This window comes from Ranitomeya variabilis, chromosome 4, assembly GCF_051348905.1.
Source record: "Ranitomeya variabilis isolate aRanVar5 chromosome 4, aRanVar5.hap1, whole genome shotgun sequence".
Lineage (NCBI taxonomy): Eukaryota > Metazoa > Chordata > Amphibia > Anura > Dendrobatidae > Ranitomeya > Ranitomeya variabilis.
In genome coordinates this window covers 470,419,765-470,491,853 of record NC_135235.1, presented here as the reverse complement: position 1 = coordinate 470,491,853, position 72,089 = coordinate 470,419,765, and the positions used below count along the sequence as shown (strand labels likewise).

The following is a 72,089-nucleotide window of genomic DNA, read 5'->3' as shown; positions in this document are numbered from 1 at the left end:
TCTTCAAACTAATTAGTGTCAAGTCTTAGAATGGATTTAGGCAGTTCATGCTGTTCTATCCAGTGCAGAGAAGCTGTTGCACCACTGGAATCTCTGCCTCTACTACAAGGAAAAGGGCTAAGGGGTGAGGGAGCGGCATTGCCATGTTGGGAGTGGCGTTGGTCTAGCTGCTTGAGCCAGGTAGCTAATATGGTGCCCTACTAAGCCATCAAGGCAAGGGTTAAGCAAACTGGCCCCATATTTGGCTGACTTGTCCTGCAGAAGGGCAATGAGGTGGTTCTTCAACCATATCAGAATGTCTCCTACTGTTGGCACTAAGATTTAATAACTGGATGAACAGTCGAAAGAAGAGGAGGAGAAGTTGTATACTTGTTTCCCTCCTTGGGCTTCCCAATCAATCAACTTTCATTCTCTACCCCCAGATACAATAGTGGCCAAACAAAGAGATTGCTGGCTTTGTCTCAGCCATATATAGGGTAGCCACTTTTCATTGTATTTCATGTGATGTTACATGTCTGTATGTCCTTAAAAAACAGCATAAATTACACCCCAGAGCAAAAATAAACACATTAGTAGGCACATATCATTTCTCTTCTGATCAATAGTTTATGATTTGTTATTGTGCTATAAAACAATAATCAGCCACCTTATCAATATTGCTTACAGGACTGGATCTCATTGGGGTAAATGAGCAGAGCAAGAGATATGACTATCTGAAAGCTAACTGCAGTAGAAACAACCCAACCTCTAGCACTAGAGAATTCCAACCAGTGTCTCAGAAAGGTATTAGAACTGCAAAGTCTTCCAAGACACCTCCATTATGATTAATTACAAGTACTTACTGAAGTTGTGCTGTGTCATTTGCAGCTTGAGAAAGGCCTGGTTGAAGAAAGCTGGTATTTTTGCTTAAAACATTATTACAATGTTATTTTATGGGTATAATTTTTAAAAAAGGAAAATCAAGCAATTTTGAAATTTATTAAAACTACTCCCCATTCTCAGAAAGGGAGCAATTTTTAATTTTATTGTTTATAACTCATTGTCACTACAGTGGTTACCATTTTGCCCAGTGCTTACGAGCTCTTTCCAATATAGCTTGTAAGCACAGTTCTTAAGCTAGCCAGGATCCTGTTAGCTCCTGATCACAGACAGTTTTTGTGCCACTATGCTCCTCCAATGCTGCAGAGGCAAAGTTGCCTAATATAGGAGCATCAAAGTGCATACAGGTCAGCAGCACCACGATGCCGCTCGTCTGAAAAGTCATTCAAGCAAGAGCGTACCAGAAGAAAGCAGGAAACGTGGAGGTTAGGGTGTAACAACATAGATGGGACAACATAGATGGGACAAACCCTTTACGTGATTAACAGTAAAGTGGTAATTGATCATATTACCTTGACTCCTTTGTACTTCTGATTTTTTGGTTGGCTTAAAATGTTGCTTACCCCTAAGTCACCACACTTTCCTTGAGCTTTGTATTCAAACGACACATAATGAGAAGCATATAGGGTGTTTATCACAGGGCACTCATAGGAATTGACTTGGTAGAGAGCAAGCAGATCTCTACCCCTGAAATGAATAGCAAGGTTGGAAACTACCTTCACTTGGTGATGCCTGTAATGATCATTTGTTTCAAAATTGAAATACCATGTTTGGGATACTGCTCTATCCCAGCAAGCATAGCTGATTCTTGGAAAGCATAGCACTCCCAGATGATGGGTAGCTTATAAACACTTCATCGGACATTGTAAGGCTTCATGCTATATGGTAGGCTGTATAGCAGCATACAGAATACAATGCAGTTATTATTATTATTTATTCATAAAGCACCATTGATTCCATGGTGCTGTACATGATCAGGGGTTACATCAAAATACAAATATCACTTACAGTAAGCAAACTAACAATTACAGACTGATACAGCGAGGTGAGGACCCTGCCCTTGCGGGCTTACATTCTACAGTTATGTACTACTGAGCTGCAGGGAGTTTTAAATTGCCATACAGACTCCCATCAGGTTCTGTTTCTACAGAGCTTTTTTCCCCTAAAGAAACCCACTGTACATTCATATGTGGTAACAGTTACGGAGCTTGGGGCAAAGCTTATACAGTGGGGCAAAAAAGTATTTAGTCAGTCAGCAATAGTGCAAGTTCCACCACTTAAAAAGATGAGAGGCGTCTGTAATTTACATCATAGGTAGACCTCAACTATGGGAGACAAACTGAGAAAAAAAAATCCAGAAAATCACATTGTCTGTTTTTTTATCATTTTATTTGCATATTATGGTGGAAAATAAGTATTTGGTCAGAAACAAAATTTCATCTCAATACTTTGTAAAATATCCTTTGTTGGCAATGAGAGAGGTCAAACGTTTTCTGTAAGTCTTCACAAGGTTGCCACACACTGTTGTTGGTATGTTGGCCCATTCCTCCATGCAGATCTCCTCTAGAGCAGTGATGTGTTTGGCTTTTCGCTTGGCAACACGGACTTTCAACTCCCTCCAAAGGTTTTCTATAGGGTTGAGATCTGGAGACTGGCTAGGCCACTCCAGGACCTTGAAATGCTTCTTACGAAGCCACTCCTTCGTTGCCCTGGCGGTGTGCTTTGGATCATTGTCATGTTGAAAGACCCAGCCACGTTTCATCTTCAATGCCCTTGCTGATGGAAGGAGGTTTGCACTCAAAATCTCACGATACATGGCCCCATTCATTCTTTCATGTACCAGGATCAGTCGTCCTGGCCCCTTTGCAGAGAAACAGCCCCAAAGCATGATGTTTCCACCACCATGCTTTACAGTAGGTATGATGTTTGATGGATGCAACTCAGTATTCTTTTTCCTCCAAACACGACAAGTTGTGTTTCTACCAAACAGTTCCAGTTTGGTTTCATCAGACCATAGGACATTCTCCCAAAACTCCTCTGGATCATCCAAATGCTCTCTAGCAAACTTCAGACGGGCCCGGACATGTACTGGCTTAAGCAGTGGGACACGTCTGGCACTGCAGGATCTGAGTCCATAGTGGCGTAGTGTGTTACTTATGGTAGGCCTTGTTACATTGGTCCCAGCTCTCTGTAGTTCATTCACTAGGTCCCCCCGCGTGGTTCTGGGATTTTTGCTCACCGTTCTTGTGATCATTCTGACCCCACGGGGTGGGATTTTGCACGGAGCCCCAGATCGAGGGAGATTATCAGTGGTCTTGAATGTCTTCCATTTTCTAATTATTGCTCCCACTGTTGATTTCTTCACTCCAAGCTGGTTGGCTATTGCAGATTCAGTCTTCCCAGCCTGGTGCAGGGCTACAATTTTGTTTCTGGTGTCCTTTGACAGCTCTTTGGTCTTCACCATAGTGGAGTTTGGAGTCAGACTGTTTGAGGGTGTGCACAGGTGTCTTTTTATACTGATAATAAGTTTAAACAGGTGCCATTACTACAGGTAATGAGTGGAGGAAAGAGGAGACTCTTAAAGAAGAAGTTACAGGTCTGTGAGAGCCAGAAATCTTGATTGTTTGTTTCTGACCAAATACTTATTTTCCACCATAATATGCAAATAAAATGATAAAAAAACAGACAATGTGATTTTCTGGATTTTTTTTTCTCAGTTTGTCTCCCATAGTTGAGGTCTACCTATGATGTAAATTACAGACGCCTCTTATCCTTTTAAGTGGTGGAACTTGCACTATTGCTGACTGACTAAATACTTTTTTGCCCCACTGTATGTCTGAAAGTGGTGTTACTATGACATGGCGTGGACCGGTAGCCATGAGCAAGGTGGTGCTCGTCTTTCACGCCGCAGCAGCTACATGAAGATGAAGGTCCTGGGTAGAGGTGTGGACTTTGTCTATGGGGCTGCATGATGCCGGTGACTTCGGCTGGCCAGGACCAGATGCTGAACAATTCAATGAGAGAGACCACCACTCAAAAATTAACAGTCTTTTACTTAACAGTAACTTGGCCCGGAAGTTTGTATAATAGATAACAGTTGCATAATTTCACAAACGTTTCCTTTACAATGCAGAACATTTTCACACACAATCTCTCTACCTCTTCTAAGTTTTCTTGTTTCTTCCTCAAGGTCGCTTGTCTTCACCACAACCCAGCACAGTGCTACATTCCAGTTAGTAAGAGTCTATTCTCAACTGGCAGTTCCATGTCCTTTTTTCCTCTAAGGGGACTAGTTTGCCAATATGGCCAGTACTAAGCTGATGTTCCCTTTTACGTCCTGGCAGTTACCTCTGAGTTATAACCTTGTGCCGTATTGCTAAGCATCCTGTCCCAGGATCCATCTCCAATGCATCACTGTGTCCTTCAGTTACTTTTCCATCCTCTACTCTAGATCTTGCTATCCACTGTCTCTGTCTCCACTTACATCAAGTACACCCACATCATGTGGCTCTGCTCACTGTCCAGACCATAGGCAAGCTTCTGGTACCCACTAGGCCCTATCTAATGTCCTGATAGGAAACTGTCTTTGTCTCCTCACTTTATCACTCTAGACTGGTCCCAAACATTAACCCATTACACATTAATGCATCAATACATGTGTCTTCAAGAGGGAATGTGGGCAGTATGTTCATCTCTTTACATTACCAGTATCTACTTTCAATAAGACTTGTCTTAAAAGTATGATAGGAGGATGTCTGTTCACTGTTCAAGAGCACGAGGATTAGTGGGAGCAATAGCAGTTAGAACTCACCAATTAGACTTTTATGCTATACCTTATTATTATCCAATGTAGACCAATGAGGCAAAAACCACCACCATACAACAAAGAAAAAAATACAGGATGATCCGATTGAAATGTTTCGGCACGAACATGCCTTTTTCAAGCTGAATCTGCTGTAGAAGGGGGTCAAAGGTAATGGGACCTAGTCTCCTTTCATGCCTGAATGGTGTGGGGGCGCCGACCACTAGTGCCAGAGTGACAAATTTAGCAGTCATCTTTTTACAAAATTAGATATCCTAGCAGTAAACTGATAAAACTGCTAATGTTAAAGGATGAACAAAATTATTTAGAGATTAGCAAGTAAATGTGCAGATGTTACAAAGTTAGTTACATAGTTGCACAGGTTGAGTTCGACCTTTCTCCACCATTTGTACATTTTGTCACTAAATTAACTATAACCCGCAATGCTATGTGTATTGAGGAAATCATCCATCCCTTTTATAAAAGCTGTTATTGTGTCTGCCGTTGCTACCTCTTGTGGTAGGGAATTCCACAGTCTGACGTCATCATTCAGTGCCGCTCACCTTCCAATGTAAAATTGAGTGGAGCGGGACAATCTTTTATCTTATAGAAGCATAAGTGTTATCAGTTGCTTACAAACCTGTTTGGCACCTCATGCAACCACCCCCCATTTATTACTTGAAAATTTTTGTTTAACTTTGAATGAACTGGGTGGATGCATCTTTACAACATGGAAAATTATCTTTGATAAAGTTCCCATGCGCTATATATTTTTAAGATCATTGTGTCCTTCACATCTTGATTCAGAATTGCCAATTGTCCAGCAATTTCAGGCAGTCTGCAAAAATAGGGCACTTTTTTCTGCTGTTAGTCAAAAAAAATTGAAGGTGCTCGTGATTTTTTTTGAAGATAAAGAAACTACAGATTATTATGACTGTAATCATCATCTTTTTACAGTTTAAAGTGATGTCTTCATATCAGAATTATGGTCTGTAAACATGTATCACTTGTAACCATAGATATTAAGGTTTTTCAATGTGTCCATAAAAAATATTGTCTGTCCATGATTATTCTGATAAGCTGTCAAGAAAAAATAAAAATTCTTCTGGTTGGCAACCCTGTCTTGAGTTGGGATCTTGGGTCACCGTCCTCTCATTTTTTTAGATGTCTAATTGGACTTTCTGCTTAATACTATTTCCCAAAGCTGGATTCCTTCACAGAAAAACACAAGTGTGCTGAGGAAAGTTAGACTAACATCACTGCTATATTACACATAATGCCGTTGTGGATGAGTCATGTCTGGCACGTAAGCCTACTGCCATTCACCCTTACTGGAAAGTATTGAACTGGACGATACTTAGTCTTTCTTCTTCTAAAGGAAGGTCTGTCAGGCTATCAGTGGAAGACTTAGATTTGCATACTCTATGCCAGAGGTCCCCAACCTTTTTTGCACCAGGGACCGGCTTTAAGCAAGACCAGTTTTCCATGGCCCGGTGGGGGTGGGGCAGGGGCGGGGCTTTGGTCATATGGGGGTGGGGTTATGGAGGGATGGAGCTTAGTGCATACTTATACACTAAAAAGGAGAGAAGACATCATCACCTGCTGTACCAGCCTCCGCTTTTTGACTTTCTATTTAGGCATGCTGGTTGTTATAGTCCCACAAGCGATAGGTCAGAGACCACTATCCTGCACTGATACATTATGACGAACCCTCTGCTGTGTGATGGTTCACTAATAATATTGTAACTCAGATGTAGCAGGGCTGGATTTGTTCTTTTTCTTTCGCTCCTTGACAGTTTCCTGATCATTCCATAACATTTCCTCCGGCACGGAGGAATGTGTCACTTGTAGATTTCATACACATTATCATTAATCATTAATGAATGTACTCTGCTGTGACACCATCAGCTCTGCTACATCTGTGTTCAGTGTTTCATAAACCCGACAAATGAATCACTCTGTGTATGAAATCTACAAGTGACACATTCCTCTCTGCTACATCTGGCCTCATGCTAAAGCTTTGTGGTACTTTTATCAGTGCAGTGTGGACCAATAACTTCTCTTGAGAGCACATGAGTAACAAACAGTAAATAACAAACTCAGCTCTGCTACATCAGTAAAAAAACAATTGATTAATGATTAATCAATTGGTTTTTTACTGATGCAGCAGAGCTGAGTTTGTTATTTATTAAGTTTCATGGCCACTTCATGAAATCCTATCAACAAAATTACCGCCGGTAATACCTTCATTCAGAGGGGCCCAGCCCGCTGTTCCCGCACACACGCACAGGCCGGATATGACTCACCCATGGTGACTCCGGAAATACATGGCGGGCTGTGGAAGCCGCCCGCCCTGCTCGTACAGCGGGAGATGGGAGGAGGGAGTGGCGGATGAAGGGGAGGAGACTTCCGCCCGAACTCCACGGCCGCCCACCAAAGGGGGAATGACGAACGCTGCGGTGCTGGAGTGTGACAAAATGGAGGCCGCACAACCGGCGTGTTTAGCCGCTAAAGTAGCTGTCAGCGGCGCCGCGGACCGGCCCGGTCCTGGTCCGCGGACCGGCGGTTGGGGACCTCTGCTCTATGCCATACATTTTCCCTCAACTATTTCCTGCTAGCTGTATTACTGTGTTTCAAAAGTTATTGAAAATGTTCAATAAAAACATTTTGAAAAGATAAATGTTTCTAAATATGTCCATAAAAGCAGACTACATTCTTTTTTTACTGGCACATTGAAGTTGTTTCTAAGGAAACCGCAGAAATCAACTGACAAAATGTAAAATGTCATACAAAACCTACACTTTTGGTCATCTGGTCATTTAGACATTCAGAAAGTTATACAAGTAATTTATTCATTGGTGAAGAGGAAAATCCATGGCACTCACCAACAGTTAAAATCCATCTTCTCTATTTTGAAAAGGAACTTTAACATATGATAGACCAGGGTGACATACAGGTGTGATACAGCCGCCAGTATATCCCCCTGGCCTGTAATCTTTTTAAGTGTAATTAAAAAATGAGATGCATTTTAACTGTTGGGGAGTGGCATTGATTTTCTTCTCAGCTAGGAAGGGCATTGACTTGGCAGTAAACAATGCACCACCATATAGTATATACAGTGCTATATGGGGTATATTGGGGATCTAGATAGAGGTAGCACCTCTGATGGAGTGCTTGCCGTGTCCTTTCTGGACAGCGCTTCCACCTTTGGTCCTCATCTGATGCTCACCTCTCACCTGTACCTCCAAGTAGCTGCTAGCATGTGGCTGCGGGTACACCCCAGAACACCGCCTCGGCAGGAGGGCCAAACCAGGTGAGGGTAGCTGTTGGGTTTCTTTGAGACCTACGGTGATTTTCAAGGGTTTGCCTACCCTTGCATGTGAAGACTTGATATGGCAGACTGAGCAGAAGAAACCAAGATTCAACTGACAGACAAGCGATTACCAGCACAGCGTTGTGGAGCGCTGAGAGGGAGCAGCGAGGCACATATAGGACACTGCTGGCCATCCACTGCACCCTGACCTATCTCCAGTTGTCTCACATAGTTCTTGCCACTGGGGCTCGATAGGTACAGGCGAGAGAGTGAGGTTGACGACTGCGCAACTCTCGCTCACTTTAATCCAAGTCAAGCGCAAGTCATGACTTCAACCACTGCGTATCTAAAGTCCTGTGGCAATGGGAGAGTGGCAAAGCAGCAGGTGTGGAGTCACTGGAAGCTGTAGTCACGAACCTGCACGCAGGCGGCCCAGGCCATATGGTTGCTCCCCACTGGACCGAAGCAGTAGAGGAGTTCGGCAGCCTCCTGGGTGTCTGAGCAGTCCTGTTCAGGATCACTCTGCTCACCTCAATCGAGGATGGGGCTAGAAAAGGTGCCTCAAACATAGTCTGCTTCATTTCACCTGGCCAGCCTAACGCAGCTGGCGGGTTTCCCATACAGCGGTCGACACACAATAAAGAAAAAGAAAATGATGGTACCCAACCTTGGCACATGGAATGTTAGAACTCTGCTGGATAATACCAAGGCAGACAGACCAGAGACAAGAACGGCATTGGTTGCTCGGGAGCTAGCTCATTACAAGGTTGATATAGCAGCTCTCAGCGAAACACGCCTGGCAGACAAGGGTCAATTGACAGAGCATAGTGGTGGATATACATTCTTCTGGAGTGGTTGAGGCAGCACTGAAAAACGAGAAGCAGGCGTGGGATTTGCTATCAAAACTTATCTTGCTTGTAAACTTACCAGGCTTCTGGAGGGCATCAACGACTGTCTGATGACATTTCAGCTCCCACTTACAAACAAGAAACACGCAACTCTGATCAGTGCCTATGCGCCAACGATGACTAATCCGGATGACATTAAAGATAAGTTCTACGATGAACTTGACACACTTATTTCAGCAATCCCACAGGCAGACAAGCTCATTATACTTGGAGACTTTAATGCCAGAGTGGGAACAGACCATCAAAACTGGGAAGGGGTCATTGGGAGACACGGCACTGGCAAGTGTAACAGTAATGGCCTGCTGCTCCTCAAGATGTGTGCCACACATGACCTTGTCATCACCAACACTTTATTCCGCTTACCCACACGCAAGAAGACATCATGGATGCACCCACGCTCGAGGCATTGGCATCTCATTGATTACATCATTGCCAGGAAAAGGGATGAGATGGACTTTAGAGTGACGAGGGCCATGTGCAGTGCAGACTGCTGGACTGACAATCGCCTCATTGTGTCTAAGTGCAGGCTCCGCATCCTGCCTGCGAGAAGACCCCAAGGGCAGAAAACGACAAAAAGGCTGAATATCTATAAGCTGCAAAATAAAAGAATTTCATAACAACTCATATAGAAACATCTCATGGTTACATATAGTTAAATAGGTATTAATACCATTAGTACCAAGGACTATATGACCTATCATCATATTTTACATATCGACACTGAAAAGGATGACACAAGGTCAGAGCTATAGCTTAGAAAAAAACTTTATTAAAGATTACAAGCAAATGTACGGAGGGAAATATGGCTACACAGAGGGAACGCTATAAAGATGACAGGGAGGCATGTACCTAGGACAGCAAGCCTTAATAATTACACCGCAGTGTTACCCATAAAAAATAATCAAAAAGCTGTATAAAGTAACCTTAAAAAAGAAATAAAAATAAAGAAAAACACATGGATAAAGTCATACTATGCGGTATGCGGTATTTAAATGCGGTATTCCGTATGCAGATTACCATAGGACGCACTAATAATCATAGTAGTATATATAGTCATAGTAAAAAGTCCCAACTGGCAAAGAAAGGCATTATGGCTTAGTTAGTCCGCAATGTTATCCATAAAAAATAAACAAAATGTATAAAGAAACTTAAAAACAAAACAGACATAAAGAAAAAAATGGGTAAGAAAATGCTATGCAGTACTTAGATGTGGTATTACATATGCCAACTATGAGCGGACACAATAGTAGCCATGATATACAGTCACACTAATAGTCCTGACTAGTGGCATAATACTAGTATAGTAAGTGCGGCTCAGTGACCAAGTACCTACCGCAAAGAAAAGGCTGACAATCCCAGGGACGTACCTCCCGCCCCAACGCGCGTTTCGGTGCTCTCACCTTCGTCAGGGGGCATTAATGAAGTGTGCACACAGGGTTTAAAAAGAAGGAACGACCCGGAAATGAACGCGGACAAAACCGGAAGTAGTCGCTCGGTACCATGGAAACCCTTACACCGCAGCGCCCAGCGAGAGGTGGAGTAACGCCGGAGATCACAGGGGCCCCATGCGATCGCCGGCATCAAACCACCCCCACAGAGGCACGCAGGTGCAGAAGGAACCACCTAATAAAAAAGAAGTGAATGAAACAACTCAATGAAGATGCCTATACAACTGGGGAGTCTTACTATATATCATGATAGGAATTAAGCGCTATAAAAGAAACATAGCTATATCACTGCAGACATCATACAAAGATGTGAATTAACAACTCTAATATATATAGAGCATTAGCGTCTAAAACATCTCAGTATATCTTATAAGAGCATTAAACACTACAAAAACAATATAGCAATACAGCTACGAACGTCTTAACAGAGGCAGTCTAGATGAAACATAACAACTATTATATATAGCAATAAATATATAGCAAAAGACATAAATGTCTCAACTAAGTCATAGCCAAACTCAATACCAAAACATCCAGAGATTAAAGATATTATACATAAATTTAGTATTACAACATAATATCATGAACACATACAGAAAAAGCCAAAGATCATCGGAGCAATATAGTTGGTCAAGATACATATAAAAAAATAAATAAAAAACAAATAATAAACTATACAGATGATCTTCAGCCATTTTTTCAAAAGGTCCAAATAACTGCTGACATAGGATGATCATGAACGTAGACTTGACTCGCAGATTTCAACATGCGTAGTGGCATCCTCATAGAGCATATACGATAGAAATAGGGCCGCATACACTGGAAAAAACAAAAACCTGTTAAAATCAATTAAAAACAATATAACAAACCCTCTAGTGGAACCATACCACAGAAAGGACCAAGGATCGCAAGGAGTATTATGATGTAAAACTAACTACAGGAAGATTATAAGAAAATTATAAAAAGGGGGCATAGCTTATGTTATCATTCAGTCCAGCTGGTTGGACCGTGTTCAACGTCCAGATCCATCTGGACTCCACACGGGCCAACCGCTGGAAAGTGCTCCCTCCACGAATACCCACGTCCAACTGATCTATACCTCTAGCCTTAAGAAGACTAGCATCACAGGAGTGAAACCTCCTGAAGTGACGTGGCAATGTTTTAAGTGTGGTAATATCCTCTACTGTGGCCGCTGCGCTGATGCCCAAAACGTGTTCACGTATACGTGTTTTGAGTTGGCGTGTAGTCATGCCAATGTATTTTTTCTCACATGGACATGTGACCATATAGATCACATTCCTAGTGGAACATGTTATTTTCTTATTAATTTTATACTCACGTGATCCATCAGAATTGGAGAATACACCGACTCTCTCAATATTGGGGCAAGCAACGCAGCGGCCACAGGGAGCACACCCAACGCGGACCACCATAGAGTCCAAGAAGGTACCAACCCCCTGACCTGTATAGTGACTATGAACAAGCATGTCTCTAAGATTCCTAGATCTTCTAACCGCCACTCCAGCTCTATCGGGTAAGTGGCGTGCAATTATAGGGTCTGCTTTGAGAACATGCCAAGACTTTTGTAGAATCTTCTTCATCAATGGAAAGTGCGAATGGTATCTGGTGACAAACCGGACTATATCACGTTCCTGCTTATCATTTCTATTGTTATATAGGAGTGAATCTCTCGACGTGTGTCTGGCTCTATTAAAAGCCCTTTTAATATTCCTCTTACTATGACCTCTGGATAGCAGTCTATTTTTTAGGTCCTCAGCTTGGCACAAAAAATCACCTTCAGTTGAACACAGACGTCGTAATCTAAGGAATTGGCCAGTAGGGACAGCCCGAATAACATGATCAGGATGAGAGGAGGAGGCATGCAACAAGAGATTGGTCGAAGTAGGCTTCCTGTAAATGACTGTTTGTAGGCTCCCTGAAACATCACGTTTCAATGTGACGTCCAAAAATTCAATGGCAACGTCATCGAACTTGTACGTCAATGTGATGTTATATGGATTATTATTTAGGGATGTCATAAAGTCATTTAGACTCACAGAGGAGCCCCGCCAGATTATCAAGATGTCGTCAATGTACCGTGTCCATAAAAGGACACGGCACATTGACTCAGGACAATCCGGCAGGGAGAGGTCCCTCTCCCACAGCCCCAGGAACAAGTTGGCATACGCAGGGGCAAAAGGAGCCCCCATAGCTGTGCCCTGGAGCTGCAGGAAGAAGGACCCCTTAAAAACAAAAAAATTAAGGGGAGGAGACTTCCGCCCGAACTCCACGGCCGCCCACCAAAGGGGGCATGACGAACGCTGCGGTGCTGGAGTGTGACAAAATGGAGGCCGCACAACCGGCGTGTTTAGCCGCTAAAGTAGCTGTCAGCGGCGCCGCGGACCGGCCCGGTCCTGGTCCGCGGACCGGCGGTTGGGGACCTCTGCTCTATGCCATACATTTTCCCTCAACTATTTCCTGCTAGCTGTATTACTGTGTTTCAAAAGTTATTGAAAATGTTCAATAAAAACATTTTGAAAAGATAAATGTTTCTAAATATGTCCATAAAAGCAGACTACATTCTTTTTTTACTGGCACATTGAAGTTGTTTCTAAGGAAACCGCAGAAATCAACTGACAAAATGTAAAATGTCATACAAAACCTACACTTTTGGTCATCTGGTCATTTAGACATTCAGAAAGTTATACAAGTAATTTATTCATTGGTGAAGAGGAAAATCCATGGCACTCACCAACAGTTAAAATCCATCTTCTCTATTTTGAAAAGGAACTTTAACATATGATAGACCAGGGTGACATACAGGTGTGATACAGCCGCCAGTATATCCCCCTGGCCTGTAATCTTTTTAAGTGTAATTAAAAAATGAGATGCATTTTAACTGTTGGGGAGTGGCATTGATTTTCTTCTCAGCTAGGAAGGGCATTGACTTGGCAGTAAACAATGCACCACCATATAGTATATACAGTGCTATATGGGGTATATTGGGGATCTAGATAGAGGTAGCACCTCTGGTGGAGTGCTTGCCGTGTCCTTTCTGGACAGCGCTTCCACCTTTGGTCCTCATCTGATGCTCACCTCTCACCTGTACCTCCAAGTAGCTGCTAGCATGTGGCTGCGGGTACACCCCAGAACACCGCCTCGGCAGGAGGGCCAAACCAGGTGAGGGTAGCTGTTGGGTTTCTTTGAGACCTACGGTGATTTTCAAGGGTTTGCCTACCCTTGCATGTGAAGACTTGATATGGCAGACTGAGCAGAAGAAACCAAGATTCAACTGACAGACAAGCGATTACCAGCACAGCGTTGTGGAGCGCTGAGAGGGAGCAGCGAGGCACATATAGGACACTGCTGGCCATCCACTGCACCCTGACCTATCTCCAGTTGTCTCACATAGTTCTTGCCACTGGGGCTCGATAGGTACAGGCGAGAGAGTGAGGTTGACGACTGCGCAACTCTCGCTCACTTTAATCCAAGTCAAGCGCAAGTCATGACTTCAACCACTGCGTATCTAAAGTCCTGTGGCAATGGGAGAGTGGCAAAGCAGCAGGTGTGGAGTCACTGGAAGCTGTAGTCACGAACCTGCACGCAGGCGGCCCAGGCCATATGGTTGCTCCCCACTGGACCGAAGCAGTAGAGGAGTTCGGCAGCCTCCTGGGTGTCTGAGCAGTCCTGTTCAGGATCACTCTGCTCACCTCAATCGAGGATGGGGCTAGAAAAGGTGCCTCAAACATAGTCTGCTTCATTTCACCTGGCCAGCCTAACGCAGCTGGCGGGTTTCCCATACAGCGGTCGACACACAATAAAGAAAAAGAAAATGATGGTACCCAACCTTGGCACATGGAATGTTAGAACTCTGCTGGATAATACCAAGGCAGACAGACCAGAGACAAGAACGGCATTGGTTGCTCGGGAGCTAGCTCATTACAAGGTTGATATAGCAGCTCTCAGCGAAACACGCCTGGCAGACAAGGGTCAATTGACAGAGCATAGTGGTGGATATACATTCTTCTGGAGTGGTTGAGGCAGCACTGAAAAACGAGAAGCAGGCGTGGGATTTGCTATCAAAACTTATCTTGCTTGTAAACTTACCAGGCTTCTGGAGGGCATCAACGACTGTCTGATGACATTTCAGCTCCCACTTACAAACAAGAAACACGCAACTCTGATCAGTGCCTATGCGCCAACGATGACTAATCCGGATGACATTAAAGATAAGTTCTACGATGAACTTGACACACTTATTTCAGCAATCCCACAGGCAGACAAGCTCATTATACTTGGAGACTTTAATGCCAGAGTGGGAACAGACCATCAAAACTGGGAAGGGGTCATTGGGAGACACGGCACTGGCAAGTGTAACAGTAATGGCCTGCTGCTCCTCAAGATGTGTGCCACACATGACCTTGTCATCACCAACACTTTATTCCGCTTACCCACACGCAAGAAGACATCATGGATGCACCCACGCTCGAGGCATTGGCATCTCATTGATTACATCATTGCCAGGAAAAGGGATGAGATGGACTTTAGAGTGACGAGGGCCATGTGCAGTGCAGACTGCTGGACTGACAATCGCCTCATTGTGTCTAAGTGCAGGCTCCGCATCCTGCCTGCGAGAAGACCCCAAGGGCAGAAAACGACAAAAAGGCTGAATATCTATAAGCTGCAAAATAAAAGAATTGCAAGGGAATTTGCCAATGACCTTGATGGCAGACTGTTAAATATACTGCAGGCAGAGGAGATCGGCGTTGAGGAACAATGGACAATTCTGAGAGATGCTGTTTATAATACTGCTCTGGAGCATCTCGGATCAGCAGCCAGAAATAATCAAGACTGGTTTGATGAAAACGACGAGGAAATAAAGACACTCCTAGAAGAGAAACATCAGCGGTACAAGGTGTATCAAAATGAGGCCACGTCGTTAGCTAAGAATGGTACCTTTACCAACATAAAAAGAAAGGTACAAATCAAGCTATGCAAGATGCAGGATATCTGGTTTAGCAAGAAGGCCGACGAAATTCAGGGTTATGCAGATACCCATGACCAGAAACACTTCTACGATGCGCTCAAAGCTGTATATGGACCCCAGTCATGAAGCTCTTCATCTCTGCTTAACGCAGATGGAACTAAGCTGCTGACAGAAAAGAAACAAATTCTGGAATGGTGGGCTGAGCACTTTAATAATATTCTTAATCGCCCTGCCAATATCAATGATGAGGCTATTGCTCCCCTGCCCCAGGTAGAAATCAACAAGGAGCTTGATGTTCTTTCAAGTGGAGAAGAAAGTCAGGAAAGCAGTAAAACAACTTTCTTGTGGAAAAGCACCCAGAAATGATGCTATACCTGCTGAGGTATATAAAGCTGGCGGCCCTGTTCTGATGCAAACGGTGACCAAACTATTCCAATCAGAGGCGTAGCTAGGGTTTCAACTTAGGGGGGGCGAAACATCTGAGTGGGCCCCTAACCAGCTAACCCTGATTACAGTTACGGTTGCGCACTCTAATTGTGAATACAGGGGAACCTCAGAATATGACACTACTGTTATTGAAAATAAATCTATATACAAAAACGAACATTGACTTTACCGCCATATTGTGACCATATGCAACTTTGATGGTCACAGTGCCCCTATAACAATAATGCTTTAGTGCCCACTTAACATTTAATAATGTCCCCTAAGTCCTCCATGTACTGCTCCATTATACACAGTATGGTGAGCTTAAAGCTTCCCTATACACAGTCTAAGGCCCACACAGCTCCCCTATACACAGTATGATGATTCTATAACTCCCCTATACACCATATGATGTTCCCACTGCTCCCCTCTACACAGTATGATTCCACTGCTCCCCTATAGATAATATGAGCCCAATGCTCCCCTCTACACAGCATAATGCTGACAGAACTCCACTATAGAAAGTATAATGCCCCCCAGAGCTCCCCTATACACAGTGTAATGGGCCAACAGCTCCCATATGCACAATATGCCTTCACAGTTCCCTATACCCAGTATGATGGGCCCACAGCTTCCTTATACACAGTATGATGGGCCTGCAGCTCCCGTATACACAGTATGATGTCCCTCACAGTTCCCCTGTACGCAGTATGATGGGCCCGCAGCTCCCTTATACACAGTATGATGGGCTCGCAGCTCCCTTATACACAGTATGATGGGCCCGCAGCTCCCTTGTACACAGTATGATGGGCCTGCAGCTCCCTTATACACAGTATGATGGGCCCGCAGCTCCCTTATACACAGTATGATGTCCCTCACAGTTCCCCTGTACACAGTATGATGGGCCCGCAGCTCCCTTATACACAGTATGATGGGCCCGCAGCTCCCTTATACACAGTATGATGGGCCCGCAGCTCCCTTATACACAGTATGATGGGCCCGCAGCTCCCTTATACACAGTATGATGTCCCTCACAGTTCCCCTGTACACAGTATGATGGGCCCGCAGCTCCCTTATACACAGTATGATGGGCCCGCAGCTCCCTTATACACAGTATGATGGGCCCGCAGCTCCCTTATACACAGTATGATGGGTCCGTAGCTCCCTTATACACAGTGTGATGGGCCCGTAGCTCCCTTATACACAGTGTGATGGGCCCGCAGCTCCCTTATACACAGTATGATGTCCCTCACAGTTCCCCTGTACACAGTATGATGGGCCCGCAGCTCCCTTATACACAGTATGATGGACTCGCAGCTCCCTTATACACAGTGTGATGGGCCCGTAGCTCCCTTATACACAGTGTGATGGGCCCGTAGCTCCCTTATACACAGTGTGATGGGCCCGCAGCTCCCTTATACACAGTATGATGTCCCTCACAGTTCCCCTGTACACAGTATGATGGGCCCGCAGCTCCCTTATACACAGTATGATGGGCCCGCAGCTCCCTTATACACAGTATGATGGGCCCGCAGCTCCCTTATACACAGTATGATGGGCCCGCAGCTTCCTTATACACAGTATGATGGACTCGCAGCTCCCTTATACACAGTGTGATGGGCCCGTAGCTCCCTTATACACAGTATGATGGGCCCGCAGCTCCCTTATACACAGTATGATGGGCCCGTAGCTCCCTTATACACAGTATGATGGGTCCGTAGCTCCCTTATACACAGTATGATGGGCCCGCAGCTTCCTTATACACAGTATGATGGACTCGCAGCTCCCTTATACACAGTGTGATGGGCCCGTAGCTCCCTTATAAACAGTGTGATGGGCCCGCAGCTCCCTTATACACAGTGTGATGGACTCACAGCTCCCTTATACACTGTCTGATGGGCCCACAGCTTACTTATACACAGTATGATGGGTCCGTAGCTCCCTTATACACAGTATGATGGACCCGCAGCTCCCTTATTCACAGTATGATGGACTCGCAGATCCCTTATACACAGTGTGATGGGCCCACAGCTCCCTTATACACAGTGTGATGGGCCCGCAGCTCCCTTATACACAGTGTGATGGACTCACAGCTCCCTTATACACTGTCTGATGGGCCTGCAGCTCCCGTACAAACAGCATGATGGACTCACAGCTTTCTTATACATATTATGATTGTCCAGCAGCTCCTGTATACACAGTATGATGGGCCCACAGCTCCCATATACACAGTATGATGGGCCCACAGTTCCCTTTCATGATCTGGATACCCTGGTCATTTACTCATCCTCCGGCGTATTCACTATTTTGTGGCACTGCTGCAGTGCCGCGGCTCAAACTTGTGAGCGCAGCTTCTGACAGGCCAGAAGTTAGAAGCTATGTCACAAGCGCTCAATGTAAGACTATGAGGCTATGTGCACTTGTTGCGGATTCGTATGCGGATTTACCGCGGATTTCCTGTGTTTTTTGTGCAGCTTTCGCCTGCGTTTTACCACCTGCGGAATCCTATACAGGAGCAGGTGTAAAACGCTGCGGAATCCGCAAAAAGAATTTACATAATGCAGAAAATACAATGCAGCGTTTCCGTGCGGTATTTTCCGCACCATGGGCTCTGCGGATTTGGTTTTCGATAGGTTTACATGGTACTGTAAAACAGATGGAAAACTGCTGCGAATCCACAGTGGCTAATCCGCACCGTGTGCACATAGCCTGAGAGTGAGAAAGAGGCCAGAACGAGGCTCCCACAGACTCACATTGATTAGTGACCTCTGCGCTGCTCCAGGAAACACTGGAGTCTCGGACAGGTCACAAACTGCAGGAGACGGAGCCGAGCGGAGACTAAAACATGAAAACGCCAAGGTGAGTATCAGACAGGGGGCAGGGGATGGGGATTTTCAGCACCGCTCCAGCAATGAAATAAAAAATAATGCTGGAGTTACTGGTTATTGGTTACTGTATGCGGGCTCCTCATACTAATACTCCTAAAAGACCCAGGTGGTATGTATCAAAAGCCCCCTACCCCCCATCTCCAGCCTCCCCAGACAGCAAATATTACATGATGGAGCACATATAATATCATAACAAAACATTATAATATTCAGCCCCCAGTGACCTGTTCCCCCTCCCCCACTTCAGCCCCAATACCCCCATCATCTCACATCCACCCCCTCAGTGCCCTGTCCCACCTCACCCACCTTCTGCCCTCACAACACCCAAATAGTCTCACATTCACCCCTCAGTGTCCTGTCTCCCCTCACTCACTTTCAGCCCCCACAATACCCCAATGGTCTCACAGTGACATACCTGAATTTAATAAACCTAATAAGTTCCATCCCCACTTACTGATAAAGTTTGCAGGCAGGACCAGGAAGTGTAAGTGAAATGAAAGGTGGGCACTAGGACCCAGTGTGCCTGAGCCAATCCCAGCGTGCACAGAGTGAAGAAAACTGCAGCCGGGGGAAAAGCTTCATCATCAGGTCAGACGGGCGAAACCATTCACTGCAGGAGGGAGACTGCAGCCGGCCACTGTGCTAATAGCCTGCAGAGTCTCCGACAGACAGAAGCAGACATTATACACTGCTCTGCTCCTATGCGGTGTTCTGCCTCGTCACAGAAGTGGCCCTGGCTCCCAGTGGGCCCCTTCATTTGACAGGGCCCGGGGCAATGGCCCCCTCTGCCCCCCCAGTAGCTACGCTACTGATTCCAATGTATGTGGACAAAGGAATGGGTTCCACAACAGATGAAAGATGCCAGCATAATTGACATATACAAGAGGAAAGGTAATCGCCAATCTTGTGACAACCATCCAGGCATCTCCCTTCTGTCCACTGCAGGCAAAATATTGGCTCATCTCTTGCTCAACCGCCTTTTACATCACCTTGAGCAAGGACTATTACCCGAAAGCCAGTGTGGTTTCCGTGCTAAACGTGGAACAGTAGATATGGTCTTTTCAGCACGTCAACTTCAGGAAAAGTTCTAGGAGCAACACCGTGACCTTTATGTAACTTTTGTTGATTTGACCAAGGCTTTGGACACAGTCAGTAGAGATGGCCTCTGGAAGATCATGGCAAAATTCGGCTTCCCGAGCAAGTTCATCTCAGTCGTCCGGCAGTTCCATGATGGCATGATGGTGAAGGTTCTGAATGATGGAGACGAATCTGAGGCTTTCCCAGTAACAAACGGCGTAAATCAAGGCTGTGTGCTTGCTCCAACTCTGTTCAGTATGCTGTTCTCTGCAATGTTAAGTGATGCCTTTAACAACTGTGAAGATGAAATCCAGGTTAGGTACAGGACTGATGGCAAGCTATTCAACCCAAAATGCCTGAAGGCGGTTACGAAATTGCATGAGACTGTTATCCATGAATTATTATTTGCTGATGACTGTACACTTAACACTAGCATGGAACAGCAGATGCAGCATGAAATGGACTGTTTTTCGAAAGCTTGTGACAGTTTTGGTCTCGAGATCAACATTAGAAAAACCGAAGTCATGTATCAACCGGTTCCAGGAAACTGTACAAGGAGCCACGTATCACGGTGAAGGAGCAAAACCTCAAAGCAGTCGATAACTTCACCTACTTAGGCAGCACACTTTCCCATGAAGTAACCATAGACGCCGAGGTTAATAACAGAATCGCCAAAGCCAGTGCCGCCTTCGGGAGACTGCGTAAGAACGTCTGGGAACGAAGGGGACTCAGCCTTACCACCAAGCTGAAGGTCTACTGCGCGGTGGTCCTCACCACACTTCTCTATGCTAGCGAGACCTGGACAGTCTACAGCTAGCATGCTAAACAGCTTAATCATTTCCACATGAGTTGCCTCCGCAGACTCTTCCACATCAAGTGGCAAGACAATGTCCCGGACACGGCAATTCTGGAACAAACTGGGCTCTGCAGCGTTTATACTCTCCTTCTGTAAGTCCAAGCCAGGTGGGTTGGACACGTTGTTAGAATGCCTGACAGCCGACTACCGAAACAACTGCTGTACGGAGAACTGTGCCAAGGAAAGCGAGCAGTTGGGGGGAAGAAGAAGCGCTATAAAGACTGCCTTAAGGTGTCTCTCAAAAAACCTGGAAGTCAACACCAATGAATGGGAAAAGCTTGTCCTGGATCATCCTGGTTGGCGGGGCAGGATCACTCAGGAGCACGTGCAGATGAAGATAGGAAAATCTTTGACGCAAAAAGAAAGAGCGCAAGGCACAAGTAGAATCTGGTGTACTGACCACATCTGCTTCCTTATGTCAAGTATGTGGGTGAACCTTCAGGGCCCAGATTGGACTCATCAGCCACCTCCGGACCCATAACTACTAATTCTCTTCTAACCCTGAAGTCATGGTCATCTTCGAAAACGAAGGACAAATATCACAGTACTATTGCAGCGATTTTTTTTTATCTTAGGCTACTTTCACACTTGCGTCGGTACGGGCTCGTCACAATGCGTCGGGCCCATTCTGCTGTCCGGGGAGGAGGGGGCGGAGTTTCGGCCGCGCATGCGCAGTTGAAAATGGCGGATATGATACACAAAAAAGGTTACATGGAACTTTTTGTGCCGACGGTCCGCCAAAACACGATGCATCCATCGCACGACGGATGCGACGTGTGGCAATCAGTCGCAATGCGTCGCTAATGCAAGTGTATGGAGAAAAACGCATCCTGCAGGCAACTTTGCAGGATGCGGTTTTTCTCCAAAACGACGCATGGCGACGTGTGTCACACGACGCAAGTGTGAAAGTAGCCTTACACTGATGGGCAAAAGGGTAACAATGTTTTGAACTGTTAACTTTCAGGCTCCATATCTAACCATCCACTACTGTTTTGAATGTGACACTTCTTGGCTATCTAATACACAAATTTGACTTGCAACTATTTAGCATATGATTAGTTATGCAGATTCTTGTCATGTCATTGTATTATTATTGTTTTTAATATTTTGTTAGTATTTTGAAAATCCTCCTTTGGCTTTCAGCACTGCCTGAATTCTTCTGTGCATGCTGTCAATCAGATTTAAACATATGTATTGACTGAAATCTGATCCCAAGTCTCTTAAGACTACACATTCTCAAAGTTGGTACATACTGGTCGACTCACTTGGGTATGTATACATTGTCACGACTCTGTTGTTAGGTGTCCCAGGACCAGTGGCTCCTTCCCTGGCCCTAACGCTAGGGGCACCCTAGTACACCCCATTACCCGAATTACTTCTGATGGTGAAGATGCCGAGGCTACATACCTTGCCTTAGCTCCGGAATCCACCATTAGTCTGTATCCTTCCCCCACCCATTGAAGAGGGGAGTAGTAGTGTACCATAATAAACCAACCAGACTAACAAGGTAATATGAATAGGGGTAAAGGAAAAACACAGACATACAAACATGCTCACACATATAACAGAGAAATGCACAGGTGAGTGGTGGATGGGGTTTAACCAGAGTAGGAGAAGAAAGGGAATTATCTCACACTCAAAGCCTAGCAACAGTCACAGATAAACCCACCAACCGCCTTCTCCAATAATAGCCACCAACAATCTCCAGCCATGCAGCATAAGCTGACAATAAGTGTTAGGCCGGGTTCACATTAGCATTTGAGTCGGCAGCGTGGTGCTGCAAACTTTTTTCCTTAGCTCCGCCTACTTCTGCATGCGTCCTGCGTACCTATCTTTAACATTGGGTACGCAGGGACATGTCTTGTATGCGGATGTGTCCGCGTGCGTCGTTTTGACATGCCCGCTGAATGCAACATGTTGCATTCGGTGGGCATGTCAAAACGCCGCACGCGGACGCATCCGCATACAACGCATGTCCCTGCTTACCCAATGTTAGAGATAGGTACGCAGTACACATGTGGAATTAGGCAGAGCTTAAGGAAAAAGTCTGCAGCACCACGATGGGGACTCAAACGCTAATGTGAAAAAGACCAGATAAGCCGCATCCTGCAATCACAAGGCCTCTGTGGGCATGAGGGTGCACGTCAACACCAGGGGGTCCATCCCAGATATAAAATCCATACCCAAAAAGCAAAAAGGACAGTGGACAGTGAAAAGCAGCTTACATTTTACATTTTATTCTGCCTCCTGCGGCAGGAGGCAGAATAAAATGTGAGCTGCTTTTTCACTGTCCATTGTGGCGCTGTCCTTTTTGCTTTTTTCAAACGCTAATGTGAACTTAACCTAAGTCAGGGTCTTGTTTATATAGGAAATCGGAGTGGCTAACAGTGCACAGCTGAGAGCCTTAAGGTACCGTCACACTCAGCAATGCTGCAGCGATATAGACAACGAGCCGATCGCTGCAGCGTCACTGTTTAGGTCGCTGTAGAGATGTCAAACACAGCAGCTCCAGAACGATGCAGGAGCGATCCAGTGACGTAACGGTGACTCACTTATCTTTCTCACAGGTCCTTAGCTCCATGTAAAACATTGCTGGCATCGTTGCTTTTGCTGTCAAGCACGACGATACACGCCGACCTGACGACCAAATAAAGTTCTGGACCTCTAGCTCCGACCAGTGATATCACAGCGGGATCCAGATCGCTGCTGCGTGTCAAGCACAACGAGATCGCTAACCAGGACGCTGCAACGTCACGGATCGTTGTCGTTCTCGTTGTAAAGTTGCTGAGTGTGAAGGTACCTTAAGCTTCAGGAGCAGATTAACCCCTGCATTGCCATAATAAATTTACATTGTTTAATAAGAAGGTGAAGTACTTCTAATCAGTGCAGGAGTAGGAGAAATCAGCCGCTGAGGTCTTCTGGATACTCTCTGTCACGATAAACCCATGATATACAGCTTTTTCTTCAACTCTTCCCATAAGTGTTCAATTGGGTTTAGGTCTGGGCTTCCCATAAGTGTTCAATTGGGTTTAGGTCTGGGGACTGTGGAGGCCAATCCAGCACCTCTACTTTATTGTCATTGACTCACTTCTCCGCCAATACTGGAACAGTATGTTGTCCTTTTCATACCCATAGTACTCAAGTGTACCAAGCAACTTGTCTTGTAGTATACTCGAATAGCTCAGCATTGAGACCACCATCAATCCTGGTCAAGTATCCAACGCCTTTGGCTGTGAGATAACCCCATATCACCAGGATTTCTCCTCCGAACTTGACAATTCCTTCAATTTCTCGATCCATGGTCCCTTTTACCCATTTTTTCAGACACGTTTGTAGCCATTATAGCCTAGTCTATTGACTTTCATCTCATGTCTCCAAATTACCATTCCAATTAATTTTCTACTGTTCACTTTTCGTACTTTTTTGCAAACTCGAGCTGACGCTTCTCATAACGATATTGGAGTCAAGGCTTCTTCACCTTTTTTGTTCCACTATTAAAGACTTGTGTTACATGCATTGTGATTGCATATATATCTGTGAGCTCAGTATTACGATGCATATGAGCCACCTGCACTGCTTTGTTTGTCGCTCCTCTGGTTCCAGGACACTCGACATCAGAATCGTGACACTGTATACATACCCAAGTGAGTAGACCAGTATACACCAACTTTGAGAATGTGTAGGAGAGACCTAAAGCTCCCAGCACATATGTCACAAATATCCAGAGTCTCCGATTAACCAATGTAAGTGAAAATAGAGGGCCCGAAATATCAAGACCGGCGATTTTCAAATCAGCCTTGTTAAGGCAATGAGCTGAAGTCAGACACTCCTGATTCATGAAGCGACGTTTACCTCTTAATGTATCAGGAGAGCCAGACAAGTTTTGTACACCACTGTGTTCTCCTCGTCACAAATTCTACTCCACTCTAAGCTGGAGTGAAATTTGTGGGGTAGCAAATAGTGATGAGCGAACATACTCAGATAACGTGTTATCCAAGCATGCTTGGGTGTTATCCGAGTATCTTGGGCATGCTCGGATAATATGTTCAAGTCACTGCGACTGCATGTGTTGCAGCTGTTAGACAGCCGCCATACATGCGGGGACTGCCTAGCAAACAGGTAATCCCCGCATTAGTTGTGGGTGTCTAACAGTCACAAAACATGCAGACGAGCATGTTTGCTCATCGCTAGTAGCAAACAGCTTGTCATGAATTTGACGAGCAGAAGTCGCCACATAGGCGTCCCATCCAATTTCTTCCCACTTATCAGTAGCTGGGAAAAAATGGTGTGAGAATGCCGAAAGTCAAATAATTTTAGTGCAGCTACTAGTCAAGCCAAAATTATTCGACATTTTAAACCTTTTTACACCAGAATACTGGTAAAAGGTTTGATGATTCAGGTCCAATGTCTTTTTGGCCTTTAATATGTCAAATGGAAAGGGATACCTTTCTTTTGATGCCTGGAACTATACAACAAATAGTAATCTAGTAGAAAAATGAATACTGCATTTTTTGATAATAGGATCCTATGAGCAACACGTATTGTGTCCCTATACAGTGTCATAAGTTGGAGGTATACATTGGAATGTTTCTGACAAAAACCTCAATGGTCACAATTACCCATACAGACATGGAATAACTCTCACTATAACTAGTGTATAGTCCTAGATTTGCTAGGATTTCGGCCATTGTGCAGTTTGCGAAATAATATTTCTTACACACGTGCTCAAAATTGTTGGTACCCCTCATTTAATGACAGAAAAACCCACAATGGTCACAGAAATAACTTGAATCTGACAAAAGTAATAGTAAATAAAAGATCTATGAAAATGATCAAATGTAAGTCAGACATTGCTTTTCAACCATGCTTCCACAGAATTAAAAAAAAAAAACAACTCATGAAATAGGCCTGGACAGAAATAATGGTACCCCTGAAAATAATGTGACAAAAGGGACATGTTAAATCAAGGTGTGTCCACTAACTAGCATCACAGGTGTCTACAATCTTGGAATCAGTTAGTGGACCTGTATACAGGGCTACAGATACTTACTGTGCTGTTTGGCGACATGGTGTGTATCACATTCAACATGGACCAGAGGGAGCAAATGGAGAGTTGTCTCAGGAGATTACAAAGAAAATTATAGAAAATCATGTTAAGGGTAAAAGTTATTAGACCATCTCCAAGTAGCTTGATGTTCCTGTGACTACAGTTGCACATATTATTCAGAAATTTCAGATACATGGGACTGAAGCCAACCTCCCTGGACGTGGCCGCAGGAGGAAAATTGATGACAAAGACACGGATAACACGAATGGTAACAAAAGAGCCCAGAAAAACTTCTATACAGATTACTGTAAAGGTGAACTTCATGTAAGGAAAATCAGTGTCAGATCGCACCATCCGTTATTGTATGAGCCAAAGCGGACTTCATGGGAGACGACCAAGGAGGACATCATTGTTGAAAAAAAAATCCTAAAAAAAACAGACTGAAATTTGCCAAACTACATGTTGTCAAGCCACAAAGCTTCTGGGAGAATGTCCTATGGACAGACAGATGAGACAAAAATTGAGCTTTTAAGCAAAGCACATCAGCTCTATGTTCACAGACGGAAAAATGAAGCATATCAAGAACACTGTCCCTACTGTGAAACAGGGAGGGGGCTCTGTTATGTTCTGGGGCTGCTTTGTTGCATCTGGCAGTACATTTTTTGATAATAGGATCCTATGAGCTACATGTATTGTGCCCCTATACAGTGTCATAAGTTGGAGGTTTACTGTTGTGAATTCCGTTCTTGGGCTCCATCCTGTGGTTGCGAATGCTATTTTTGGGAGTTCTGCTCTTGGGCTCCCTCTGGTGGTTTCAAGTGGAACTTAGCAGCTGCTTTCACTAATCGGTTTCCTGGCCTTGTTATTTAACTGGGCTTTTGGCTGTAGTGGATGCCAGCTGTCAATGTTTCTTCCTGTGGATTCAGTCCTTTCCTGGAAGTTCTCTGTTGGCCAGTCCATTTCAGCTTAAGATAAGTTCTGCTAGTTTTTGGGTGTTTCCCTGCTTATGACCTTCTGTTCAGTTTATGTTATGTCTCTTTTGTCCAGCTTGTCATTATGAAATATTCCGGCTAGTTGGAAGCTCTGGGGTTGCAGATTTGCCCCTCCACACTGTGAGTCGGTGTGGAGGTTATTTTTGTAAACTCTGCGTGGACATTTAGTTTTTATACTGACCGCACAGTAGCCTTTTCTATCTCTGTCTATTTAGATAGTATTGGCCTCCTTTGCTAAAATCTAGTTTCATTTCTGAGTTTGTCATTTCCCTCTCCACTCACTGTCAATATTTGTGGGGGGCTATCCTTCCTTTGGGGGTTTCTCTGAGGCGAGATAGTTTTCCGTTTCCATCTTCAGGGGTAGCTAGTTCTTAGGCTGTGAAGAGGCATCTAGGCAGAGATAGGAACGCTCCACGGCTATTTCTAGTGTTGGTGTTAGGAGTAGGGATTGCGGTCAGTAAAGCTACCACCTCCTCAGAGCTAGTACATTATTTGTTTTACCCACTAGGTCATTTCAGTGCTGCTCCGTAATCACTAGGTCATATTAGTGATTACTGTCTGTGGAGCTGCCACCTCCTCTGAGCTTGTCCAAGATTGGTTTTACCCACCAGGTCATCTCAGTACCACTCCGTAACCACCAGGTCATAACAGTACAGCTGGCCCACAATGTGTTAAATGCATCTCAAAAGAGGGAAGAGAAAGTTCTGAGTCATTGTTTTTTTTTTTCTTGTTGCTTGTTTCGTCTTTTTTTTCCCCTTGATTTTTGGATGGTGCAGGAGCTTGGTGCTGATATGGAGGTTCAGGGTCTGTCTGCGTGTGTTGATCATCTCGCTGCAAGGGTACAGAGTATCCAAGACTATGATGTTCAAACTCCTGTTTCAGAGCCTAGAATTCCTATCCCTGATTTGTTTTCTGGGGATAGATCTAGGTTTTTGAACTTTAAAAATAATTGCAGATTGTTTTTTGCTCTGAGACCCCGTTCCTCTGGTGACCCTATTCAGCAGGTGAAGATTGTTATTTCTCTGCTGCGTGGCGACCCGCAGGATTGGGCATTCTCCCTTGAGCCAGGGAATCCTGCATTGCTCAATGTAGATTCATTTTTTCAAGCACTTGGATTGCTTTATGACGAACCCAATTCTGTGGATCAGGCAGAAAAAATTTTGCTGGCTCTGTGTCAGGGTCAGGAAGCGGCAGAGATATATTGTCAGAAATTTAGAAAGTGGTCTGTGCTTACAAAATGGAATGAGGATGCCCTGGCGGCTATTTTCAGAAAGGGTCTTTCTGAAGCTCTTAAAGATGTTATGGTGGGGTTTCCCACGCCTGCTGGTTTGAACGAATCAATGTCTCTGGCCATTCAGATTGATCGGCGCCTACGTGAACGTAAGGTTGTGCACCATATGGCGGTGTCCTCTGGGCAGAGTTCTGAGCCTATGCAATGTGATAGAGTTTTGATGAGAGCAGAACGGCAGGAGTTCAGACGTCACAATGGGCTGTGTTTTTACTGTGGTGATGCTACTCTTGCTATCTCTGACTGCCCGAAGCGAACTAAGAGGGTTGCTAGGTCGGTTACCATCAGTACTGTACAGCCTAAATTTCTCTTGTCTATTACCCTGATTTGCTCATTGTCGTCCTTTTCTGTAATGGCATTTGTGGATTCTGGCGCTGCCCTGAACTTAATGGACCTAGAATTTGCCAAGCGCTGTGGTTTTTCCTTGGAGCCTTTGCAGAATCCTATTCCCTTGAGGGGGATTGATGCTACGCCATTGGCCAAGAATAAACCTCAGTACTGGACACAGTTAGCCATGAACATGGCTCCAGCACATCAGGAAAATATTCGCTTTTTGGTGTTGCATAATTTGCATGATGTGGTTGTGCTGGGGTTTCCATGGTTACAGGTACATAATCCAGTGCTGGATTGGAAATCTATGTCTGTGACTAGTTGGGGTTGTCAGGGGATACATAGTGACATTCCTCTGATGTCAATTTCCTCGTCCCCTTCTTCTGAAGTTCCTGAGTTTTTGTTGGATTTCCAGGATATATTTGAGGAGCCTAAATCCAGTCCTCTGCCTCCTCATAGGGACTGTGATTGCGCTATTAATTTGATTCCTGGCTGTAAGTTCCCAAAGGGTCGACTTTTCAATCTGTCTGTGCCAGAGCATGCCGCTATGATGACTTATGTAAAGGAGTCCTTGGAGAAGGGGCATATTCGCCCATCTTCGTCACCGTTGGGAGCGGGGTTCTTTTTTGTTGCCAAGAAGGATGGCTCCTTGAGGCCCTGTATAGATTATCGCCTTCTCAATAAGATCACAGTCAAATTCCAGTACCCTTTGCCTTTGCTCTCTGATTTGTTTGCTCGGATTAAAGGGGCTAGCTGGTTTACCAAGATTGACCTTCGAGGGGCGTATAATCTGGTCCGCATCAAACAGGGTGATGAATGGAAAACAGCATTTAATACGCCCGAAGGCCATTTTGAATATCTTGTGATGCCTTTCGGGCTCTCTAATGCTCCATCTGTGTTTCAGTCCATTATGCATGATATTTTCCGGGAGTATCTGGATACATTTATGATTGTATATTTGGATGATATTTTGGTTTTTTCCAATGATTGGGAGTCTCATGTGAAGCAGATCAGGATGGTATTTCAGATTCTTCGTGCTAATACACTGTTTGTGAAGGGGTCTAAGTGCCTTTTTGGAGTTCAGAAGGTTTCTTTTCTGGGGTTCATTTTTTCTCCCTCAGCTATTGAAATGGACCCTGTTAAGGTCCAGGCTATTTATGATTGGACTCAACCCACATCTGTGAAGAGCCTTCAGAAATTTTTGGGTTTTGCTAATTTTTATCGCCGCTTCATTGCTAATTTTTCTACTGTGGTTAAACCTCTGACCGATTTGACCAAGAAAGGTGCAGATGTGGTGAATTGGTCCTCTGCGGCTGTGGAGGCCTTTCAGGAGCTTAAGCGTCGTTTTACTTCTGCCCCTGTGTTGCGTCAGCCAGATGTTTCTCTCCCTTTTCAGGTTGAGGTTGACGCTTCTGAGATTGGGGCAGGAGCTGTTCTGTCTCAGAGAAGTTCTGATGGCTCTGTGTTGAAGCCATGTGCTTTCTTCTCCAGAAAGTTTTCGCCTGCTGAGCGTAATTATGATGTCGGTAATCGGGAGTTGTTGGCTATGAAGTGGGCATTCGAGGAGTGGCGACATTGGCTTGAGGGAGCCAAGCATCGTGTTGTGGTCTTGACCGATCATAAGAATCTGATTTACCTTGAGTCGGCCAAGCGGTTGAATCCTAGACAGGCTCGGTGGTCTTTGTTTTTCTCCCGTTTTGATTTTGTGGTCTCGTATCTTCCGGGATCTAAGAATGTGAAGGCTGATGCCTTGTCTAGGAGTTTTTTGCCTGATTCTCCTGGAGTCCATGAGCCGGCTGGTATTCTCAGGGAGGGGGTGATTCTTTCTGCTATCTCCCCTGATTTGCGGCGGGTGCTTCAGGAGTTTCAGGCTGATAGACCCGACCGCTGTCCTGTGGGGAAATTGTTTGTTCCTGATAGATGGACTAGTAAGGTGATTTCTGAGATTCATTGTTCGGTGTTGGCTGGTCATCCTGGGATCTTTGGTACCAGAGATTTGGTTGCCAGGTCCTTTTGGTGGCCTTCTTTGTCACGGGATGTGCTTTCCTTCGTGCAGTCCTGTGGGATCTGTGCCCGGGCTAAGCCCTGCTGTTCTCGTGCTAGTGGGTTGCTTTTGCCTTTGCCTATCCCTGAGAGGCCCTGGACGCATATTTCCATGGATTTTATTTCTGATCTTTCTGTTTCTCAGAAGATGTCTGTCATCTGGGTGGTTTGTGACCGGTTTTCTAAAATGGTCCATTTGGTACCTTTGCCTAAGTTGCCTTCCTCCTCTGATTTGGTTCCTTTGTTTTTCCAGCATGTGGTTTGTTTGCATGGTATTCCGGAGAATATTGTGTCTGACAGAGGTACCCAGTTTGTTTCTAGGTTTTGGCGGTCCTTTTGTGGTAGAATGGGCATTAGTTTGTCTTTTTCTTCGGCGTTTCACCCTCAGACAAATGGACAGACGGAGCGAACCAATCAGACCTTGGAAACCTATTTGAGATGCTTTGTGTCGGCTGATCAGGATGATTGGGTTACCTTCTTGCCGTTGGCCGAGTTTGCCCTTAATAATCGGGCTAGTTCGGCTACTTTGGTTTCGCCTTTTTTTTGTAATTTCGGTTTTCATCCTCGCTTTTCTTCAGGGCAGGTTGAGCCTTCGGACTGTCCTGGGGTAGATTCTGTGGTGGACAGGTTGCAGCGGATTTGGACTCATGTGGTGGACAATTTAACATTGTCTCAGGAAAAGGCTCAACGTTTTGCTAACCGCCGTCAGTGCGTTGGTCCCCGGCTTCGGGTTGGGGATTTGGTCTGGTTGTCTTCTCGTCATGTTCCTATGAAGGTCTCTTCCCCTAAGTTCGAACCTCGTTTTATTGGTCCTTATAGGATTTCGGAAATTATCAATCCGGTGTCTTTTCGTTTGGCCCTTCCAGCTTCGTTTTCCATTCATAATGTGTTCCATAGATCTTTGTTGCGGAGATATGTGGTGCCCATGGTTCCCTCCGTTGACACTCCTGCTCCGGTGTTGGTTGAGGGGAAGCTGGAATATGTGGTGGAGAAGATTTTGGATTCTCGTCTTTCAAGGCGGAAACTTCACTATCTGGTCAAGTGGAAGGGTTATGGCCAGGAGGATAACTCTTGGGTTTTTGCCTCCGATGTCCATGCTGCCGATTTGGTACGTGCTTTTCATTTGGCTCGTCCCGATCGGCCTGGGGGCTCTGGTGAGGGTTCGGTGACCCCTCCTCAAGGGGGGGTACTGTTGTGAATTCCGTTCTTGGGCTCCATCCTGTGGTTGCGAATGGTATTTTTGGGAGTTCTGCTCTTGGGCTCCCTCTGGTGGTTTCAAGTGGAACTTAGCAGCTGCTTTCACTAATTGGTTTCCTTGATTTGTTATTTAACTGGGCTTTTGGCTGTAGTGGATGCCAGCTGTCAATGTTTCTTCCTGTGGATTCAGTCCTTTCCTGGAAGTTCTCTGTTGGCCAGTCCATTTCAGCTTAAGATAAGTTCTGCTAGTTTTTGGGTGTTTCCCTGCTTATGACCTTCTGTTCAGTTTAAGTTATGTCTCTTTTGTCCAGCTTGTCATTATGAAATATTCCGGCTACTTGGAAGCTCTGGGGTTGCAGATTTGCCCCTCCACACTGTGAGTCGGTGTGGAGGTTATTTTTGTAAACTCTGCGTAGACATTTAGTTTTTATACTGACCGCACAGTAGCCTTTTCTATCTCTGTCTATTTAGATAGTATTGGCCTCCTTTGCTAAAATCTAGTTTCATTTCTGAGTTTGTCATTTCCCTCTCCACTCACCGTCAATATTTGTGGGGGGCTATCCTTCCTTTGGGGGTTTCTCTGAGGCGAGATAGTTTTCCGTTTCCATCTTCAGGGGTAGCTAGTTCTTAGGCTGTGAAGAGGCGTCTAGGCAGAGATAGGAACGCTCCACGGCTATTTCTAGTGTTGGTGTCAGGAGTAGGGATTGCGGTCAGTAAAGCTACCACCTCCTCAGAGCTAGTACATTATTTGTTTTACCCACTAGGTCATTTCAGTGCTGCTCCGTAATCACTAGGTCATATTGGTGATTACTGTCTGTGGAGCTGCCACCTCCTCTGAGCTTGTCCATGATTGGTTTTACCCACCAGGTCATCTCAGTACCACTCCGTAACCACCAGGTCATAACAGTTTACATTGGAATGTTTCTGACAAAAACCTCAAAGGTCACAATTACCCATACAGACATGGAATAACTCTCACTATAAGGCTACTTTCACACTAGCGTCGTTTGGAATACGTCGCAATGCGTCGTTTAGGAGAAAAAACGCATCCTGCAAAGTTGTCTGCAGGATGCGTTTTTTACCCACAGACTTACATTAGCGACGCATTGCGACGTATGGCCACACGTCACATCTGTCGTGCGACGGATGCATCGTGTTTTGGCGGACCGTCGGCACAAAAAAAGTTACATGTAATTTTTTTGTGTGTGTTGTGTCCGCCATTTCCGACCGCGCGCATGGCCAGAACTCCGCCCCCTCCTCCCCGGACATTACAATGGGGCAGCGGATGCGTTCAAAAACTGCATCCGCTGCCCCCGTTGTGTTAATTAACACACTGTCCGTCGGTATGTCGGGCCAACAATTTGCGACGGCCCGTACCGACGGACTAGTGTGAAGTAGCCTAACTAGTGTATAGTCCTAGATTTGCTAGGATTTCGGCCATTGTGCAGTTTGCGAAATAATATTTCTTACACACGTGCTCAAAATTGTTGGTACCCCTCGTTTAATGACAGAAAAACCCACAATGGTCACAGAAATAACTTGAATCTGACAAAAGTAATAGTAAATAAAAGATCTATGAATATGAACAAATGTAAGTCAGACATTGCTTTTCAACCATGCTTCCACAGAATTAAAAAAAAAAACTCATGAAATAGGCCTGGACAGAAATGATGGTACCCCTGAAAATAATGTGACAAAAGGGACATGTTAAATCAAGGTGTGTCCACTAACTAGCATCACAGGTGTCTACAATCTTGGAATCAGTGAGTGGACCTGTGGACCAGGGCTACAGATACTTACTGTGCTGTTTGGCGACATGGTGTGTATCACACTCAACGTGGACCAGAGGGAGCAAATGGAGAGTTGTCTCAGGAGACTACAAAGAAAATTATAGAAAATCATGTTAAGGGTAAAAGTTATTAGACCATCTCCAAGCAGCTTGATGTTCCTGTGACTACAGTTGCACATATTATTCAGAAATTTCAGATACATGGGACTGAAGCCAACCTCCCTGGACGTGGCCGCAGGAGGAAAATTGATGACAAAGACACGGATAACACGAATGGTAACAAAAGAAAAACTTCTATACAGATTACTGTAAAGGTGAACTTCATGTAAGGAAAATCAGTGTCAGATCGCACCATCCGTTATTGTATGAGCCAAAGCGGACTTCATGGGAGACGACCAAGGAGGACATCATTGTTGAAAGAAAAATCCTAAAAAAAACAGACTGAAATTTGCCAAACTACATGTTGTCAAGCCACAAAGCTTCTGGGAGAATGTCCTATGGACAGACAGATGAGACAAAAATTGAGCTTTTAGGCAAAGCACATCAGCTCTATGTTCACAGACGGAAAAATGAAGCATATCAAGAAAAGAACACTGTCCCTACTGTGAAACATGGAGGAGGCTCTGTTATGTTCTGGGGCTGCTTTTTTTGTTGCATCTGGCACAGAGTGTATAGAATCTGTGCAGGGTACAATGAAATTTCAAGACTATCAAGTGATTCTATAGAGAAATGTGATGCCCAGTGTCAGAAAGCTTGGTCTGAGGGGCAGGTCATGGGTCTTGCAACAGGATAATGACCCAAAACACACAGCTAAAAACACCCAAGAATGGTTACGAGGAAAACATTGGACTATTCTGAAGTGGCCTTCTATGAGCCCTGACCTAAATCCTATTGAGCATCTTTGCAAAGAGCTGAAAGATGCCGTGTGGAAAAGGTAACCTTCAAACACAAGACATCTGGAGCAGTTTGCTCTTGAGGAGTGGGCCAAAATACCTGTCGAGAGGTGCAGAAGTCTAATTGACAGTTACTGGAATCGTTTGCAGTGATTACCTCAAAAGGTTGTGCAACAAAATATTAAGTTAAGGGTACCATCATTTCTGTCCAGGCCTATTTCATGAGTTTTATTTTTCTTTATTCTGTGGAAGCATGGTTGAAAAGTAATGTCTGACTTTCTTTTGTTCAGTTTCATAGATCTTTTATTTATTATTACTTTTGTCAGATTCAAGTTATTTCTGTGACCATTGTGTTTTTTTGTGTCATTAAACGAGGGGTACCAACAATTTTGATCACGTGTGTATCACATATATTGCTATATATAAATGGCTACAAAAATTCAATTACAAACATAACTATTCTGCTACTTTTAATAAACCCATTGGCGTTTCAGGATATAAAGGAATGCTCATTCTAAATTACAAAGAAAATGTACTTTACAAAGCAATTAATAAAATATCTACTAATATCATTAATACATACTGTATGTATAAAAATATTTGTAGACATTCTCAATGCTAAAAGTATCAAGGGGGAATTACAATTCAAATGACTTCCTGTCCCATTGCAGACAAAAGTTGTTAGACTCTCTGGCTGGTGGCAGAAAGCAATACACTATATTCAACTTTTCCTGGAATAGATTTTAGCATTAAAATAGTATCCAAGTGTCTTCAGACCATATATTGTTGTCACAGAACACAGTTTATTGTTTTATGTCCTGTCGGCAGCATTTTATATGTTCTGTAAATATTTTAAGTCTTCTCGCACAGTATATGTGTCAAGGAATGAAATATAGCAGCCCAATAGATTTTACAGAGAGATTGAAATTTGGAAATCAGTTGTTGGCCCTCTGTGAGAAAAGAAAATTCTACAGTAAATGCTATAAGATATGTTGTGTTCTATCCTGTCCTTTGTATATTAGGGGCCTTAAATCAAAAGTCAATGGGTTCAGAATGAAGAGTTTATAATGTCTTATTACCACAGTGTGTAAATCTGTCCTAGAAACAGAATAATCTGGGAAAAAGAGGAAGCTCATCCCAGATCAAAGGACCAAAACATGAATAGTTTATTGCATATAAATAGAGAATGTAGCCCAAAGTCATTAAATTCAGTAGTAGGTTACTTATACACTAAGGTAGATATTCAAACCTTGGGCTGAAAGGTATTTTTTACAGATTGCTCAAAAACACAAATCATACAAAATAATCAAAAACCTTAAACAAATAAGACAACAGATACATTGTCCTAAAGAATTGCAGAACTACAATCTGAAATAATCTTGGTATGAACCAAGACCCGGAAGACGATCATCAACTCTTCTGAAACTGACTCCAGTATTACAGAACCGATTCCTCCTTTGGAAACGAGAGTCCAAGAGTTTTAATAAAACCATCCTGTTTTCTGAGAAGGACAACAGGTAAGAAAAGTTTCAATGTAGACACATAGCCAAAATATTCAATGAAACGTTCTTATTCATTTCCCCATGCAATATTTTGTTTAGTTCGTTACATATCTTGTTTAGTTCATTACAGTTTACATTAGTTACACTTTAGCTGCAGACTGAAATGTTACTGTATAAGAATTTGTAACAAGGAAAATTCAGTAGAAATATGCAGAGATGACAGTGCCAAGTGACCCCCTGGGGCCTGATTCTGTGAGAAAAATCCTCCAGCAGTGTGAAACCTGTCCTATGACACATAGGCTTTAAATTGAACATCAAACCTAATAATCCATATCTTATCCCAACAATGACACAAAGAACACTCACTTTCCCCAGAAAGTTCCATCCTCTCCCACTGAAACTTATTTACATATTTCTACTCGTAGCAATTCACATGCTATTCTCTCAAAGACTATGCATCACCATACTACTTGCTTTCAGCAACTTTCTATTCAGTTTCTGTAATGTATCTAGTTTTCTGTACAAAAACAATATCTTATATTTAGGTTTTTACATATGGGATGGTAGTCATAGATAAGCAACGGGAATGTTATCTGCTCACCAATTCTCAATCAAATGAGATGCATATTATATATGTGATTCATGGCTATGTATATTACTTTAATTATTCTCACATAGTTTGCTCATAGAGATTTGCTGATTCAGATTTCCAAGTGTGGTACGAAAAGAAAAGCCTAAGAAGCAAAAGGCATGCACAATTGGAAGAAAGTAAGCTGGTAAACTTATTTTCCAGGACTTGACTATGGGGGACATAAGTGTTGACACCATTTCTCCGGTCACTGAGTCTTCCCTACAAAATGACACCAAGTTTGAGAAGATCAGTATTGACCAGCATTCCTTGGCCGCTGTTGAGCCACCTGTGTTGTGGAAGAAAGGAGGTCGTATGCTCTCTGGGCATCTGGGGTTAAATGTGCTGCTGTTGGCGATCGTCCTTGTTAGCAGTGGGGCTTTCTATGATGTCGCAGTGGTTGAACGGGAGGTGCTGTCTTTTCTGTGCGTCCTTATGGGCCTCACCGGCTGCTGGATGATGGTTTACCTGCTCTGGACATCTAGAAAGGACCGTCACATAAACCTAAAGGACTTCCATGCTGGACCCATCTGGCTGAGAGGTAAGGCTAAGCATAGAGTAAAGGACAATCATGTGGTAGATATGGAGATCAATGTAGTAGAAACATTTAGATTTATTTTATTTCATGGATAATTCCTAATTAATGCTAATTGCCAAATTCACTAAGACAAATTAATTATATATGTAACTGTATAAAAAATTAACATATAAATCAAGCAATCATTTTTTATTTTAAATTGTATTGAAAGATTTATGGTAAGAGAAGTTCTGGAAATGTCATATGGGGCAGAAGGCTTGGAGTACTTGGGGAAGCTACACCAAATACAATATACGGTACATTACTAATTTTCAAATTTACCTTATGTACCTTTCAATCATCTCTTATAAGCCACCATTCCTAAACACAGTTTTGAGTGTAGGGGCACATATATTTTTATATATTGCATATATAATTGATAAAAATAAACTAACAGTTCTATTTTACAATGCATTCTTTGCAACATTTTTTCCACACTTGCCCAAAACGTTTGCACAGTACAGTGTATAGTGAAAGAGAGAGTCAGAATTTACATCCACTTTCGTTTGAGGATGCTCCACAAAATGATCAATAGGGTTTAGGTCTGGAGACATGCTTGGCCAGTCTAGCACTTTTACTCTCAGTTTCTTTGGCAAGGCAGTGGTCCTCTTGGAGGTGTGTTTGGGGTCTTTGTCATGTTGGAATACTGCCCCGCAGCCCAGTTTCCAAAGAGCCATAAAGCTCTGCTTTATTATGTCACTAGTAGAATACCAGCGGAAAATACAGTATGTTAAATTGTTGGTTATGGGAGCTAAAGTAAAATTTTCAGTGTCACCCTAAAATTGACATTTTCAGAGTGCTACCGAAAAAAAAAAAATTTCCACTTTACATTTTTATTATTTTGCCATTTTACTAATTTGTCATAACATTGACGTGATCAACAACTTTTCTTTTAATTTCAACATTTTTATTGATTTTACATATTTAATACATATTATGTAGTATAAACTATTACAACTATTTTTTTAATTATTTTTTATCAAAAATGAAAATTTATGCACCTTTCACAAACATATAAAACATTTACACCCAATTAACAACATAGTGCAACCCTTCCCCATCCTCCCTCCAGTGTAATCTTTAAGTAGTTGACAGACAAAAGAGTAAAATTGGTTTACAATGAAACAACTATCTATTGTAGTGCTATTTGGTAAGCAATGTTTCTGGTTTTACCTTCAGGTGTATATATGAAAAGATTTTTGGGGTTACGTACAACTGTCCATGTGAAAAACACGGGCTCTTGCCAGCTACTTTAAGTGATTGACCTTGTGCTTTGTTTATAGTCATAGCAAATGCAAGTCAGATTGGGAACTGCAAATGCTTAAAATTGAAGGGCATGTCGCTTGGTAGCAAAGGAATACGCGGAATGAAAACATTTGCTCCTTTAGAGTTTCCCATAAGAATAGTGGCTTCAATAACATTGGGCATGAGACTCTAAATGCACAATCTTGTGCCATTACAAATTTTTGGTGGGTCAAGGTTCCAAAGCAAAATTATTGTGGCTCCTATTTTTAAAGTGACCTTATGTGGTGGCATTCCAGGAGGCTCCAAAGAATTCAGAAACTCCAATAGATACATTACGGCTTGTTCACTCTCCATGACTGAATCAATGGACATGTATGTAGTCACCAGACCAGGCAGCCTTCCCTGAAATAGTAGATTTATAGAGCTGACACGCAATAAGTTCCATTACCGACGATGTCATTTCACAAAAATCTTCCAGAAAGGAAATGAGACCAGTAGTGGAATCAGTAGGGAACCTGTCATTTCCAAGGCATAGTAGCTCGTGTGTAAATTTGTCCGCAGTTGTATTTCCCATCAAATGATCCCGCATATTAGTAGTAAGAGTTTTCTTCTGAACATGTATCCACAGATAAGAAGATTTTAGACAGGTATTCAGCTCATCCGCTGGTGTTGTTCCCTTAAGAACAGGTAATGTCTGGCAGAAGTCACCTGCAAAAATTACAACAATTTCCTCCATTAAACGATCAGTGCCATGCAGATCTTTCAAGGTGCGATCAAGGGCCTTGACCGCTTTCTTGTGCACCATGGTACATTCATCCCAAACAATTACTTTGCAAGTTTGTAATACCTTAGCTTTCCCAGAGCCCATAGTGATATTACAGACAGGAGTTTCTGACAGCGCTAGATTAAAGGGCAATCCTAGTGCTGAATGAGCCGTGCACCCTCCATCTAAAAGAGTGGACGCAATCCCAGATGATGCAACAGCCAGGGCAATGTCACTGTTTGAGCGAATTTCTGCAAGCAGCAAATTAATTAAAAATGTTTTACCAGTACCTCCTGATGCATCTAGGAAAAATAGTCCCCCATTTCCACTGGAAATCTGAGCCATGATTGCCATACAAGCCGATCTTTGGTCATCAACCAAAAGAGGCTTATTTAATATGACAAATTCTTTACATTTTTCCAAATCATAGCTATTTTCTTGCAGAATATCTCTGTTCATAATATCAAAGTCTGGTCGATTTGGTGCTGGTAAACCTAATTCTATTAGAGTTTTACTATTGATAGATATGCACCTTTCTTCTAACATCAAGACGGGCTTTGTTGAATATGTCAGCAGTGAAATTTAAGTCTAAGTCTGGATTAACTATCCTTTGCACTCTAAGAATATATTCACTAAGATATTCTTTGTATTTGTCCCAAAGCGCACAGGGAGTGGAAAGTGTGCAGGTTGTAATTATTATAGCGAACAGGTCTTTAGTAGGGTTGAGCGAAACGGATCGGACAAATTCAAAAATCGCCGACTTTCGGCAAAGTCGGGTTTTTTGAAACCCGACCCGATCCTAGTGTGGGATTGGCCATGAGGTCGCCGATCTGCGCGCAAAAGTCGTGTTTCATATGACGCTTTCAGCGCCATTTTTCAGCAAATGAAGGAGGACGCAGAGTGTGGGCAGCGTGATGACATAGGTCTCGGTCCCCATCATCTTAGAGAAGGGCATGACAGTGATTGGCTTGCTTTCTGCGGCATCACAGGGGCTATAAAGGGGCATGCACGCCGACCGCCATCTTACTTCTGCCGATCGTAGCATAGGGAGAGATTGCTGCAGCTTCATCAGAAGAAGGGAAATACGTAGTTAGGGAGGGAAGATTAACCCCCAAACTGCTTGTGCTGTAGCGATTTCCACTGTCCAACACCACCTTTTTTTTGCAGGGACAGTGGAGGCTATATTTTTGAGCATCAGCTATGTAGCTTATTAGGCTGCCTTATAAGGCTCCCTGATAGCTGCATTGCTGTTTGCACGCTGCTGTGCGAACCAACTGCTTTTTTAAAAGCAAAAATCCTATTGCTCCTTTCTGCACAGTTATCTTGTTTATTTGTCCACACATTTGTGTGCAGCAGTCCTTTTTATTGCTGCCATGCTTGTCCTGAGATCATTGTAGGGGGATTGAAATTGTACTACAGTCCTTGTATTTTTTCATATATCTTCCAGCCACTTTCTGCCACTTACATTGTGTTGTTTTATACACTGGGCCTGAGTTTTGGTTCAGTCTCCAAAAAAAAAAAAGTGAGATTCAAATTCTCACAAAGTGGATATACTTCAGTCCTGTTAGTTTGTCGTATATCAGCCAGCCACTTTCTGCCACTTACATTTTGCTGTTTTATGCACAGGGCCTGAGTTTTGGTTCAGTCTCACACAAAAAAAGGGAGATTTCAATTCTCAACAAGTTTATATACACCTTCTACCTTGTTTGACAGTACCATATAACGGTTGTTATTTTGGTTACATTTTCAAAAAAATGAGGAAGTCTGTTGGATGAGCCCGTGGGCGGTGGTTGCCAGCTGGTACTGATGGTGGTGGTGGTGGTGGTGCATCTGGTGGTAGTGGCAAAAGAACAATAGCACCTAAGGCTGGAGGTGTTGAGCCAGCGTCATTGTCTGGCTACACAAGGCCTCGAAGGCTACCTTATCTGGGAGTAGGAAAACAGCTTTTAAAGCCAGAGCAGCAGGAAAAAGTTTTGGCTTTCCTTGCTGACTCAGCCTCTAGCTCTTTCGCCTCCTCTTCAGAAAGTTCCAAATATAAAAGCAGCGAGTCATCAGTGGATGCTCCCAGTCAGGAACAAGACGTTTCCTTGTGTCCTTCACCGAAACCAAAAGTGAAGGATGCGTCAGGCGACACTATAGGTTACTCCATGGAGCTCTTTACAGATACCGTGCCTGGGTTACAAAGGAAAATTGTTAACTGCCCATTACAAGATGAATCGGACATGGAGTGCACTGATGCACAGCCACAGCTAGATTATTATGCTGTTCCACTGACTCAGATCACTACATTGCCCTCGCAGTGTACTGAGCCAGAATCTGACCCTGATGAGACTATGGTGCCCCATCCCGAACGCTATAGCACCTTACACGGTGACACAGAGGAAGGTGCACATGACATTGAAGAGGAGGTAATAGATAACCCAGTTGTTGACCCAGATTGGCAGCCATTGAGGGAAGAGGGTGCCGCTGCCAGAAGCTCAGAAGCAGAGGAGGATGATCCGCAGCAGCCATCTACATCGCAACAGCTGTCATCTGGCAGGCCCGTATCAGGCCAAAAACGTTTGTCAAAAGCAAAAACAGTTTTAGGATAGCGTGGCCAACCGGTGAAAGTAGCACAGCGTGCAATGCCTGAAAAGGTATTCCATAGTAGGAAGAGTGGAGTGTGGCAATTTTTTAACCAAGATCCGAATGATCAGTGCAAAGTTATCTGTAAGAAATGCTCAAAGACCTTTAGCAGAGGGAAGAATCTTCAAAATTTAAATACAACGTGCATGCTTAGACATTTAACCAGCATGCACTTGCAAGCCTGGACTAACTACCAAACGTCCCGTACCGTAGGTGCACCTGCTCAGAATGAAGGTAGTCAGCAACGCTACATTGCTTTGGCGTTGCGACGATACCTTCTCATTTGCTGCTGGTGGTGTCCTAACCGGTGGGCTTACAGTGAGGGAAGCAGTCAGGGAATCACAAGGTTATTGGTAGGAAGCACTGTATGTAGGCCAACATCAAGAATACCATCACCAACTCTCTCTCAATCCGCCATGTCCACCACCACCACTGCTAGTTCCACCATATGCAGTTCTCCAGTCCAGCTCACCCTACAAGAGACTCTCGTTAGGAAAAGAAAGTACTCATCCTCTCATCCGCGTACACAGGGTTTGAACGCCCACATTGCTAGACTAATCTCGTTAGAGATGATGCCCTACCGGTTGGTTGAAAGCGAAGCTTTCAAAGACCTGATGGCCTATGCAGTACCACGCTATGACCTACCCAGTTGGCACTTCTTTGCGAGAAAAGCCATCCCAGCCCTCCACCAGCATGTCAAAGACCACATTGTCCATGCACTGAGGCAATCAGTCAGTGGAAAGGTGAAACTCAAAACAGATGCATGGACCAGTAGGCATGGCCAGGGACATTACATGTCCATCACGGCACACTGGGTTAATGTGGTGGATGCAGGGTCCACAGGGGACAGCCATAGTGGGACAGTTCTGCCTAGCCCACAGTCTAGGAAACAGTTGGCTGTAGGCGTTCGCCACCCCTCCTCTTCCTCCTCCTCCAGAAGTGAAAGCTCGTCCACAGAGCGCAGTCGCACACGACCACTCCATCCGCAGCTGCCAGTGTTGCTCACAAGGTGTCCCATTATCGAACAGCTAGTGTTAAACGTCAGCAGGCTGTGTTGGAAATGAAGTGTTTGGGTGACAACAGACACACCACGGAAGTACTGGCCGAGTACTTGCAGCAACAAACTCAGTCATGGCTGGGCAGTGTACATCTTGAGGCCAGCAAGGTAGTCAGTGATAACGGAAGGAATTTTATGGCTGCCATAGCCCTTTCAGAACTGAAACACATACCTTGCCTGGCTCACACCTTGAACCTGGTGGTGCAGTGCTTCCTCAAACACTATCCGGAGTTACCAGCGCTGCTTCTGAAGGTGCGAAGACTTTGCTCGCACATCCGCCGGTCGCCCGTACACTCCAGCCGTATGCTGAACCATCAGCGATCGGTGAATCTACCCCAGCACCGCCTAATAATCGACGTTGCAACAAGGTGGAACTCCATACTGCACATGGTTCAGAGGCTGTGCGAACAGAGGCGTGCTGTAATTAATTTGTGGGAGGATACACATACACGGGCAGGCACTTGGATGGCAGACATGGAGTTGTCTGGTGTGCAGTGATCGAAGCTACAAGACCTCTGTCAAGTCCTTCAGTGTTTTGAGGAATGCACACGGCTGGTAACTGCAGACAGAGCCCTCATAAGCATGAGCATCCCACTAATGCATCTGCGGATGCAAAGTTTGACGCACATTAAGGAGCAGGCGTCTGCTGCCCAGGAGGAGGGAAGCCTTGATGACTGTCAGCCATTGTCTGATCAGGGAAGTCTCCTGGACGAGGTGATGGACGAAGAGGAGGAGGAGGAGGAGGAGGATGATGGGGATGAATATTTATGGGAGGAGGATGCTTCTCAGGGGGCAATAGAAACTGGTGGCATTGCAAGGTCAGGTACAGGGTTTTTGCGGGACACAAGTGATGTTGATTTGCAAGAAAGTGCTCCTCAACCCAGCACAAGCAGTGAATTGACACCTGGAACATTGGCCCACATGGCTGGGTATGACGTGCGCATCCTAAAAAGGGACCCCTGCATTATCAAAATGATGACCGATGACGATTACTGGTTGGCCTGCCTGTCATGATTCCCAATGGCAGGGACATGGGCAAAAACGGACTAGCTCTAGGAAGATGGTATCTCAGGTAATCGCGATGCTGAACCTAGCACGCAAATAAAAGTAGCCAGGGGGTGTGCCTACGTTGTATCCCTAGACACCTCGCGCCAGCCGGAGAGCTAACTACCCCTAAAAGAGGAATACACAGACCTGGCTTGCCTCCAGGGAAACCCCAAAAGTTATAGTAGCCCCCCACATGTAATAACGGTTAGGTAAGAGGAAAACACAAACGCAGTATGAATATAGATTCAGCAAAGTGAGGCCCTCTGACTAGATAGATGAAAATACAAAAGAGGACTTCGCGGTTACCTCAAAACCCTAAGCAGCCATCCTGAAACCACCTTAACTCCGTTATCAACTCATGACACCAGAGTAGTAATTTCAGATCACTAGAGCTTCCAGCAGCACGAGAAATATAAATGCATGCTGGACAAAACAAACACAAAAAGCCAAAGATTTCAACTTAGCTGAATTGCAGACTTGGAGCAGGTAGCAAGCAACAGAGATGCTCTGGTAACATTGATTGCCGGCACTAGAGTGACTGAGAAGCCAGACTAAATAGGAAACTCCCAATTTCCTGATGAAAACAGGTGCACTGGAAACACAAGACCAAAGTCAACCAGTACCACCAGTAGCCACCAGAGGGAGCCAAAAACAGAATTCACAACAGTACCCCCCCCTTAAGGAGGGGGCACCGAACCCTCATGAGAACCACCAGGGCGATCTGGATGCGCCCTATGAAAGGCGCGAACCAAATCAGAGGCATGAACATCAGAGGCAGTCACCCAAGAATTATCCTCCTGACCGTATCCCTTCCATTTAACCAGATATTGAAGTCTCCGTCTGGAAATACGAGAGTCCAAAATCTTCTCCACAACATTCTCCAATTCACCCTCCACCAGCACAGGAGCAGGAGGCTCAACAGAAGGAACAACCGGTACCTCGTACCTCCGCAACAACGACCTATGGAAAACATTATGAATGGTGAAAGATGCTGGAAGGTCCAAACGAAAAGATACAGGATTAAGAATCTCCAAAATCCTATAAGGACCTATGAACCGAGGTTTGAACTTAGGAGAAGAAACCTTCATAGGGACAAAACGAGAAGACAACCACACCAAGTCTCCAACACGGAGATGATGACCCACACGACGATGACGATTAGCAAACTGCTGAGTCTTCTCCTGAGACAACTTCAAATTGTCCACCACATGACTCCAAATCAGGTGCAGTCTATCCACCACAGAATCCACTCCAGGACAATCCGAAGACTCCACCTGACCAGACGAAAAACGAGGGTGAAACCCTGAATTGCAAAAGAAAGGAGAAACCAGAGTAGCAGAACTGGCCCAATTATTGAGGGCAAACTCTGCCAACGGCAAAAAGGCGACCCAATCATCCTGATCAGCAGACACAAAACACCTCAAATACGTCTCCAAGGTCTGATTAGTTCGCTCCGTCTGGCCATTAGTCTGAGGATGGAACGCAGATGAAAAAGACAAATCAATGCCCATCCTGGCACAGAACGCTCGCCAGAACCTAGACACAAATTGAGATCCTCTGTCAGACACGATGTTTTCCGGGATACCATGTAAGCGAACCACATTCTGAAAAAATAAAGGAACCAACTCCGATGAAGAAGGCAATTTGGGCAAGGGTACCAAATGAACCATCTTAGAAAAACGGTCACACACCACCCAAATGACGGACATTTTCTGAGAAACCGGGAGATCCGAGTTAAAGTCCATAGAGATGTGCGTCCACGGCCTCTTCGGAATAGGCAAGGACAACAACAATCCACTAGCCCGAGAACAGCAAGGCTTGGCCCGAGCACAAACATCACAAGACTGTACAAAGGTACGCACATCCCGAGACAGGGAAGGCCACCAGAAGGACCTGGCCACCAAATCTCTGGTACCAAAAATTCCAGGGTGGCCTGCCAACACAGAAGAATGAACCTCTGAGATGACTCTACTGGTCCACTCATCTGGAACAAACAATCTCCCAGACGGACAACGATCAGGCCTATCAGTCTGAAACTCCTGCAAAGCACGTCGCAAGTCTGGGGAGACAGCAGACAAAATCACTCCATCCTTAAGGATACCCGTAGGCTCAGAATCACCAGAGGAGTCAGGCTCAAAACTCCTAGAAAGAGCATCTGCCTTCACATTTTTGGAGCCCGGCAAGTATGAAACCACAAAATTAAACCGAGAGAAAAACAATGACCAGCGCGCCTGTCTAGGATTCAGACGCCTGGCGGACTCAAGGTAAATCAGATTCTTGTGATCAGTCAAGACCACCACCTGATGTCTAGCACCCTCAAGCCAATGATGCCACTCCTCAAATGCCCACTTCATAGCCAAGAGCTCCCGATTACCGACATCATAATTTCGCTCGGTGGGCGAAAACTTTCGAGAGAAAAATGCACATGGTCTCATCACTGAGCAATCGGGACTTTTCTGCGACAAAACCGCCCCCGCTCCAATCTCGGAAGCATCAACCTCAACCTGAAAAGGGAGCGAAACATCAGGCTGGCTGTTGTGAAATTGGATTTTGGGCTCCCCCGGTGGCCACTGGTGGAATTGAACTTGTGTGCATCATCCCCTCTGTTCACCTGTTCCCATCAGGATGTGGGAGTCGCTATTTAACCTTGCTCCTCTGTCACTTCCATGCCGGTCAACATTGTAATCAGAAGCCTTTCTGTGCATGTTCCTGCTACCAGACAACTTCCAGCTAAGTCGGACTTTTGTCCTTGTTTGTTTTTTGCATTTTGTTCCAGTTCACAGCTGCAGTTTCGTTTCTGTGTCTGGAAAGCTCTTGTGATCTGAAATTGCCACTCTGATGTTATGAGTTAATACTAGAGTCTTAAAGTAATTTCAGGATGGTGTATTGATAGGGTTTTCAGCTGACCATGAAAGTACCCTTTCTGTCTTCCTGCTATCTAGTAAGCGGACCTCGATTTTGCTAAACCTATTTTCATACTACGTTTGTCATTTTCATCTTAAATCACCGCCAATATATGTGGGGGCCTCTGTCTGCCTTTCGGGGAAATTTCTCTAGAGGTGAGCCAGGACTATATTTTCCTCTGCCAGGATTAGTTAGTCCTCCGGCCGGCGCTGGGCGTCTAGGGATAAAACGCAGGCTACGCTACCCGGCTACTGTTAGTTGTGCGGCAGGTTTAGTTCATGGTCAGTTTAAGTTTCCATCCTTCCAAGAGCTAGTTCCTATGTATGCTGGGCTATGTTCTCTTGCCATTGAGAACCATAACAGTTTGACCGGCCGACAAAGGGTTAAATTAATTGGCAGAGAAAGGAGAGAAAAAAGAAGTCTGCTGAAAAATTTTTTTTTTTTTTTTTTCCTTCAGTTCTGAGTGTGCTTTCAATTGAATCACTTGCAAGTCTGCCTATATTGCAGCCTTCCTCTCTCTCTCTCCTTCTAATCCTGGAATGGCTCTGTGTTCACCTGTTTAAAATGGATATTCAGAGTTTAGCTGCAGGTTTGAATAATCTCACCACGAAAGTTCAAAATTTACAAGATTTTGTTGTTCATGTTCCTATATCTGAACCTAGAATTCCTTTGCCTGAATTTTTCTCGGGGAATAGATCTTGCTTTCAAAATTTCAAAAATAATTGCAAGTTGTTTTTGTCCCTGAAATCTCGCTCTGCTGGAGATCCTGCTCAGCAGGTCAGGATTGTGATTTCCTTGCTCCTGGGCGACCCTCAAGATTGGGCTTTTGCATTGGCTCCAGGGGATCCTGCGTTGCTCAATGTGGATGCGTTTTTTCTGGCCTTGGGGTTGCTTTATGAGGAACCTCATTTAGAGCTTCAGGCGGAAAAGGCCTTGATGTCCCTATCTCAGGGGCAAGATGAAGTTGAAATATACTGCCAAAAATTCCGTAAATGGTCTGTGCTTACTCAGTGGAATGAGTGGTACCAGGGATTTGGTGGCAAGGTCCTTCTGGTGGCCTTCCCTGTCACGAGATGTACGAGGCTTTGTGCAGTCTTGTGACGTTTGTGCTCGGGCCAAGCCTTGTTGTTCTCGGGCTAGTGGATTGTTGTTGCCCTTGCCTATCCCGAAGAGGCCTTGGACGCACATCTCGATGGATTTTATTTCGGATCTTCCTGTTTCTCAGAAGATGTCTGTCATCTGGGTGGTGTGTGACCGTTTCTCTAAGATGGTCCATTTGGTTCCCCTGCCTAAGTTGCCTTCTTCTTCCGAGTTGGTTCCTCTGTTTTTTCAAAATGTGGTTCGTTTGCATGGTATTCCGGAGAATATCGTTTCTGACAGAGGAACCCAATTCGTGTCTAGATTTTGGCGGGCATTCTGTGCTAGGATGGGCATAGATTTGTCTTTCTCGTCTGCTTTCCATCCTCAGACTAATGGCCAGACCGAGCGGACGAATCAGACTTTGGAGACATATTTGAGGTGTTTTGTGTCTGCAGATCAGGATGATTGGGTTGCTTTTTTGCCTTTAGCGGAGTTTGCCCTCAATAATCGGGCCAGCTCTGCCACCTTGGTGTCTCCTTTTTTCTGTAATTCGGGGTTTCATCCTCGATTTTCCTCCGGTCAGGTGGAATCTTCGGATTGTCCTGGAGTGGATGCTGTGGTGGAGAGGTTGCATCAGATTTGGGGGCAGGTGGTGGACAATTTGAAGTTGTCCCAGGAGAAGACTCAGCTTTTTGCCAACCGCCGGCGTCGGGTTGGTCCTCGGCTTTGTGTCGGGGACTTGGTGTGGTTGTCTTCTCGTTTTGTCCCTATGAGGGTCTCTTCTCCTAAGTTTAAGCCTCAGTTCATCGGCCCGTACAAGATATTGGAGATTCTTAACCCTGTGTCCTTCCGTTTGGACCTCCCTGCATCTTTTTCTATTCATAATGTTTTTCATCGGTCATTGTTGCGCAGGTATGAGGTACCGGTTGTGCCTTCCGTTGAGCCTCCTGCTCCGGTGTTGGTTGAGGGCGAGTTGGAGTACGTTGTGGAAAAAATCTTGGACTCCCGTGTTTCCAGACGGAAACTCCAGTATCTGGTCAAATGGAAGGGATACGGTCAGGAGGATAATTCTTGGGTGACTGCCTCTGATGTTCATGCCTCCGATCTGGTCCGTGCCATTCATAGGGCTCATCCTGATCGCCCTGGTGGTTCTGGTGAGGGTTCGGTGCCCCCTCCTTGAGGGGGGGGTACTGTTGTGAAATTGGATTTTGGGCTCCCCCGGTGGCCACTGGTGGAATTGAACTTGTGTGCATCATCCCCTCTGTTCACCTGTTCCCATCAGGATGTGGGAGTCGCTATTTAACCTTGCTCCTCTGTCACTTCCATGCCGGTCAACATTGTAATCAGAAGCCTTTCTGTGCATGTTCCTGCTACCAGACAACTTCCAGCTAAGTCGGACTTTTGTCCTTGTTTGTTTTTTGCATTTTGTTCCAGTTCACAGCTGCAGTTTCGTTTCTGTGTCTGGAAAGCTCTTGTGATCTGAAATTGCCACTCTGATGTTATGAGTTAATACTAGAGTCTTAAAGTAATTTCAGGATGGTGTATTGATAGGGTTTTCAGCTGACCATGAAAGTACCCTTTCTGTCTTCCTGCTATCTAGTAAGCGGACCTCGATTTTGCTAAACCTATTTTCATACTACGTTTGTCATTTTCATCTTAAATCACCGCCAATATATGTGGGGGCCTCTGTCTGCCTTTCGGGGAAATTTCTCTAGAGGTGAGCCAGGACTATATTTTCCTCTGCCAGGATTAGTTAGTCCTCCGGCCGGCGCTGGGCGTCTAGGGATAAAACGCAGGCTACGCTACCCGGCTACTGTTAGTTGTGCGGCAGGTTTAGTTCATGGTCAGTTTAAGTTTCCATCCTTCCAAGAGCTAGTTCCTATGTATGCTGGGCTATGTTCTCTTGCCATTGAGAACCATAACAGCTGGCGCAACACAGGGGCAGAAGAAAAGCGGCGCTTAAGCTCCCGAAAGGCCTCCACAGCCGCAGAGGACCAATTGGCAACATCAGCACCCTTCTTAGTCAAATCAGTCAGAGGTTTAGCAACACTTGAAAACCCAGTTATAAATCGACGATAGAAATTAGCAAAGCCCAAGAACTTCTGAAGACTCTTCAGGGAAGTAGGCTGCGTCCAATCACAAATAGCCCGAACCTTGACAGGATCCATCTCAACAGAAGAAGGGGAAAAAATATACCGCAAAAAGGAGATCTTCTGAACCCCAAAGATACACTTTGAACCCTTTACAAACAGAGAATTGGACCGCAAAACCTGAAAAACCTTCCTAACCTGTTGAACATGCGACTCCCAGTCATCCAAAAAAATCAAAATATCATCCAAATACACAATCATAAATTTATCCAGGTATTTACGGAAAATATCGTGCATAAAGGACTGAAAGACTGAAGGAGCATTAGAAAGACCAAAAGGCATTACCAAATACTCAAAATGGCCCTCGGGCGTATTAAATGCAGTTTTCCACTCATCTCCCTGCTTGATCCGCACCAAATTATACGCACCCCGAAGATCAACCTTAGAGAACCACTTTGCCCCTTTAATACGAGCAAATAAATCAGTCAGTAGTGGCAAAGGATACTGGTATTTGACGTAATCTTATTCAACAGGCGATAATCAATAGAGGGCCTCAGGGAGCCATCTTTTTTACCCACGAAAAAAAAACCTGCTCCTAAAGGGGATGAGGATGGACGGATATGTCCCTTTTCCAAGGACTCCTTAATATACTCTCGCATAGCAGCATGCTCAGGCACAGATAGCTTGAACAAACGACCCTTGGGAAACTTGCTGCCAGGAATCAAGTCTATAGCACAATCGCAATCCCGGTGAGGGGGGAGAGAACTAAGTTTAGGCTCCTCAAAAACATCACCATAATCAGACAAAAATGCCGGAATTTCAGAGGGAGTAGATGAAGCAATGGAAACCAAAGGTACTTCCCCATGAGCCCCCTGACATCCCCAGCTTAACACAGACATTGTTTTCCAGTCAAGGACTGGATTATGAGTTTGCAACCATGGCAATCCAAGCACTAAGACATCATGCAAGTTATGCAACACAAGGAAGCGAATCACCTCCCGATGGTCAGGAGTCATACACATAGTCACTTGTGTCCAGAACTGTGGTTTATTCCTAGCCAAAGGTGTGGAGTCGATACCCTTCAGAGGGATAGGAACTTCCAAAGGCTCTAGGCTAAACCCACAACATCTGGCAAAGGACCAATCCATAAGACTCAAGGAAGCGCCAGAATCCACATAGGCATCCACAGTAATAGTTGATAATGAACAGATCAAAGTTACAGACAAAATAAACTTAGACTGTAAGGTGCCAATTGCAAAAGACTTATCAACCTTTTTTGTGCGTTTAGAGCATGCTGATATAACATGAGCAGAATCACCACAGTAGAAGCACAACCCATTTTTACGCCTATAATTCTGCCGTTCACTTCTGGACAGAATTCTATCACATTGCATAATCGCCGGTGCCTGCTCAGAAGACACCGCCAAATGGTGCACAGGTTTGCGCTCCCGCAAACGCCGATCAATCTGAATAGCCATAGTCATGGATTCATTCAGACCTGTGGGCGTAGGAAACCCCACCATGACATCTTTAACGGCGTCAGAGAGACCTTCTCTGAAATTCGCCGCCAGGGCGCACTCATTCCACTGAGTAAGCACAGACCATTTTCGAAATTTTTGACAATATACTTCAGCTTCATCATGCCCTTGAGAGAGGGCTAGCAAGGCCTTTTCAGCCTGAATCTCCAAATTAGGTTCCTCATAGAGCAACCCCAGTGCCAGAAAAAATGCATCCACATTGAGCAGCGCAGGATCCCCTGGTGCCAATGCAAATGCCCAATTCTGGGGGTCACCCCGCAACAAGGCAATAACAATTTTAACCTGCTGAGCGGGGTCTCCAGCGGAACGAGATCTCAGAGAAAGATACAATTTACAATTGTGCTTAAAATTCAAAAAGCAAGATCTATCTCCAGAAAAGAACTCAGGTATAGGGATCTTGGGCTCAGACATAGGAGCATGTATCACATAGTCTTGGATATTTTGAACCTTAGAGGCAAGAGTATTAAGATTAGAAGCTAAACTCTGGATATCCATTTCTCAACAGCAGAGATCTGAGCCATTCAGGGGTTGAGAGAAGAAAAAAAAAAAAAAAAAAAACAGCAGATTGCAATTATGGCTAGACAGAACCTCTGAGTAAAAAAAAAAAAAAAGGGTCAGAAACTTCTTTTTTCTCTCCTTCTTTAGCCAATACCTTTAATACATTATGGCCGGCAATACTGTCATGATTCCCAATGGCAGGGACATGGGCAAAAACGGACTAGCTCTAGGAAGATGGTATCTCAGGTAATCGCGATGCTGAACCTAACACGCAAATAAAAGTAGCCAGGGGGTGTGCCTACGTTGTATCCCTAGACACCTCGCGCCAGCCGGAGAGCTAACTACCCCTATAAGAGGAATACACAGACCTGGCTTGCCTCCAGGGAAACCCCAAAAGTTATAGTAGCCCCCCACATGTAATAACGGTTAGGTAAGAGGAAAACACAAACGCAGTATGAATATAGATTCAGCAAAGTGAGGCCCTCTGACTAGATAGATGAAAATACAAAAGAGGACTTCGCGGTTACCTCAAAACCCTAAGCAGCCATCCTGAAACCACCTTAACTCCGTTATCAACTCATGACACCGGAGTAGTAATTTCAGATCACTAGAGCTTCCAGCAGCACGAGAAATATAAATGCATGCTGGACAAAACAAACACAAAAAGCCAAAGATTTCAACTTAGCTGAATTGCAGACTTGGAGCAGGTAGCAAGCAACAGAGATGCTCTGGTAACATTGATTGCCGGCACTAGAGTGACTGAGAAGCCAGACTAAATAGGAAACTCCCAATTTCCTGATGAAAACAGGTGCACTGGAAACACAAGACCAAAGTCAACCAGTACCACCAGTAGCCACCAGAGGGAGCCAAAAACAGAATTCACAACACCTGCCTTCTGGATCCACAATATAAAGGAAAAATTACAAAATATCATGCCACATGAGAACCTTGAGCAAATATTGGCTACCAAACAAGCAACTCTTGTAGACCGTTTGGTTCAGGCATTCCCAGCACACAGCGGCGGTGATGGTTCTCACACGAGCCGTAGGGGGCAACATGGCAGAGGTGTTAGAGGTGCACAAATCCGAAGTGGCGTTGGACAGAGGGGTTTTATGACCAGGTTGTGGAGTGATTTCGCAATGACCACTGACACGAAAGGTACTGCTGCATCGATTCAAAGTGACAGGAGACAGCATTTGTCCAGTATGGTTACGAACTACTTTTCTTCCCTTATCGATGTTCTCCCTCACGGGCCATTCCCCTTTGATTACTGGGCATCTAAAAAAGACACCTGGCCTGACTTGGCAGAATATGCATTACAGGAGCTCGCTTGCCCTGCTGCTAGTGTGCTATCAGAAAGAGTCTTCAGTGCTGCTGGTTCAATACTGACCGAAAAAGGACACGTCTGGCTACCCAAAATGTTGATGATCTAACCTTCATTAAAATAAACCAATCATGGATTTCAAATTATTTTGCCCCACCTTCCCCTGCTGACACGTAGCTTGCCTGAAAAATGTCCTGCTTTTTGCCTCCTCTTACTGACTTCTCCAATTCCTCCATTTGCAGCTGCTAAATGTCCACCATAGGTCATTTTTATATCTCCCTAAATGGGCTGACTCCCCCCACAGGGCCGTGGTCACCACCTGGCGCAAGCACCCGTGCGAGTGCCGTTTGCCTGGACAGGTGGGTGGGCCCACTCTTTGGCGACGGCACTGGCACAGGGTCCCTCATAGTACAATGAAGTGTCTCTGACGGTGGTGGTGCACAACCAACGTCAGACACACCGTCGTAATATGAGGGGCCCTGTGCCAGTACCGCCACCCACGAGAGAGTGTTCCCCCCAATTCGAACAGTGCTCTACCACTTGCAATACTTACCTCTCCCTGCTCCACCACTGTGTAGTCTGTGCTGTTAAATCCTTCAATGGCACTGCCAATACAAATTTGTTGAAATGATAGATGATAGTTAAAATATACAGTTAATACTTTGCGCCTACTACCACTGTCTGCTACTCAGCAGAGGAGCCCACCCCTGAACCTAGCTATGCCACCTGTTTATTTATGAACAATTTTTTGGCAGACATTTAGCCCACTTTATTATTCGGGCCTACTAACTTAGTCTGCTACTCATTACAATTTTCCGACACTGAGCAAAGCAATGTCGCCTGTTTATTTATGAACAATTTTTTGGCAGACATTTAGCCCACTTTATTATTTGGGCCTACTAACTGTGTCTGCCACTCATTACAGTTTTCCTCCACTGAACAAAGCAATGCCGCCTGTTTAGTCCTGTTACCACATTTGAACTGCATTTAGCCCACTTTATTATTTGGGCCTACTTACTTTGTCTGCCACTCATTAAAGTTTTCCTCCACTGAACAAAGCAATGCCGCCTGTTTAGTCCTGTTACCACATTTGAACTGCATTTAGCCTACTTTATTATTTGGGCCTATATCTGTGTTTCCTCCTCATCCTGCCCATTGCCCAGCCACTGCCAGATGAGTCTGCTGGTACATTGACCCAGACCACTACATTCCCCTTGCACTCTACACAGCCAGAATCTGACACTGCTGAAAGTCAGGTTCCCCTTCCCGCTTACTATATCACCTTACACGGGGACAAAGAGGAAGGTGCAGATGAAAGTGCAGGTTCATCAGGTGGGGGGGCATACTCTTTGGCGACGTCACTGGCACAGGGCCCCTCATAGTACGCAAAAGTGTCTCTGCCAGTGGGAGGCGCCACCCGCCGTCAAACACACCGCCGAAACTATGAGGAGCCCTGTACCAGTGCCAACGAGTGGGCCCCCCCTGCTCGCTCAGGATAACAGCACTTGCAAAGTTGAAATACTTACCTCTCCCTGCTCCACCGCCGTGACGTATTCCGCGTTTCGTGGGCCCACGAAAATCTTGAGCCAGCCCTACCCCCCACAACTTTAGCCAAATGACCCCGTTTTCAATGCCTAACTATTGTTATAAAGTAAATTAAGATTGACAAGAATTGATAAGAATTGATAAGAATTGATGTTTTTGGCATTAAAATGGACACTGTATGTGTTTTCCTGTCCTCCACTCACTGCCGACTTTGATTCCCCATTGACTTGCATTGGGTTTTGTGTTTCAGTCGGCCCCCGACTTTGCGCAATAATCAGTCGATTTCACCCGACCCGACTTTTGACAAAGTCGGGTTTCGCAAAACCTGACTCGATCCGAAAAAAGTAAAAGTCGCTCAACTCTAGTCTTTAGTTAAGATGGAAAGCGAGTGAGAGATGCTTCCTGCAATGTCATGTCCCAGTGTTGATCATCTTCGAGCAGACCACGCTTTTGGTATGCTTCCCTGTGAGTTTGACACAGCTCTCCATATACTATTTTCAAACTGTGAAAGAAGTTGGCCCATCGACAATGTGAAGCAGTAATCGGAGGTAGTAACTCTCTATGTTGTTTGGATGCAATGTATACACATGGCCAAGAGCATCACTGGAATGTCCGTCCCATCCTGGGACCCTTGCACCTTGTTTCCTCTTGCAAAATACTTTCTCGATTTATTCCATGTATTATATTTTGGAACATCTGAATATAATGAAGTCCTTGCAAATGGATCTGCTTGACATAGGAGAAAGAAAGAAATAGTAAATACAGAGCAGCCCTCACACAGTATTACTATAACCTGATGAAGCTCACATCTCAGTAATGAAAACAGCCTCACAAGCTTTCACTTTACCTCAGCAGCTTCAGTGATGAAAGCTCCCTGTATAGTAAGCAATAATGACAAACTTACTATAAGGCATTTTTTGCCTGACCAATATTGCTGCTCAGTAATGTTTGTCCTCGTGCGTAGGGTGCATCCATCTGAGGGTTTGCATCCGTGTGTGGTCCTTGCATGTGTGTGTGTTTGTGTGGCGTGCATGTGGTATTTATGGGGTGGTGTTGTGGTATTTGTGGTGTGGTGTTTGTGTTGTGTGTGTCTACAGTGGTCTGGTGTTTGTGTGGTGTGGCATTTGTGTGGTTGTGCTTGTGGGTTGTGTATGTGTGCTGTCTGTGTGATGTTTGTATGGTGTTTGTGAAATGTTTGTGTGTTGTGTGTGGTGTTGCGGCCCCTTTAGCAGCGACTCTTTGACGCCGTCGCTATAATCCGTCCCCGTCAGTCACAACTGTTGTTTTCCCCTCAGCACTTTTACTTTCACCTTCACATTTCTCAATTATATGTATAGAGCCTAACTTCGGTGGCCCCAATCTCATGACGTGGGGACGCTAGCTAGATTTAACGTGCGCGGTATTGTGCGTCTGTGGGTGGAGAGGGGGCGTGCCGAATTTCACCCAAATCAGGAGAGAGCTGTGGATTTGTATAGAGCGGGCTACTACAGATTTTGAGTTTTATGTATATAGATAGTATATGTTGGCATTTATGGTTCCCTTGATGAACTGTAACTCCTCACAGCCAGCAGCACTCATTCCTCCTTAAACCATGACACATACCACCATGCTTGACAGTAGGCAAGGCACACTTGTCTTTGTACTCCGCACCTAGTTGCCGCCACACACCATCTGAACCAAATAAGTTTATCCTTGTCTCGTCATCCCACAAGACATGGTTCCAGTAATCCATGTTTTTAGTCTGCTTGTCTTCAACAAAGTGTTTGCTGGCTTTCTTGTGCATCAGCCTTAGAAGAGTTCCCTTTAAGGATGACAGCCATGCAGACCAATTTGATGCAGCATATGGTCTGAGTACTTAAAGGCTGACCCCCCACCCCTGCAGCAATGCTGGCAGTACTCATATGTCTATTCTGAAAAGACAACCTCTGGATACGATGCTGAGCATGTGCACTCAATTTCTTTGGTCAAACATGTTGAGGCCAGTTTTGAGTGGAACCTGTCTTGTTAAACCTCTGCATGGTCTTGGTCACTGTGCTGCTGCAAAAAAAATCTTTTTTTCAAATCCTCAGAGAATTCTTTGCCATGAGGTAGCATATTGAACTTCCAGTCACCAGTATGTGAGATCTACACTCACTGGCCACTTTATTAGGTACACCTGTCCAACTTCTTGTTAACACTTAATTTCTAATCAGCCAATCACATGGCGGCAACTCAGTGCATTTAGGCATGTAGACATGGTCAAGACAATCTCCTGCAGTTCAAACCGAGCATCAGTATGGGGAAGAAAGGTGATTTGAGTGCCTTTGAACGTGGCATGGTTGTTGGTGCCAGAAGGGCTGGTCTGAGTATTTCAGAAACTGCTGATCTACTGGGATTTTCACGCACAACCATCTCTAGGGTTTACAGAGAATGGTCCGAAAAAGAAAAAAAATCCAGTGAGCGGCATTTCTGTGAGCGGAAATGCCTTGTTGATGCCAGAGGTCAGAGGAGAATGGGCAGACTGGTTCGAGCTGATAGAAAGGCAACAGTGACTCAAATCGCCACCCGTTACAACCAAGGTAGGCCTAAGAGCATCTCTGAACGCACAGTGCGTCGAACTTTGAGGCAGATGGGCTACAGCAGCAGAAGACCACACCGGGTACCACTCCTTTCAGCTAAGAACAGGAAACTGAGGCTACAATTTGTACAAGCTCATCGAAATTGGACAGTAGAAGATTGGAAAAACGTTGCTTGGTCTGATGAGTCTCGATTTCTGCTGCGACATTCGGATGGTAGGGTCAGAATTTGGCGTAAACAACATGAAAGCATGGATCCATCCTGCCTTGTATGGAGCATCTTTGGGATGTGCAGCCGACAAATCTGCGGCAATTGTGTGATGCCATCATGTCAATATGGACCAAAATCTCTGAGGAATGCTTCCAGCACCTTGTTGAATCTATGCCACGAAGATTTGAGGCAGTTCTGAAGGCAAAAGGGGTCCAACCCGTTACTAGCATGGTGTACCTAATAAAGTGGCCGGTGAGTGTATAACACCAAATTTAATACAACTGCTCCGAATTTACACCTGAGACCTTGCAACACTAATGAGTCACATGACACCAGGGAGGGAAAATGGCTAATTGGGCACAATTTTATTGCCAGTTTTGACATTAATGGCTTTGTGTTGAGATATTTAACCACTTAACCCCTCGAGCTTTTTCAGTTTTGCGTTTTCGTTTTTCACTCCCCTCCTTCCCAGAGCCATAACTTTTTTATTTTTCCGTCAATATGGCCATGTGAGGGCTTTTTATTGTGGGACAAGTTGTACTTTTGGACGACACCATTGGTTTTACCATGTCGTGTACTAGAAAGCGGGGAAAAAATTCCAAGTGCGGTGAAATTGCAAAAAAAAGTTCAATCCACACTTGTTTTTTGTTTGGCTTTTTTTTCTAGGTTCACTAAATGCTAATACTGACCTGCCAGGTCATTATGGGTTTATAGACACCAAACATGTTTAGGTTTTATTTTATCTAAAAGGTGAAAAAAATTCCAAACTTTGCTAAAAAAAAAAAAAAGCGCAATTTGCTGTTATCCGTAGCATTTCCATTTTTCATGATCTGGGGTTGAGTGAGGGCTTATCTTTTGCGTGCCGAGCTGACATTTTTAATAATACTATTTTGGTGCAGATACGTTCTTTTGATCGCAAGTTTTTGCATTTTAATGCAATGTCGTGGCGACCAATAAAACGAAATTCTGGCGTTTTGACTTTTTTCTTCCTACGCTGTTTAGCGATCAGGTTAGTCCTTTTTTTATTGATAGATTGGGCGATTCTGAATGTGGCGATACCAAATATGTGCAGGTTTGGTTTTGTTATTAATTTATTTTGAATGGAGCGAAAAGGGGGTGATTTAAACTTTTATATTTTTTTATTTTTTTCACATTTTTAAAAACATTTTTTTTTTTATTTTGGCATGCTTCAATAGCCTTCATGGGAGGCTAGAAGCTGCCATAACTCGATTACCTCTGCTACATAGAGGCGATGCTCAGGGTACTATTCCGTCCGATGGTAGAAAGGGGTTAAAGGGCAAACCAATTTAACACTATTATACAATCTGTACACTGACTATTTTACCTTGCATCTAAGGGTACCGTCACACCGTGCAATTTTCGTCGCTACGACGGCACGATCCGTGACGTCGCAGCGTCGTATGAGTATCGCTCCAGCGTCGTAGACTGCGGTCACACTTTGCAATCACGGCGCTGGAGCGATGCCGAGGTTCGCTGGTAACCAGGGTAAACATCGGACTGAGTGCAGCCGTACAGTGAGAGCAGAGTGCAGCGGTGACGTCACCGCTGTGATCTGCTCTCACTTTCCGGCCGGCGCTCACAGTCAGAGCGGGAAGCAGACTGCAAGGGACCTGACGGACATCAGATGGTGAGTATGTACGGTTTTTTTTTTTTTACTTTTACGCTGGTAACCAGGGTAAACATCGGGTTACTAAGCGCGGCCCTGTGCTTAGTAACCCGATGTTTACCCTGGTTACCAGCGAACGCATCGCTGGATCGCTGTCACACACAACGATCCAGCGATGACAGCGGGAGATCCAGCGACGAAAGAAAGTTTCAAACGATGTGCTACGACGTACGATTCTCAGCAGGGTGTCTGATCGCAGTAGCGTGTCAGACACTGCGAGATCGTAACGATATCGCTAGAACGTCACGAATCGTGCCGTCGTAGCGATAAAAATGCCACTGTGTGACGGTACCCTAAGTGTCATATCTTCAGTGTGGCCTGATGAAAAGATATGATAAAATATATACATAAATGTGAAGGGTGTACTCACTTTTGTGATATACTGTATGTTTTTGGCTGACTACATTAGTACACACTAATTAAATGACACAAGTTGGAAACTCACATTGTCTTATCTTTTTGCCATATTTTACGCAGTCGGACTGGCAGTTTTTGGAGTTTGTTCGTTGGTTCTTGATGTGCTGAAGATTGGGAAATCAGTCAGTCTGGCTCACTGTGAATCTCCCATTCAAATTGTCTATCCAGTCTTTCAAGGCCTGTTTGTAGTGTTGCAGGTAAGATTTGTGAACTGCATCTGAAAACACTTTCGTAACCCTTTTTCTTTAAAGGAAACCCGTCACTAGGTTTCCCCATCTAAAGTAGGGCAAGTACCTGCAAGCACTCATAAATAGCATTCTAATATGTTGTGTATATGTCCCCATTCCGCTCTCCAAGGCAAAAAACTACTTTTATTATACTCACCTACAGCGCTATCCAGTCTTGATCTGGTGCCACCTCTCTTCTTGTGATCGCTGTCCTCCTTCCTTGGTTCATGTGGATGAAGCGTCCTATGTCATACACACAGTGTACTCCTTCACTCTCCTGCACAGACGTACCTCTCTTTGCCCTGCCGAAGGCAAAGTACTGCAATGCGTGTGTGCAGTGAAAGGCCATGGAACGCTGGTGCATGCACGCTACAATGTTTTGCTCTACCCTTGGCAGGACAGAGAGAAGTGCTCCTGAGCAGTACCGCAAGGAAGGACGTTGTGTGGATGATGTATGACTAGAAATAAGAGAACCCGAATCGGAAAATTCGGGGTTTGTACCTCGTCAAGTGCTGAACTCTGAACACAAACTTCTCCTAGAAATCCGTTTTACAGTCCAGGAAGGAGATAGGGGTAGAGTGAGAGAGAGAGAGAGAGAAGATTTTCCAGCTCCAAAGTTTGAGTCCCCTTTGATTTTTATGGGGTTCAGGTTCAAGTTCAGGTGCAGTTCTGGTGCCAGAAGCAAATTTTGGACTAACGTTTAGACGAACCTGAACTTCCATGGGTCTGCCCATCCCTATATAGGACATATAATTCACAAGAAGTATGGAAGGAGGATGGAGAATGCAAGAAGAGAGGAGGCATCAGATCAGACCAAAGATTGCCATGAGACCAGACCATGCTGTCTGTGAGTATAATAAAAGCTATTTGCTTTGCCTTGCAGAACAGATTGGGGACATATCTACAACATTCAAGAATTCTGTATACATGGACGTACAGGTGATGGCCCTACGTTTTATGGGGAAAACCTGATGACAGGTTCCCTTTAACTGTAGCTATTTGTGTAAACATGAACTATCAATAAAAAATTTTGATAAAAACATTTTTAATTAGTTTTGTAGTTATTGATTCAAGATGTGAAAATGATATTGTGATTGCATGATCTTCCTATACAGACGTACTTCCTCTGGATCTCTTGCCAAAACTGTGTTCAGACTCACATGAACCTAACCAGGTAAGAACTAATGAAGAATTCTGGTAGGTAATCCCAGGTTATGTGAATTCTTATGAAAAATGTACAGTATATAAATGTTAGATAATTTACAATGTAATCTAATGGGTGAAATCAAAGTAACTTTAATGTAGATTTATTAATCATGTATTATAGGTGCGGCCTCATGCTGACTCTCAGCACTAACCTAGCAATCTGGATGGCCGCAGTCACAGATGAATCTCTCCACCAGACCCCTAGTGGTATTAGTGGTAACTCATCTGGCGGGCACAGGATTGCTAGAGGTAAGACATCTCGGTATTATAAGCCTTTTTTTAATCTAAGTGTCAATCTTTAAAATAATGGGCCTTTTTCCTGCACTGCATCTATCATATGGTGACTTAGAAATTGTTGCTTTACCTTTTTTTTGAACCCACACAAATATATATTGGAATTGTATAAATAGCAGTCTTCTACAGTCTTAATGCTAGAATCACATGTTGTTTAGTAACAGACGTTTTGTAGTTGCAAAGACGCATACAACTTTAGATACCTTACAATTGCTGTCCAATAGCATCAGTAGACTGCAGGCTGCCATTAAGGAATCAGACATTCAAAAAACTAGTCTGTAGTCTGCTGATGGCCTGACACTGAAGTTACATGGGATTTGACCTCCTCTCCAGACATTTTTTCAGAGCCTTTCCACTACAAAAGATAGATATTCCCTTGAGAACACCCCCAAATATCCACTTTTAGTGTGATTTTGCTAAAACCGATCCTTTTTGTGGCATTGTTCTCAAAACTCACCTAGCAAATTTATGAGTGTAGGCAAGCATTGCCATAATGTGTCTACAAATAAAACTCATATATCTAGTAACAAGAAAGAGAGTAGCCTGCATAAGGACAAATAAGGGAAAGTAATTAAAGAATATCTAAACTTTTGTATTGATTTTTGCTATTTAGCAGAATTGCCTGTAGATCAATGGAAGTTCGAATCCTGAGACCCCACTGATTGTGCCATTGCCCCTGAGAAGTGTTCATTTCAGCAGACAAGACACATCTCCTGTCTGAGTGCACACAGAACCAGGAGTACGAATTTAATAGAAAACATAAGCTATGAGACTTAGTGAAGTACGCACTTCTTGGGGGACTAGTGCAAGTCTCAGAACCCGAGTCCCCACCAATCTGAACGCATTTCAAGTGCCTGCAAAATAAGAAAAATCAATTTAAAAAAGTGTAGTTATTCTTGAAATATAAAGTTCCAATATGGAAGCTTATTGTGGCCATTTCAATCTAGCCAAAGTGTATCTGTGGTAGCCAAAAAGTCCATAGGATAATCTAATAAACGGCGACAGGAGTTTAGACAGCACATTTTTAGGCCACACTGCTTAGGCTGGCGTCACACTCAGCGTAGGGAAATACGTTCCGTGTTTTACATGAGTAATACGCAGAAATTGTCCCAAAACAGTGATCCGTATGTCATCATCCGTAGGCAGGGTGTGGCAGCGTATTTTACACGTCATCCTCCGTACGTAATCCGTATAGTACTTATTTTTTAGCCCCCAGTTTTGTATTTTCCCAAGGGTAACAAGAGAAATTGGACCCCAAAAGTTGTTGTCCAATTTGTCCTGAATATGCTGATACCCCATATGTTGGGGTAAACCCCTGTTTGGGCACACGGGAGAGCTTGGAAGGGAAGGAGCACTGTTTTACTTTTTCAACGCAGAATTGGCTGGAATTGAGATCGGATGCCATGTCCCGTTTGGAGAGCCCCTGATGTGCCTAAACAGTGGAAACCCCCCAATTATAACTGATACCCTAATCCAAATACACCCCTTACCCTAATCCCAACAGTAACCCTAACCACACCCCTAATTCTAATCCCAACCCTAATCCCAACCATAACGTAATCCAAACCCTAACCCTAACTTTAGCCCCAACCCAACTGTAGCCTTAACCCTAGCCCCAACCCTAGCCATAACCCTAGCCCTAACCCTAGCAATAACCCTAGCCCTGACCCTAGCCCTAACCCTAGCCCTAACCCTAGCCCTAACCCTAGCCCTAGCCCTAGCCCTAACCCTAACCCTAGCCCTAACCCTAGCCCCAAACCTAGCCCCAACCCTAGCCCTAACCCTAGCAATAACCCTAGCCCTAACCCTAGCCCTAACCCTAACCCTAACCCTAGCCCTAACCCTAGCCCTAACCCTAATGGGAAAATGGAAATAAATACATTTTTTTTATTTTTTTATTTTTTCCTAACTAAGGGAGTGATGAAGGGGGTTTGATTTACTTTTATAGTGGGTTATTTAGCGGATTTTTATGATTGGCAGCCGTCATACACTGAAAGACGCTTTTTATTGCAAAAAATATTTTTTGAGTTACCACATTTTGAGAGCTATAATATTTCCATATTTGAGTCCACAGAGTCATGTGAGGTCTTGTTTTTTGCGGGACGAGTTGACGTTTTTATTGGTAACATTTTCGGGCACGTGACATTTTTTGATCGCTTTTTATTCCGATTTTTGTGAGGCAGAATGATCAAAAACCAGCTATTCATGAATTTCTTTTGGGGGAGGCGTTTATACCGTTCCGCGTTTGGCAAAATTGATAAAGCAGTTTTATTCGTTGGGTCAGTACGATTACAATTATTTTGGGATCGCTTTATTCTCAGGACTATAACTTTTTTATTTTTTTGCTGATGATGCTGTATGGCGGCTTGTTTTTTGTGGAACAAGATGATGTTTTCAGGGGTACCATGGCTATTTATATCCGTCTTTTTGATCGCGTGTTATTCCACTTTTTGTTCCGCGGTATGGCAATAAAGCGTTGTTTTTTGCCTCGTTTTTTTTTTTTTTCTTACGGTGTTTACTGAAGGGGTTAACTAGTGGGACAGTTTTATAGGTCGGGTCGTTACGGACGCGGCGATACTAAATATGTGTACTTTTATTGTTTGTTTTTTTTATTTAGATAAAGAAATGTATTTATTTGAATAATATATATTTTTTTTCTTTATTTAGGATTTTTTTTTTTTTTTTTTTTACACAAGTGGAAATTTTTTTTTAAACTTTTTTACTTTTTCCCAGGGGGGGACATTACAGATCGGTGATCTGACAGTGTGCACAGCACTCTGTCAGATCACCGATCTCACTTAGAGTGCAGCAGGCTTACCAGCGCCTGCTCTGAGCAGGCACTCGGTAAGCCACCTCCCTCCCTGCAGGACCCGGATGCCGCAGCCATCTTGGATCTGGGACCTGCAGCGAGGAAGGAGGTAGGAGACCCTCAGAGCAACGCGATCACATCTTATTGACATGTCTTATTGACACCTCTCCATTATTAACCAGGCTTAATGTCAATAGCAAGGTGGCATTAACCCTTTATTACCCCATATCCCACCACTACAGGGGAGTGGGAAGAGAGAGGCTAAGTGCCAGAATAGGCGCATCTTCCAGATGTGCCTTTTCTGGGGTGGCTGGAGGCAGATGTTTTTAGCCAGGGGGTCCTATAACCATGGTACCTCCCTAAGCTATTAATATCTGCCCTCAGTCACTGGCTTTCCCACTCTGGCGGAGAAAATTGCGCGGGAGACGCCATTTTTTTCCGCGATTTAACCCTTTATTTTAACAGCTAAAGCCCCCAAATTTTGCACACATACACTACTAACATTAGTAGTGAGGAATATGCAAAAAAAAAAAAGGGATATGAGATGGTTTACTGTATGTAAACCATGTCTCATATCATTTCGGGTTTGGGAAGGAGATAGCAAAAGCCGGCAATTGAATTACCGGCTTTTCTGCTATCTAGCGCTGTATGAAATATACATAAATATATATGTGTCTCACTGATATATATATATATATCCCTATACTATGTGTAGACATTTATTTGATCTATTCTATTCTAACCTGTCAGTGTGATTTTACTGTACACCGCACTGAATTACCGGCTTTTCTATAGAACACCGGTGCGTATTTCTCGCAAGTCACACTGCTGGTCCGTGTGTAGTCTGTATTTTTCTCGCCCCCATAGACTTTCATTGGTGGATTTTTTGCGCAATTCGCTGACAAACGCAGCATGCTGCGATTTTCTACGCCCATAAAATACGGCTGAGAAATATACGGCAGATAGGAGCTGCCCCATAGAAAATCATTGGTCTGTGTGCAATGTGTAGTTTTTGCGCCTCTCATACTTCAGCAAAAACGCTCTAGTGTGACGCCGGCCTTACTCAGGTTATGTTCACATTTATCATTTTTGCCTTGTTTTTCATTCAGCATATTTGATGCGTAAAATACGCAGTGTCTTACAGTATCAGCATAATCAATGAGATTTCTGCAATCTCATGCACGCACTGATTTTTAAGCTCATATTTTAAGCTCTACTCCATTTTTGCCAACATGGAGCATTTCAATTCTTTCGGCATTTTTGCAGCACTTTTCACTCTTTCAAACGAGTGTTTCAAAACACAAGCAAAAACAAGACAAAAATGCTTACTTTGTATATACAACTGCCACCATTCTGGTTAGAAAAAAAAACTCTGCTAAAACACAGTTTGCACCAATGGTGTGCCCTCCCCTGCCCTTGCGTGAAACTGTGTCCTCCATAGATGTTAGATGCTGTAGGCTGATATGTATGCCACTAAACACGTCAATTATATTAATTTTAACTTGTGCTAATTAAAACAGAACATCCTCTTTTGTTTCAGCTGGTGGAGGATCTGGTGACTGTGCATGCAACACCCCTGTGTGCGATACCTTCCAGACAGGATATTATTACCTATACCCCTTTAATATTGAATATAGCCTCTTTGCTTCAGCCATGTCCTACGTGATGTGGAAAAATGTAGGCCGAGTAATGAGCCAGCATTCTCATCATCACGTACATCATTCCATCCGTCCAAACAAACTTTTTGTGGGAATTATCTTTGGGGTCGGGGTCCTTGTGGCCGGCCTAGGTGTCTTCATTGTATATGAGATTGAAGTTCCTGAGGAAAAATCAAAGCTAAGAGCGCTTGAGATGTTTTACATCTTCAATATTGTAGCTCTCAGTCTGATGAGTATTATCTCACTTGCTGGCTCAATCATCTTCAGATATGACAAGAGGGATTCGGACAGTCACAAAAACCCTACAAGAAGACTTGATGTTGGTTTACTGATAATTGCTGCCCTTGGCAAATACTGTATCGCCTATTTCTCAATAATAGCCATTGTAGCCACTTCTCCTGGGAGCCTCATTTCTCATTTAAACTTGGTGTACTCACTGCTCATGATTGTACAGCACACCCTACAGAACTTCTTCATCATAGAAGGACTTCATAGAGAACCATTCAGTGATGGACGCTCAGAACGCCACCCTTCAGTAGCCTCCGTAGAGAAAGATGAAGTTTACACCAATCCAGCAGTTACAGTTCCTCAGGGCACTCACTCAGTAGCCCAACATGGACATGAGCTGGATTCAAACTGCAATGGGATTGTTGCTCACTCCAATCAAAAGAATACTCGAGCAGTCTGGAGAAGGAAGGCGTTGAAGGAGATCTCTTTATTCCTGCTCATCTCCAATATCATCGTAAGTTACATCTCCAATGGAGATTCAATATACTAGTTACATTTGTTTTATTTTCATCGTCCTTCTATAGACTAAAGATATTATGAGTTGCCTAAGGGAAGGACATACAGTATACTGTATATAATGATTTTTTCTCATTGGTCCTAAAGCTATCCCTCTATGTGCACTCCTAAAAGTAAGGCTATGGATCATTGAGCAGGACTGGCATTTTATCTATGATGAGTAGTACTTTGAGCAGTAGTGAAAAAACATCTGTGATTACATTTATATTTTCTTTTTAATAATGATATATGCTAAGTGTGTTGCAATAAGTGGAATAATTACCCTATATACTCGTGTATGTATTTTTTTGTCCTGAAAATGCCCCCATCGGCCATTGTCCAGAAAGCAGATGGGGGAGGGGGAGCGGCAGAGCAGCGGCAGGAGCCGGCGGTGGTGGTTGTAACTGTGCCACTGCTAAAGAGAAATGAATATTCATTTCTCTTATAGCAGTGACAGCTGCAGCCACTGGCTTCCAGAAGACATCATACTCCCCCTCCTCCTCGTCGCTGCATCTCTGTTGGTCTCGGTGTCGGCAGTCTTCCTGTGCTGAGCGATCACGTGGCACCCCTCATTAAGGTAATGAAAATGTATGCGTCTCCACTCCCATAGGCATGGAGAGCATATTCATTACCTTAATGAGCAGTGCCATGTGATTGCTCAGCACAGGAAGAGCTGCCGGCGCCAAGAAAAACGGAGATGCAGCAAAGTCACGCTGGAACCAACGAGATGCTGAGAGGGCACGCCGGTAGTAGGATGAGTAGGATTTTTTTTTGTTTTTTTGTAATAGGAAGCATGCATACCAAGACGGGAGGGGGTAAGCCATACATACAACAATAGGACAGGGGGGCCATGCATATAATGACGGGACCGGGGGAGTCATGCATATAACAACGGGACTGGGGGAGCTATGCATTCAACGACGGGACCAGGGGATCCATGCATATGGAACGCCCGCAAGGGGCCTAGGGTACTCGGTACTGGGTCCGGTACTTAAAGGGGATAAGTCACGTTGGCAGCAACCCCATCCGTGGCCCTGGGCGCCCAAGTAAAAGGGACGGTATTTAAAGGTTCTTGGATAAAGTTTGTTCATGATGCCACCTGTGGTGTTCGATCAGGGTGACCGACACTGCTTAAAGGGGTCCGCTGGGGTGATGTTATGGCAGCTGGGATGGTATGGCTTCTGGAGCGCCCCCACGTAAGGGCAATGGGGTACTCGGCACCGGGTCCTTCGGATCTCAGCGGGGATGTCACGGTGGCCCGACCCGGTCCGTGGCCCTTTGAGGGACGTCCAATAAAGAAAGGAGTTTTTATGGTTTTGGGAAAGGTCTTTAAAGGGGAAGTGTTTCTGACGCCACCTGTTGTATTCGGTCAGGGTGACCGACGCTGCTTAGGGGTCCGCTGGGGTGATGTTATGGCAGCTTGATGGTATACCTTCCCAAAGGTGAAGTGTATCCCCAGGGCTTCCCAGAGTGTAGGTGGTGATGGTGGATAGAGTGAGGCACAGTGAAGAACGAGGACACAAGGTTGCAGTCTCTTTACCTTTACTGAAGGCTTCAGTGTCCTCAGTCCAGGGCAGCGGATCACAGGGTAGGCAGAGTCCGGCCGGTCTGAAGGCAAATCCAGAGTCCCCTTGTCCAGGTGGAATGCAATAGCCTTCCTATGCGCACAGTAACACAGTAGGTCCTCACTTGCATAAGCTTTAATAAGGTCCTCACTGTTATTACTCCTCTCTCTGTTCCCCGTGGTCGGATAGAACAAAACCCACATGACTGATGGCCTGAGGCTTGTTTATAGGGACCCTAGAGACGCCCCGACCCCCACAAGTTGCCACCGTGTCTTCTTAGGTATTAAGGTCGGGCAGCCAACTTGGAATTGACTGTCCTGCCGGTCTCTGGAGCAAGGCTTGGAGACAGTTGCTCCGTCGGTATTCCGGCCACCGGATCGCGCACCAGAAGGATGCAGCTTCTCTTGGCTACTCTCCTCTCTGGTATCCACTTGTTGCTATGCCTTCATTTCTCACTCACTGCAATACACTTCCTTTCAATGTCTCTTTCTTTGGAGGTTGCCGCACGTGGGCCAAGCACAGCTTCGTGGAACCTTGTCCTCCTCAGACCGCAGTCTGGATCTGGCTGGAACCCACTCCAGCCAGCTTCTGGCAAACTCCGTCGAGTTCTGACTAACTTCCAAACCAACCCACCAGTTTTACCTATCTGTGAGGAGTGGCCTAGTAGATAGAACCTTTGCTCCCCCTGGTGGACTGGTGTGTGAAGTGTGTTGTGTGTGGTTGTGATACCTGGACAGAAGATCTCCTTTATTGCCTTCAGACGTACTATCGCTCCCCCTGGTGGAAGAACAACATTACTCCAACGACCAGGACTCTGGGGAGCTGCACTTCCCACAGGTGAAGCTGAGTCCCCAGGGCTCCCGGTGTGTTTGGCAAGGACGGTGTGGTGCTGGAAAGAAACAGAGGACACAGGGTTGCAGTCTCTTTACCTCTTTACTGAAGGGTTCAGGCATCCACAGTCCAGGGTACCGGATCACAGATGTTGATGGTATGGCCATCTTGGAAGCGAGTTGGGAGTCCCCCTTACCAGGAGGGATTAGAGGCCTTCCTTCTAATACTGTGGTGTAGTCCCTTGCTGCCTTAGGCCTCTCACAAGGTCCTCACGTTTCTCTCTGTCCCCCTTTAGGTAGGACACTACCCGTACGACAGGTAGCTCGAGCCTTTTTACAGGTTCTCTATCTCTACCCGGGCTCTATGCGCTACTGTGTCCTCAGGTTTCAATGGTGGACAGGTGACTTGCAATCAAGCTGTCCTGCCGGTTTCTGCTGGGAGACGTAGAGTACTTCACAACCCCGGTCTTCTGGCTACCGGTATCTGCACTCAGTAGGGAGGTAGCTCAGTCGCAGCTAACCCCTAGCTCTTCACTGTCCTGTGCTTCCCTTCCCCTTCACACTCTCTGCAATCTGTTCTGCTTTCCCTTTTGCTCTTTCCAGGACCTGCAGCACCTCTCGTGTCTGCACAGCCCCTCTCTTTCCTTTCTGCCTCAGACTGCTCCAGTCTGCTGTCTGGCATTCACTAACTAACTTCCCCTCCAGTCCAGAATATATATAGGGGAGCCACCCACAAGCTGGATCAGAGCTCCCCCTTCTGGCCTGGAGTATGAAAATGTTGCATGCTTGTGATTACCTGCTAAAAGCGATCCTTCCTCACTTCCAAGCATGACATCACTCTCCCCGTGAGGAAAGCAATGCCACTGTAACAACCAGGAACCTGGGGTGTCATACATACAATGATGGGAAAAAGGGAGCCATGCATACACCGACGGGACCAGGGGAGCCATGCATACAATGACAGACGGGGTGAGCCATACATGCAATGATGGGACGGCGGAAGCCACACATAGCAGGACTGCGACGGGGGAGCCATGCATAGCAGGACAGGGATGAGGGGGACAGTGGATACCCAGCTTATACTTGAGTCAATAAGCTTACCCAGTTTTCCGTGGCAAAATTAGGTGCTGGCGCCGAGACCAACGGAGATGCAGCAAGGGCACCCTGGAACCAACGAGATGCTGTGAGGGCACTCCGGTAGTAGGGTGAGTAGGATGTATTTTTTGTAATAGGAAGCATGCATACCAGGACGGGAGGGGGTGAGCAATGCATACAACGATGGACAAGGGGAAAAGGGGAGCCATGCATACAACGACGGGACCGGGGGAGCCATGAATACAACGACGGGACCGGGGGAGCCATGCATACAATGATGGACAGGGTGAGACATACATACAATAGCAGGACAGCGACGAGGGGAGCCATGCATAGCAGGACAGGGATGAGGGTACAATGCATACCCTGCTTTTACTCGAGTCAATAAGCTTACCCAGTTTTCCGTGGCAAAATTAGGTGCCTTGGCTTATACTCGGGTCGGCGTATACTCGAGTATATACGGTAATTCCATTATCAGGACCTTAATTTCAATTTAACTATTAAAAAAATGCCCCACAAGAAAAAGTTGATGCATCAAGTTACAATGTATTGATAAATATCCATGCTGAGAAATATTTTAAAAGTTGATTTATTATTAAGAACACTCAGGGGTTAACCCTTTTATATAAAATTTAATTACTATAAATTAGTCAATTAATTGTGTGTAACTATATTGTGTTGTATTTTTGTAGTTCTGGATCATGCCTGCCTTTGGTGCTCGTCCGCAATTTGATAATGAACTGGAGATGAACTTCTATGGAGAATCCATGTGGATTGCAGTAGTAAACATTGGCCTTCCATTTGGGATCTTCTACAGGATGCACGCCGTGGCTAGCCTTCTGGAGGTCTATGTAATTTCATAGCTTAACTGGTGTCATGGCAGAACAAAAGAACAGCACGGTCAATCTAGACGGCTAAGGAAAGCATTACAGAATAGTGTATTTTTTTCTATAGCTCATCTATATTTGTAAAAGTTATGACCCCAATATTATCAAGTCAGTTATTGTACATATGTTTGTTGAATTACATCATGAGAAGCTGTGAATGTAATGATTTTGTTTGAGGTTATTTAAAGACCATGAATTTTTTTGCCAACTCCTAGCAGAAAGGTATAAGTGAACCTTTTCCTAGGGTTCAAAGCTCTTTCTGAAATGACTGATTCATTAGATGATATCTTTCTGTTCAATGCAACTTAAATGTGCAATTTCAGCATAAAATATTAGATACAAGTATACAACATCATATTAAGAACATTGCCAATGACTCACTGTAATGTGAAAGGTGAGAAACCTGTTAAAAGAAATCTGGCAGCAGGTTTTTGCCATGTATTCTGAGATCAGCATGATCTAGAGGCAGAGATCCTGATTCCAGTGATGTGTCACTTACTGGGCTGTGTGTTGTTGTTTTCATAAAATCAGTGTTTTATCAGCAGGAGACTGTCATTACAGTTGTCTTGTGTCATGTGGCGCTGTTGCTGAGTGTAACCAAACCCCCACCACTGATTGGCAGCTTTCTGCCTATGCACAGTGTACACAGAAAGCTGCCAATCAGTGGTGCGGGTGGGGTTAGAGCTCAGCATTCAGAGAACTGCTACATCTGCAGCAAATAAAACAGTGATTATATCAAAATGACAGCATGCTGACCAGTAAGTGCCACATCTGTGCAATTTAGGTCTCTGCGTCTACATTATGCTCCTGTCATACTACATAGCAAAAATCTGGTGATAGATTCTATTTTGTTTGTATAAAAAAAATGCAATAAATAAAAATGAGAAATCTACCATGATACATTGTATCTCGAGATAACACAATTAATAAAGCATATGCAGAAAAAAAATCAAAATGAACCCTTTCATGTACAGCACTATAAATGTGGAAAGAATCTGTCTTTTTCAAATATACACTTACATGGAGTGCTATGCTAACACACGTACAGGAGTGTAACGATCACAGGGGGGAGACACCAATGCCAACACCTAATTCAGCTGGATCTGCGTCCAAGCACTCAAATTCAACTGAAATGTATTGCGGCACAAAGACCCACTGGATTTCAGCTCTGCAATACAAACTCAGCTGCCAGCCTCTCTACCAGATGTAGAAGAGATTGCCCCTTGGGGGAAGGTAAGAAGAATGGATATTTCTTTTGAAAATGTAAAAAATTAATTTG

General features: G+C 44.5%; 1 protein-coding gene across 2 annotated transcripts; it reads left to right on the top strand.

Annotated features, from left to right (window-relative positions):
* Window positions 1–35,367: 35,367 nt before the first annotated feature.
* On the top strand, window positions 35,368–71,751 carry LOC143765264 (proton channel OTOP2-like). 2 transcript variants are annotated; one of them, XM_077251747.1, is made up of 7 exons: window positions 35,368–35,680; window positions 36,459–36,834; window positions 59,517–59,653; window positions 60,799–60,857; window positions 61,011–61,138; window positions 65,533–66,392; window positions 70,616–71,751. In XM_077251747.1, exons 2-7 carry the CDS (start codon window positions 36,468–36,470, stop codon window positions 70,784–70,786), a joined length of 1,722 nt encoding a protein of 573 aa, XP_077107862.1. In that variant the 5' UTR covers window positions 35,368–35,680; window positions 36,459–36,467; the 3' UTR covers window positions 70,787–71,751. The 2 variants fall into 2 exon arrangements, with proteins under 2 accessions (XP_077107862.1, XP_077107863.1); XM_077251748.1 differs by having other exon boundaries at window positions 36,344–36,834.
* The last annotated feature ends 338 nt before the right edge of the window (window positions 71,752–72,089 follow it).

Coding starts and splice junctions, on each gene's coding strand:
- LOC143765264 (XM_077251747.1), top strand. CDS start 36,468: ATGGGGGACATAAGTGTTGACACCATTTCTCCGGTCACTGAGTCTTCC. Junction 59,654..60,798: donor GCCTGTTTGTAGTGTTGCAG/GTAAGATTTGTG, acceptor CTTCCTATACAG/ACGTACTTCCTCTGGATCTC. Junction 61,139..65,532: donor CGGGCACAGGATTGCTAGAG/GTAAGACATCTC, acceptor CTTTTGTTTCAG/CTGGTGGAGGATCTGGTGAC.